Raw genomic sequence first — 71,817 nt, 5'->3', positions numbered from 1 at the left:
AAGCTGTTGGATCCTTGTCAAGAAAGAGCCAACTCAGCCAAAAGTTTAAACTGATGGTTAAGGCCTCAGGATATCTTATATACTCTATCAACATTATGTTCATCGCTCACTTCAATTCAATATCAGGGTGTCGTAGAAGCAGATCGTCCAGAGGAAGGGTTCTATATCCGATCAGGAATCACAGTCATAGTGGAGAAGGCAACAATCGAAGATGGAACTGTCATATAAAAAGCTTTCGAGTTCAACTGTCAAAAATTCGTAAAACATAAAGCTCAAAAAGGACATTGGTCTGAAAGGCTCGAGCAAACGTTACATCAAAGGCGAAAGAAAAGCAAAGGAATACAAGAATGAGCTGCAAGGGATCATCTAGTACTGTCATATGTAGGACTATGGACCAGCTTGGGTAAAGTAGGGAGGAAGATTAAGCTGGTTTTATGCTATCTATTATAATACTACAACTAAATAGCTCCATACTATCTATAGAGAGTTCTTTGGTTAGTAAGTTATAAATGTAAACCAAATATGGAAATCTTGTATCAAACTTTTGTTTATACATCAATAAAAGTCGTGTACTAAGGGTTATGGTTAACTATAGGATAATTGATTGGTAAATTGAATTAAAATGGATTGAATTGAAAGATTAGTAAAAATAACTTTTTTGTTATTATAGAGTAAGGTTGCGTCTTGCGTATAATGAATTCCTCAAACACCGTCTAGTTAAGTTTCACTTATTTATAAACTTTATATTATTTTGTGCAATTATGTTTAACAAATTAATATATGCTTGATAAGGATAAAAATAACAAAGCTAGAAATAAGGTCATTTTCCAACTTACAATTATTGGCTGATTTACTAGGCTTTTTTTTAACCCAACTGTTTAAGTTTAAAATAACTAATACGTAAATATTCGGTAAAAGTTGATTATAGAGAAAAAGTTGTATAATCAAAAAGTTTCTCATAGTAATTTTTTTATTTTAGCTCAAAAATTATTCAACAAACTTATTTTTTTTTTGCTATTTGACCAACAAAAATGCCAAGAGTCAAAACCAACAAAAAAGACTATTTGCCAAATACACCCCTATAATAGCAGATATGTTTCAGTCAGACAAGCAGCAAACAGAAAAGAAAATCAACATATCAACAAAGGATCTCAAAATTATAATCATGCTGTATAATACAATTCAAAATATCAAGTTATCAACGTATTTTATAATAATAAAACAGTGTCAACGTCTTAATCTCAAAAGATTAAAACTCATATAATAATCGAGAAATAAAAAGTAATCGACAAACGACAACTGACCATATCAAACTACAGCAGACGAGGTTCAACTGGGCACTCCTCGACCTGTAATTCTTAATACTCTTTGGTGTTCCAAACTACGACAGGCCCTCTTTTCGTGAATTCGCAGGACTTAAATCCATTCATGGCTTTCCCCATCAGCGCCATGGCATCAATACTCGGGAACTGCTTCTTTGCAACCTCATCCTGCCCGAGCTTCCAGCTATGGGGCTCACAAATAACGAGAGGCTTAGGTTTACTAGGCGTAGAAGCGGTGGAACACCATCTCTGAATCCATGAGCAACCATGATCCACGCTTCGATTTCTCTTCCTTGAACCCACGGATAAAAGGTCTCCGCTTCTAATTGACTCGACATTCTGATCTATTGCCATTTGTTCTTTACCGTGATAATTGCGTAGCTTAGCATCGAGACTTTCTCGATTGCATTTCATTATTTTCTTGAAGAACATATTGAATTTTTCATTTGACGAGCCTTCCCCCATGTCTGAACTCTTAGTACCGAGTCCAAATGAATCATCGGAATTTAGCTTGAGCCGCTTAATCCATCTATTACTTGCATCAGGGCCAGAACGTACTTGGTGGGTGTTAGTGCACTCGGGTTTTGAGGTCTGTTCGTGACATGAAAAGAGTTGTTTGGCACTCAAACTATGGACTCTTGAGGTACTTGGCCCGTTTCCATCTGTTGAGCTAACTGCTGGTTGGATGCCAGGGAGCTCTTCGTTGATATCGGGTATGTCTGTAATGGGCCTTTGGCTTCGGGCCCTGTTCGTGCTTGAATCACACGGGGCAGGTCGGTTACGCTCTTCCATTGTATCATCCTGCATGCAAAGCATCATGCAACTTCAAGAACTTCTATAACTTGGGACTTGGGACTTGGGAGTATCAAACTTTGTTCTTGAAAAACTACAAATATTCCAACTTAGAAGCTTAAAACATCAATACACCATCAAAAAAAAAGTCATCACTTTAGTACTATCCTATATTAGTTGGACTCGGGTATTGATGTCGGATACTGGTACACGTCCAAGTGTCGAATACGTCTAATTATTCAATTTTACACCAAAAATGAAGTGTCTAAATGTCATACCAATGTCCGAGCATCAAGGATTGGACAAGGGTACGTGAAGCAAAATGAAGAGTAAGAGTAACATAGGTATTGTCAAAATCAAGAAAGTATGAGTTTAAAGGTCCTGACTAAACCTTTCAAATTTTGAACCGACTTGGAATAAAACTGAACCCGACCCGACTGAGACCTGACCCTTTTTCTGAAGTTTGGTGAATTTTTGAGTTATGCAAAATATTTTCAAGTTACAACCTAATACATTATAATCAAGAAAAACAATATAATAACAAATTTTGGCTCACTATAATTAAGAAAAACAATTTTTTTTATATTTTAATGGAATATACAATATCTTTTGGCTATTTTATAGCGATGATGATGATGATGATGATAATAATAATAATAATAATAATAATAATAATAATAATAATAGATTTATGAATCGTTGGGTCAAACCTCACCGATTGGAAACCGACCCGACCGATCTATTCGACCGGTGTGCTTCTTATCTAATGGGAAGAGGATTGTAAATATATTCAGTAGCATGCATAATTGACCTTGCTAAAAAACACAGGCAACAAGAGATTACCTTAGTTAATGGAGACGATCCAGTACCTATAACAACAATCAAACACAATCAGTATAAGAGAATTACTCCAGAACATCTGTTTGGCCAGTTCGGTGTCACTGCCAGATTTGATTTTTCCCTTTGAAATTTCAAAATTGTATGATAAAAATTGTATGAAGAATCAAAAATTCGTCATACAAGACTAGTAATGTTAATTCTTAAAGTAACAAAAACCAAACTGAAATTTGAAGACTGACACTGTCCTTTCCAAGATTGAAAACTAATAGCTGATAGCTAGTATCTGATTATAGTTGTGATTTGACCAACTGATTTTATTGACTGGTTTGATCAACTGATTGTGAACTCGTTGCTATATGCAACTTGTTCAAAAACAGCTTATTCATAATAATAAGTTGTTTTAATCAGCTAATTTACCGAACCCTGGCATTCTTCAAAATAAGCTAAAATTGCCTAATAAGCTATTTTGTCAAGCACCCCCCAAGACCGAAACCGAAATCTGAAATCTCACAGTGACAATGAACAAGCCAACTTCCTTCTTGGATAATATAAAGTTCAGAAAGAAAAACATGCTTCAAAAAAAATCGAAACTACAAAGAAAGAGCTGAAAATACCCAATAAGATATGCAGCCTTTCAAGAGCTCCTACACGCAATCCATCAGTTTCTGCAGAAGCTTCATTCCTCGAGCTTGCTATACAAGTGGAAGGTTTACCTATATTTCCCTTTTCTTCGCTATCAGCAACGTTCCACAGAGGTTGAGTTTTCACTCCTCTTTCTTGAGATGCAACATTCGGAGACACACTAAAATACCCATCAAATGTCTTCTCTTCTCGATTAGTCATATTTGGTCGTAGTAGCATTCCATTGGTTTCAGCAGACGCTTCATTCCCTGAACTCGCTTTACAGCAGGAAGGATTCCCTGTATTTTCCATTTCTTCGCTATCAGTGGAGGTCGACAGAGGTCGGATTTTCACTCCTGTTGAGTGAAATTTTGGAGACGTGCTAAACGACCCATCAAATGTATTCTCTTCTCGATGATCAGAGGTCGGTTTTCCAATCATCTGATGTCCTTTAGACAAGTTAACACAGGTTTCTTTTGTGAATAGAATATGGTGGGCTCTCTGAGAAATTTTGGGAGGGTCTCCGGGTGAATTTTCCACAGAATCTACCATTGTACAAATCCTCATAGTCTCGACATTACGAAAAGAACAAGGAACCCGATTAAGGGGTTGGCCGGGAATGTTTTGTGACTGTTTTTTGAGGAAAAAGGACTGGAAATTCTTTTTACTAGGCGAACAATCATGTCGAAAATGTTCATCACTCGGTCCAGATTTATGACAAAGGTCATTTTCCAACTTCTTCTCGTGAAACAATATCGACGAGGACTTTTGAAACTTACAACCATCTTGATTAAAGCATGTGAAATTATCATTCGAAAAATGTCGTTCAAACACCACAACCGGCTTCGAAGCATCCGTTTTATCATATGTGTGGGACCGAGACATGGCTTTACCTTTCTGTTCTTCGTATAAACGCGGCATGGCTGGTTGCACATTACTCTTGACTTTGAAGTCTCTAGAAGTACCCTCATTGCCAATAGTTAACGCTAACGCCATGGAGTTGCGGCCCAACTCATGATCGCCTTCTGTCTCAAATGCGGCAGCTTTCTGTTTATTTTGGAAAAAGTTTCGAGTTGGAAAGAGTAAATTACTGATTTTATTTCCATAATTCCCTGGTTTCTCAGTCAAATCCGCATGAAAAATTCTTGTCTTTATTTCTTCAGCACCTTTACGTGTTCCTTCCCTTGATTGAAGACCATTTTCCATTGTAAGTATGTTTTGCATCAGGCAACCTCTGTTATCGATATTTTCTTCCTTGTAACAAATCAATGGAGTACTGTCCCCTGTGGATTCTGGCTTAGAAATTATATTATCCCAACGGGATATCCAGCTGGGACGATGGGCTTGCAAAGGTGTCATGTATGTTGCTTCAATATGATCAGGCATGTCACTCGCGGAAAGAGTAATCCTTTTTGCCGCGTTGGAGCAGTGTGCTAACTAAAATGTACTTGCTCCCTGAAAAGGCACACATAATCAGGTTTGAGGTTCCAAATTCTTATTAAATGATAGTCCACCCCGAAAGTTCACTAAACGGAGATCATCAATGCACGCATATAGGAGATCAATGAAAAAAATTAGGCTAATATATCCACACATTATGTGGTTACTTGAGTTGACGCGAAATTATCATACTCAGACATTTACAGGCTGATTTTATACTCGTTTGTCAAGCTAGTGTAGTTGTGTAATAGAGCAAACGAGAGAACTCAACCAAAAGAGGATCCTAGTAGAGACAGTCCATTTTCTCTATAAAACCCACATTAGTTGCCCATAAAACCAATGTGGGACAAAATCCCATAATCTTGTAATGGCCTCAAATCTATCATAAGGCCTAACTTCCGCATTGGTCATGACTGGTTTAACCTAGGCCACCACTCCGTCCGAGCCGACTCTAATACCATTATTATAAAACAAACTAAATAAGTCATCCAAAAGACTAGCTTAGTAGGAGAGGGAGTCCATTTACTCTATAAACCCCACATTAGTTGCCCACACAACCGATGTGGGGACAAAGTACTATAACCTGGTAATGGCATCCGATCCATTCCATTACACCTTGCGAGCTCATTGTACAAAATTTTGTAACCTACATAATGTCCAAAATTTTTTACAAACCCTCTTTGAAGTTAATATATATGCATAAGTTTTTATAAAATCCACATATTTGAACAGCAAATCAAGCCAAGGTCAAACTCAAACTCCATATCTAGTACAAGAGCTGAGACTCATGTAGTTCAAGTAGAGCAGCTCAATCGAAAATAACTAACTAAGTGAATATATGTAGATGTTGGCTATGGCCCATGTCTGAACCTATCACCCTAATCATTGGATCGTGAGTTCAGGTGAGTATATAACTCGTGCAATTATATTTCTCATCTAAAGTAAAAATAACATTGCTGATTGCACCAATGCCTTTAAAAGCTCCCGCCTAGGTGGGCTAAGGAGGGGTGGAAGTGAGGTGTACGCTCAAAACAAGAGAGCTTGTTTATAATGGGACTACTTTGTTTATGTGAATTTGCTACATCGTAACAAATGCATTTTACTAAGAAGAAGTGTTGGTGTGTAAGGAAAACAAGATAAAAAGTGTTCTACATATTTGAAGATTTAAATTGATTTTCATTTTTGAAAGAGAGTAATTATCTGTAAACCTAATACAAAGCCATAAATGGAAACCAAAATTTCTCATATTGAACAAATGACCTCAACAAAAGCAATACCGAAAACAGCATAGCATGACTAAAAGTAAAGTCGCATTCAGCAAGACATCAACTCTTTACATGTTACAAACTTACAACCAACTTCCTATAGAATATCTGTTAGAACAGATAAAATAAAAGGATAGAGTGTGCAATGTGCTAGTTGGAATATTTTCAGTATGTTTGGGGGTTGTTTCTCGATTCATTTTCGAGTTTATAATTCGTTTAGCTAGTTTAATTTATAAATTTATTGATCTAACTAGTGACTAGTGAGTAGGTGTTCATTCGGGTCATCGGATTAGATATTTCGGGTCGGTTAAAAATCGGATTTTGTGTCCATATTATATTTTACATAATTGTAAATCATTTTTGAAGTTGGGTCAAATAGGGTTCGGTTAAATTTTTGGTCATTGGATCTGGTTTGAACCCCTCTAATAGGGAATGAATAAAACAAACCAAACCCATTTGATTGTATGTGAGAAGTGTGTGTTACCACATGATACGAACAGGATAACAGTCCACAGATTGTGCTAACACATAATCATGGACCATGATAGTACCTTAACTTGTTATGGTGAAACATTTTCATGGGGCTACTTATGATGTTTGTATTACTCTAGAGCCTAGTGATGGGATCAGCAAGATTTTCGGTGATACTTGGAATGAAGTAGTGACGAGCAAACTAAAAAGACTACGCTCTTTGTCATGACATTTGATCAAGTCCATCAAATTATGTACTTGAGCAATGACTCCACCACTAACAAATTCAACTTTAAACTCTCTACTTGTCGCGACTGTTAGGATTCACTTTGAATACGTTTGAAATTCGCAAAGCCCCATTTCTAGCAAAATTTTTACATAAATGAGACAAAATACTACAATTAAAACTTAGCAAAGTAACAAACTTTAACTAAGATAAAGCTCTGCACCTTTTTGGGAAACTCTGTTGCTTTCATATCTTAAATACTCCAAAAAAGTTCATGTTAAACTATTCAATTTCAATACTAGTCAATACTAGTATGTAGTTCTAGTTCTAGGTGTATGTAGTATGAGCCAATAGTCAATACTAGATCTTAAATTCATCTCACCAAAATAACACTCCCTATGCACATTTGATTTTGCTACACTGTTTTATTCAAGCCACCCTTTTATTTTGCTAAATTTCTATTTTTAGTCGGTCTCTCATGTTGTCTCTTCTGATCTCTATTCATAGATCCATTCTCTATGTTCATCTTATCCGTATATTTCTTCCATCAACGTGCCTTTTTTTGATCTTATTCGCCAACTAAAACTTAAAAAGTAAACCCTATATGATAAATTTGGAGACCGCACCCTAACCCGATTAGGTTCCATCCTAAAACCAATTATACCTAAACCCTATATAAGATCACATGAGTTATTTTCGAACACTAAACCCTTTAGCAAAATCAAGACATACAGGGAGTAGTTAATACAACTCCACCCAACAAATTGCAAAAAATTTTGGCCATTTAAACTTAAATCAACTGCAACCCACTTGATAAACCTCACTCAGAACTCAGAATTATAAGTTCAAAATAACCAAGCAACATATTTCGGGAAATACCCAACAATTAACAATATATCCAGAATAATATACAAATCGCATTCTGAATCGCCATGAACAATCAGATAAAGAATTATATGTTAAAAAACAAAAAAGGGGTATAAATATTTTAGGAGATGAAGAGGAACTAACCAGAAAAAGTTGAGAAGGAATTTGGGTATTGATGGAGCCATCCAAGCAAAGTTTGGACATTTAAGAGGAAAAAATGGGTTTTCCAGTTAGAGTAAAAAGCATATAGACATAGTTATCATCCAAGTAAGTGCAGAATCTGGGACCTGTTTCATACATGGTCCAATTTGAAAGAATTGAATTTGTGGACGATATTGCTTTGCTAAAGAAGATCGACGACATCAACTTCTGTCGTTGTCGTGGAGAGCTGTCACTCCTCACCGCAAGTGTGCATTTAATGATTCAAGCTATCATTGGGTGGAATTCTGAATTATAACATATTAATTTTTACATAATTTTTAATATATTTTAAAATTAAAATTGATTATAAAGAAAAATAAATATCGAATAATTAAATCTAATTTTAACATGAGTACTGAGTACTCTCATCATTATTATTATCATATTCAATACTGTATTGAACTCCTAGAAACACAATAATATGAAAAATTAAAATGCAATAAAAAAAAATACTTCCTCACAAAAACCATTACTACTCACTTGCCATATTTATACTTCTACCTCTACCTTCTCTAATCCAACCCATTAAGTTGCAACTTACAAGTGTAACCACTTTAAAATGTCATGTTCTTGCCATTACTCTAAACTACTCTTATTATTTGTGATTTTCTCCGAAGATGTTGGAATAAGAAAAGTATAAACTTGTATCTATCGATGGCTTTTGCTAAGTATAAAAATTGTGCAAATTAAAAAGATAAAAAAGGCTAAATATGTATGTGTTATTGAAAAATAAAAGAAAGTGTGGATAAGATAAGAATATAAGTTAAATATATGAATGAAAATTAAAAAAATAGTGCGAGTAATAATTAAAAGTGAAAATATAACATAACCTATGAAACAACAAAAAAAATATAGCAAAACTCGTAGAGCGGAGGGAGTAGAGAATTTGTCAATTTCCTTTATTATAATGACATTGCTACATTCTCCTTAAAAAAAACCAATATAGGAATTTTATATGTCCGTAAAAAATTGAGATAATCCCGATAAAGTAGTATTTGATACTCGAAATGTCATATTGTGCATACAAAATGAGCATGTATGCTTTGGGACGAGTCAACCAAATATGTAAATTATGAACCACCTACTGTAACACCCTAAAAATAGGTTGAACTTTTGAAAACACCTTTAATGAAAAACCTGAGCCAAAACCTACTCATGGTAGTGTTACCGCCACATCTATTTCTAACAAAATAAATGTAAGGGTTAACGACTAAAAAATAACTTAATAACTTTAAATCCAACAAAGGGTCTTACAACATAAGAAAAGACTAAAACGCAATCTATGTCCATATAAAATTTAAACAACTTAAGGTAAAATTTAAACTGAAATACGACTCTAATAAAAACTATGTTTCTAGGTGATCCTCATTCCACGATTCCCACGCAATCAATATCCTACAACATAAGAATGCAAGAAAAACAAGGGAAAAACTCTAAAAATCAGGAAATTGAGTAGTTCCAACTCCATCCCATAAAACGATTAAGTTTGAAAATGATTTAAGAACATAAAATATAATCAAATTGAAAATAATTTTAGAAAATAATATATAGCTGAGTTTAAAAAAAATGTGAAAACAATATATATAATATCACATAAACCAATTTATTAATTTGATATTTAATAATGACAAACACATAATCGATTTTTAATTTGAGGGAACGAGAACGCCAGTAGGCCGAGGCTTTACCCCTATACCTACTTCATCAAGAGGTCGTCACCCCAAATAATTCAAGTCCAGCAGAGTAGTCTCAGGGAACCCTAGTGTGCACACCCCTTCTACTTGGATCACAACAAATAGAAGGAAGACCAAACATCGTATCAAGTATCAGAAATAATAATACATGTCGGCAGCTATACTAACCAAACAGGACAACTTGTTCATCACCCTTATACTTGGATCACAACAAATATAAGAGCTTCATTTTCCTTGTGTTACACTCTACGTGATTTAATATATTTTAATAATTAGTCGCGTGCACACAAACATATAATCAAACATACATTATACTTTTTATTTTATGATCATAGGTTTTCCCAAGAAAAATATATCTCAAGAATATTCAATTGCAATATTAATATCATAATATTTTTCTCCCAAATTCAATCGCATTTAAAATCATTATTAAAATAATAATATAACTTTCATCAAAATAATAATATTATAAGTATTTCTCTTTCAAATTAAACCGTATCTAATTTCGTTATCAAAACAATAAAATAAATTTTATCAAAATAGTAATTATAAATTCAAGTTTGACAAAAATAATAGTAGATATAATTTGAGAATATATAAAACATAATATCATACAAAATAATGTCATATAAAATCATGCATTCTATTTAAAGACATTAATTATCACTTAACACATAATATTAATGGGATAGTCCTAATTAGATGGACATTGAGAATTACCTTGTCACGCCTAGACAAACGTACGCTCCTAATAATCTTTGTCTACGAATTCGCTGTCTACACGATAAAATAATTTATCTCAAATTAATACCCCGATCAACCCAATCGAAATAAATAAATTAAAAGACTCTCGATTTATATTTTATAATTTATTTAAAATGACAAATTTTAAAATGTAGTTAAAATTTTAAAGATTAGTAGTAATAATTTTAAAAGAAAAGGACAAAGTTTAAATAATAAAAGGATAATAAAAATATATATAATTATATATAGATAGATAAAGGTGCTTTAGAAAACTTAGGAAATTTGGTATTGGTTACCAGTACCTAGGAAAAGAAACAAGGGAAAGAAGAGAGAGGAGGAGAAAGGGAGAGAGAGAGAGAGAAAGAGGGAGAAGGAAGATGGTGTCGGCCGGCGGTAGCTCCGGTGGCCGCCGTCGCACGCCGGTGGTATTTCGCTGACTGCCATATCGGCGGAAAACTAAGGTTAGAAATACTTTTTTTTTCCATTTTTCAAATAAAAGATGAGTGTTTTTCAATTAATAGCATAAATTTTGTTGGGTTTTGAATAAAAAAAATTTCTAACAAAAGATGAAATTCATACCTTTAATATCAAAATCTTGTATTTTCTTGATTAAATTTTAAGCAATTGGAAGATGGAGGAAGTAGTTTGTAGGAGAAAAAGGAACTGTGAGTAATAATGTGAATGAATTAAGGGTAATTAGTTTAATTTATAGTGGGTAAATGAGGTTAGTTATAAGATTTAGAGGGAGAAGTGAGAAGTTGTTTGTTAATGGGGAATTATTTTTTTAAAAAAAATTCTGAAATTTGTTTTTATAGATTTATTATTACTACTTTATTTATTCATTACCTATAAAAAGCGGATGTTACACCTACTCAATAGAACTCTACCTACTCATTTTCACTTCTTTTCAATCAAATTTACTTACTTTTGTTCTTATGAATTTGCATTATGTTTTATTTTAGGTCAACTTAGTCATGTTATCTCATTTTCTTAGTTGAAAGTTGATGTTATTACCTTCATTTCATCTCATCTATGCCATTTAAACTATCTTTTGATATAATGCATGTAAGTAGAGATGAAAGTGGGCTGGGCTAGCAAACAACCCCCAGGCACAATATGAGCACAAAGATACGACACATGAGAAGGATTTAATTACGACACATGACGCAAAAGCAAAAGTACAATGGGTACTATTTTTTAAATCTACATTAATTAAACTAAACAAAAAAATAACAACCTTGCATAATTTCCTTAAAAACAACCCTGATCCTAAATAAGTCTAGTGATGGATGTAGGAATAATGATATTTTTTATAAATAGTATTTCAGCCTCATTAAATTTAAAATACTAAAACCTTATTTATTTTACATTAAAAAATAATCAATAAACTTAAGTTTAACCCCCAGCTTTGACCGTATTCTTTTTTATGGATATAAATTATTGCTTTCTTTCCTCTTCAGATTCTGATCATAATTTTCAAATAAACGAAATATACCGGCTATAATGATAATGGTGGTAAGTTTACCCCCAACATGCTAAAGTAGGATACAAGTGCTACGAAATTTTACCGACAACGTTGACTCCTATAAGCACGACCTAAAAAAGGATTTCCTTGCCCTTGTAAGTTTTAAATGAACACAAGCAACAATTCGATAGAAGTATTTACCAACCTACATAAAAGAAACGCTCTTGGACAGGAAAAGGGATCAAAAAAGCCCTTAGAAATTTCTTAATTTCGATTCTATTCTAAATTTCTTGGACCTTTCAACATCCTAAGAGCATCGCATATTCCTATTTCACCATTACTACTGTCGGCCTTCCTTGGATTTTACACGCCATTACCAAACCTTCTTCATTCATCTCTGCACAAGTCTTCTCTTACAAGGTAAATCTAACTTTTCTTTTACCTCTTCAATCAAAAATGTAAATGATTTAACAAATAATCATATTTTAAAATGAACAAGAATACCCAGATCACACTTTTGATGTTTCTTTCTTCAATTGAGAAAACCCACATCTCAAAATTGCATTTTCAACTATTTCACCCATTAATTTCCCTAATTTTGTATGATTTTATTTGGTGGGCAGATATTAAATCTAGGGTTTTAAATGGAAAGCTTAGGTGGGTCATCAACAGAAACCCCAATTAGCAAGAAACTTCATGAATTTGGAAGAATTTATCAGTATTACTTGGATAAAACAACCCCACATGCAGTTCCTAGATGGGTTGGAACAGCAGTTCTTGCTTTGATTTATGCTATAAGGGTTTACTTTATTCAAGGGTTTTACATCATTACTTATGCTCTTGGGATCTACCTCTTGAATCTGCTTATTGGGTTTTTATCACCTTTGGTTGATCCTGAGATTGAAGCTTCTGATGGAGCTGTTTTACCAACCAAAGGTTCTGATGAATTTAAGCCCTTTATTCGCAGGCTTCCTGAGTTTAAGTTCTGGTAATCTCTTCTTTTTTGTTTTTATTGATTAATTCAACCTGTTAATCTTTTTGATTGAGTTTTTCTACTTCAGTGCTGTTTTAATTGTATTTTTGTTGGTACTTCTGATTTGGTGATATTTTTTCCATATGGTTTGATTTGGGATTAAGGTTTGGGCATTGTTGTTTTTTTTTTTTTTTTTTTTGGTCCAATTTTGGGATTTTGAATCTTGAATATTAGGGTTTATGTATTAACTGGATACCTGTCATTAGTTTTTGGTGATGTAGGTAGTATTGGTTGTTGAATGATTCAGCAATGTGATTAGCAATGCCTCTTGAAGCTTGAGATTCTTACTTCTACCCTTCTATTCACATAACATGTAGCACAAGAGCCTCCTACACAACACTACATGATATCGGGACCTTCTAAAGAAGCTAGAGACGGATAATGTATTACTGTATTGGATCCTGCAATCCCTATATGTGTTCACAGTTCAGGCACTAATAGTGAGTACATTTTTTTTTTGAGCCTTTAGGTGGTGGGACTATGTTAGTGAACCACCATTTGATAATGAATGTTAGTGGAGCAAGTAGTTTGATGATCAATTCAGTGCAGATTGTTTCTTGATGAATAAGGTGTGGAGTTTTGGTTGTTGATAGTTTTACTTTCTTATAGTTGAATGGTGTTGCAAAGTGCTATTACTAGTAGGTTTTACCTTTGAGAATTTAAGAATAGTTTATGTGGCATCGGGATATGGGACATTACAGGGATTCGTTGTATCTCTGTCAATACTGGTCATTGCTGATAAGAGAAGGGTTGGAAGAGAAAGTTACTTGAGAATTGGTTCCCAATGTTATGGAATGTTTATACGAGTGTTTATATTTCATTGCAATCATACAAAAGCTGTTTGAAGGGTGTATATTTACTTCCATTATCTTAGATCAGGAGAACGGAAATTATATTGCTATGCATGATTGCTTGAAGATTATTAATGATTTTTGAAAGTATGCTACACTCATTTGCCTTGATGGATGATTTAGATGATTAATGTGGAGTATTAACTAGGAACATTTGAAGATTTTAGGTGAAGTGCTGCATTTTTATTATGCTATCTTATACAATGTTTCTATACCAGCTTGAATTGGCATTAGTAGTTCAGTACCTTTTTTCTGCTTTGGTTTGTATATTTTCGTTGTTTGATGACATTAGAGGACCTTGCTTGATAAATATGTATGTTTTAGGCCCATATTTTACTAGTCTTGGACTGGAGCTGGTCATCCGACTCCTGTTGGCTGCTACCTAGAGCAAATGTAATCTATAATATTCATGCAAAATTAATGATATTTGATTGGGAAAAGGATGTATGAAATATTTTTATTGACATCTTTACTAATAAAGGCATGCATGTATTAGGGTAAACATTTAAGGGGGAAATAAAAATCATATTGAGGAAGTGACGGTAAATAGAGGTAGTTTTGAAAGTGAGATGAAGAAAAAGAGAAAAAAATGATATGAGAAAAATGAAGGAAAGGGGAGATTATTACCCTTACTTGAGAGAAGTGAAATATTCCCCTTCATCCCACTAGGTTAAATATTTACGTCAACATGAGAGAATTAATTCCTCCTTCTTGATCGCTTTACAACCATTGCTTCCCCCTTCTATATATTATTTTAATTCTTTGCCTAATATTATTTGTTTTCTTAATTTGATTTTTATCTCTTGCATAAAGTTTTACACTCAATACAAACATAGCCTAAAAGGAGCAATTTTGAATGTTTTGGTTTGCAAGAGAAAGGCTGCTGCTTTCTTCCTGTGAAATAATTCTATTAAGACTTATGATATGGTAAAAAAAAAATACAAAGCACTTTTTCACAATTTTTCATGAAGTGTATGGCTGTGTGCTAGATTTGAATCTGGACCATTAACGTTTGGAATTATCAGAGTTGTTTATTATATGATGGATGGATGTGTTGACATATTGATGATTTAATGGTTGAATAAATAGGTATACTAGGCCTTCTTGGCATAAGGAAATATTCTTAAAGTTGAGAAACAGGGATTTTTGTACTCTGGAAATGCCGGTTGCTATTTTGTTCACTATGGACTTCTTACATGAAGCGTTTTGTTCATAATTATTTTGGTGATGTTCATATTGTGCATGATAGGATTTTTCATGGATTAGTGCACTGCCTATTTATGGTACTTATATGCTTATTTGTGCACTGCCTAAATAAGGAATACATAAAGTTTATATGAGGAGGCTGTATATTTGATCTTTGTTCTAGAGTTGATTATTTTATCTTCTACTTTATTTTTAAACGATATTTTATCTTCTATTTTTTAAAAAAAACTCATCTTCTATTTGAATCATAAGCTTGAATTATTTTGTATACAACCAATATAATGGCATAATTTTTACTCTTGACAAAAAGAGGTGTTTCTTGTGTGTAACTAGTTTTTGCTCGTCTGATGGAGTGACTTCGAAGACAGAGCCTACTATATTGACTGTGTCAGAAAAAACAATTGCTTTATGGTTGTGTTTAAAATATTGAAAAATTACCTTGCACAATCTCAACCATCAGTAAATATTTTAGATTGATTCCTACTTTTAATCAACTACTACGAAGTTTCAATCCTGTGTTTGAGTGTTGTATTTTCATAATAATCAATAGTGATAAGTTAGAGTGATATTAGAGAGATATTAAAAGGAGATGACCTTGTATTTTGTAACGTCTGATATTTCTGATTTTTAGTAAATAGGTATTAATCTTGGAAGTTCACTTGAATTTTGGCTTATTCTTGTTGATATTTGGTATTGGAGGGTGGGGAGTTATTCTATACATTTGGAATTTGTGCGAAATATCTGTAACTTGAATACAACAACGCCATTCCATTACCACAATGCCGCAAAGTGACTTCCACCTAAGGTGGGGTTTGGGAGTTAGATGTACGCTCCTTGTTAGTGATCAATGAGGTTTTTCTGATTGACCATTGCTAGCAAACATCACTGACATATAAATAAGAAATGCATATGATTTAACGAACCATTTTACTATAGTCTATTATAATCCAAAACCAAAGAATTATAAATCTTTGGTCCCATAGAAATACTAGACAAAATCAGTAGCTTGAAAATACTTGGGATAAATTTCTCTAGTGAAGGAGCTTTAATAGTATTTACATTCTGTTATTTTGGTGAATTGTGTCTTGTTTCTGTAAGTTGCACTCTGCAGTTCTACCTTTACAGTTAATTTTCATATATGTGGTGTTTATACTGTGAATTGTGAGCTTCTCTAATTATTGACAATGTCATTTGATGTACATCCATTTGATTTTACCTCGAGGTTTTTGGCTTAAGTAGATATGTGAAGTTAATTTGGGATTTTATATCGTATCGGTGAATTCTCAGAACTGAATTTCAGATTGAAGTAGTTGACTTGTTGGGTTTTCCCTTTTTATCAGATTATTTTTCTACAGTTGATTATTCTATATGCCTTGGACATCATATGTTAAAACTCTTGTCATATGGTTGTTATTATGGTGCAGTCTTGATTCCCAATGAGAAAATGACCGATGAATAGACAATTAAACATGGTGATATGGAACAATGTAACATGATTCGCCAGTTAATACGTTTTTTTGATTCGCGATTCGCAAGGAGATTAGTGAATCATGTAACAGTGATATGGAAGCTTGTGTTCAACCCTTAACATTGTCCTCTCTTACTTTTCAGGCATTCCATTACTAAGGCGTTTTGTATAGCTTTCGTAATGACTTTCTTCTCCGCATTCGATGTACCTGTATTCTGGCCAATATTACTCTGTTACTGGGTTGTCTTGTTTGTTCTCACCATGAAGCGCCAAATAGCACATATGATCAAGCACAGATATATTCCTTTCAATGTGGGAAAACAGGTAGGTTTTTCCCGTAGCAGCATTTTCTGTATATACCTTTTTGTGCTTACCGGTCTTGTTCCTTGATAATTTTTCTGATTAACCGCTTCGTATAAATTTTCTGACGCAGAAATACGGAGGGAAGAAATCTGGTGCTCCTACCAGTGGTTCTCGTGCTGACTGAAACATCAAGTCAAGTGAAAGATCAAATCCGTGCCTCTAAATGTAGTTTAGGAGAAGAAGGAAGAGGCAAAGTTCGGATTTGAACTGAATACTATCGTTTTTTCATCTGAATTTTTAGAAGTATATACGGTATCTGGTTGCATTTTCTTACGTGCTCTTCCAGTTGCCAAAAGATTTGTTATTGCGTAATGTGGACCAGGGTCTTGTTTCTATGGATCATATTGATTTCATCGTGTAGTAAAAGCTCCGAGTATTTTAGCAAGGCAGATCCCTATTCGTTTTGTTAGTCTCTGTTCGGTTTACGCCGCGAAGGCTTGAATACATGTTTTTATCGTAGAAGTTAAGAACACTTACTTGACTGCAATTATTTGGAGTACAATCTATTGTATTTTGTTTGATGCCTTTTTGATCTGCTTGATAGCTTTATGCTGTTTAAAACCTTGAACAAACTGTCTATTTGCTTCTGCAATCTGCATCTTTTATATAGTTTCATGCAAGTAACAACACATAGAGGACAGAATGAGGGTCATCTTCGGGAGATTTGTTTTGGCGTTACTTTGGTGGACTTGTTCTTTAATACCGTATGTCCTTATGAGTATGCTACAATACACTCAAACTGTATGTATGTATGAGATTAAAAGAGAGTGTTCATGTAGGAATAAGATGACATTGTATTTGATGCAATTCTTGCATCTATTTTGTATTGGCAATTTTTTCGGAGGATTTGAAAAAAATAAGACATTTTAACAACTTATGTCCCAAAATAAGATCCGTGAAAACTTATTTCTCAAAATAAGCGTCCGTACATCCAAATCACTGGTTTGGATAAGTCGATGTTAGTAATAGCGAAAGAGGAAAAAAAAAATAAAAAATAAAAACCCCAAAGTCGCTGTTAGTAACAGCGACTTAATGTTTTTTAAGTTTTCAGTTCTCAGTTACTTCCTCATTCCAACCTACGAGATTAAGAAGTTATCAGTTAACCTTAAAGTCGCTGTTACTAACAGCGACTTTGGGGTTTTAATTTTTTTTTTTTCCTCATTCGCTGTTACTAACAGCGACTTTGGGGTTTTTATTTTTCTTTTTTTTTTTTTTCTCTTTCGCTGTTACTAACAGCGACTTATCCCGAGGCTAGGCTTGGATGTACGGACGCTTATTTTGGGAAATAAGTTTTCACGAACCTTATTTTTGAAATTAAGTTGTTTATTTATCTTACTTTTTTCAAATTTTCATTTTTTCGTTGGTCTAGTGGTGGCATATTCCATTTTTAGATAGCAAAAATTAAGCCAAATGTGAAAGGATTAAATTTAAGTACAAATACAATTAATAAAATTGACTCTTATTTCTGTTGAAGAGTAAGTACTAGTTTGCATCAGCTAGTCTCTTGGTAGATTGTTTTTTTGAGAGACGTATCTTAAGCTATCTCATTGAAGATTAATTCCTATTTATCGTATTCTTAATGCAACCTACTTGCATTATCCTTAATGCTTACTTACTGTATTTTAATTATCCCTCCAATAATACATACATGGTAAAAAGTTATTATTTAATTATCCAAGAATACATCACAAGACAATTGATGATTACATATATTGTATTATACTTGCTCATTTTGTTGTACTTAGCTTGTTTCATTGAAAAGAAGATATTGCATCTTGAATTAAAAGCTAAACAAATTGGTTGAGGTATTCATCCACAGAGGTGTATTTGACATCAGGATAAAGCTCTGAAGCTTCCACTCCAAAAGAAGCTTCGATTTTAATCCTAGTTGTATCACCATTCACAAATACAGCATGGGATATTGCCAGAAATATGTTGATTGGTACTGGTGATTCTGCAACATTGCCATCATTACACCAGAAATAAGATGTTAAATAAATTAATATTTGCGGTTTCTTTATTTATTTGAAGTTGTACATGATGTTAGTATTAAACATGTGATCCGATCTTACGTCTAGAATAAGAGAGAGGTTATGTAATGTATAAGTTTGACAGACTACTCCTTCATGAGTAACAAATTACCATTCAACAACCAACGTCTAAAAGAAAACTGACATCCTTTTTAATGCAAAAGTATAAAATAAACAAGGCTCGAAACTTATTATGAGTTTTACTCCACCCCTAGTCGTTAGGATAATGACATATTGTTGTTACGTAAAAGAGTTATAAAAGATGGTATTGTAACCTACATTGATTTGAATTCTTGCAGATTTTTTCCAAAGGCGAAAATGTGACTATATTAGCCGACACATTCTCATTGTGAGATTTTTAGGGACGTAGAGTTGTGTATATTCAACTTTTTAAATTTCACTTAATTAAAGTGAGGTTCATTTGTCTTAGGATACATTAATTTGGATTCTTGCGTATTTTCCAAAGACGAAAACATGACTAAATCAGGCAACACGTTCTGATTGCGAGATTTTTAGCGATGTAAAGTTGTATATTCGACCTTTCAAATTCCGCTTAAAGTGAGATTCATCTCTCGATAGAATTCATTAATTTCAATTCTTGTGTATTTTTCCAAAGCCGAAAACATGACTAAATCAAGGGACAAATCCTCATTGCAAGATTTAGTGACATTACCTTGTATATTCTTCAAGATTTGTTCTTCAGGAACATATTCCTTCTCAAGGGTTTTACCAATCTTTTTCTCCCACAAGGAAACAAGCTGATTAAAGGAGTAAATGTTACCAGGAGGCTTGATGTAAAGGATCTTGTTTAGGGTTCTTGGATCATCTGCTGCTAAAATGGTGTAGCTTCCAATATCCTCTTCCTTGTTATATACAGCTGTGGTGGAAATAAATTATCATTACACCATCTACTATTATCAAAAGTAGAAGGCCAAATAAATGGAATTTTTCAAGAGTAAAAAAATGAAAAAATTATTGTACATGTTTTTTCATGTTTGTATTCATGAACAAAGAGCCATGTGGCCCATCATCCCATGTATATTGTATAGTTGTTTTGTTCTTTTTATTCTTAATATTTAAAAAAAAAATTAAAATTCAATCTATTTGATTAATCGAGGAATTTAAAGTTCTATAGTTTATTGGTTTTGGATTATAATAGACTATAATTAATTAAATTACTCTTTATTTACGTGAAATTGTAAATAATTTTTTGATTAATTGAAAACAACTTTTTTATTATAACTAAAAAGTGTAGACCAATTGTAAAATTGCATAGCCTTGAAATTCACTGTAGATAGTCAAAAGCCATTTAATGAAAATGAAAATGGTGAAAGTTACCTGTGACATTTCCATCACCTAAAATGACAACTTTGTCTCTTGGAGGGGCAGTGGCACCAGGTTGAGAGAAAGTAGGGATAAAGTAGCCAGCAAATAAGTTAGCTGACACAAATGTGTAGGGAATTCCGGCAGCCTCAGTTGCTCGTCGTATTTGTACTTTGACATCGAACGTCGATTTTGCAGGCTCCACGGCACTTGTACGGTCCACGTCCACGCCAAATTCCGACGGAAAGAATCTCTATACATCTCCAAATTAATATTTTTATCATAACACATCAATCTTCGTAAAGTAACATTTTTCTTTATAATTTATATTCTCTTTTATTTTTTTACTATTCAATTATCAATATTAATATGTATTTTATTCTTAATCTATTTAGTTATTTGTAAGTTATAAAATGTAGTCAGTTGGAATTTTATTAATTTGTCTCAATGCAAGAATTATTAATATTAATTTATTTATAAATTTTCATTATGAATGATTGAAGATATTAGGAGTTAAAATATTATTTTGATAAGTATATAAAAGATAAATGAGACTAGTAGGCTTAACACATGGGAGTATTTGATTAATTTTAGCTCTTTTCATTAGTTAGAATTATGGTAACAAAAACGAAACACAGATTGAATTCAATGTAATTATTGAAATTTGTTTATGAAAAAATAAATGAAACAAAATGGTTGTTGTCTTCCTGAAAATTAATTAAAACTAAATGATCAATTAATTAGAGTGTAAAGCCATTCAAAATTGTATTATACCTTAACGTTACCAGCTTCCTTAATAGCATCAATGATCTTAACTTGATCCGCCAACTGAAAGGCACCAACGGTGGAGATCACCACATCTACTTCTTTAATCGCCTTCACTAAACTTTCATGATTGTAAAGATCTCCCTATTCACCATTATAAACAATTATCAACATTTAATATCTCATATAATTTTTCTAAAATGTTATGTTTTCAGAATTATCCATTATAATTTAAGGGAATATATAATGACAGATTACACGCATTTTCTTGAAATAACAATATTTAATTTAAACTCATAATTTATATTAAAAAAACATAATTCTAAAAAGTATTGTTCATTCCTGAGGAATGTATGACAATTGGCAAAAAAAATAGAAAAATGACATACTGTGACTAAATTTACACCCAACTTCTTAAAGTTATCAATAATAGGTGCCTTATCGGAATTAGAGATAGTCTCGTTGCGAACAAGCGCAAATGTGGGATTACCCAACTTTGCACTCGCTTCGACGATGAATTTACCAATGTATCCGGTGCCGCCGATTACCAAAATCTTGCTTTTTTCAGCCATATTTTATATGATGAATGTGAAGAAAGTTTTAGAAGAAAAAAGTGTGTATGTAGTTTTCCGTTAGAAGGTGTAGTAATGTAACGCTTCATGTTGCGCAAGCTTTAAATAGTGCGCTTTAGGAGCTGTAATTACTATTTTGGGCTTTATGACAAATATTTGTTGGTGTTAGGTATGACTTGAACGTGTTTTAAATAACGTCCATTTTCATTTTCTTGAGCCCATTATTCGTCCAAGTGCAAGAACTTTCTGGTTCATATTTTTTAGGGTAAAGTTGTCATGTAATTTATCAAAGGTTTCCATCAACTTCGAAAGTGAATGTATATTCCATTATTCCGTAATTAGGGACCCCTCTGTTCTTGTATGATTACTCATTTTATCGACTACTAGTCTAAAAAATTACATTTATGAAATTATAAAAAAGTCAGAGATATTATACATTACAGATAAATTAACTCTATAATTTTGAAAAGTGTCAATAATATATTATACAGTATATTATATTTTCTAATCTACTCAATTTAATTAAAAATAAATGTTAGTCAAAGATACTTTAATGGTAGCGATATTAGTCAAGATCAAATAACATGTCATTTGTTTTTAGCCAATATGTGAGTTCCATTTGGTAAACTCTCTTTAATTATAACACTTGAAAATTTCCAAACTTTTTAGCATAAGTTATGATTACATTGTGCTAACCATAATTAACCGCTAAACACTACTTGAAACACTAAGTTGAAAACATCCAACGTTTATCCACCATACTAGATGAGTCGCTTTAAGATGTTTATCTACTTTATAATACTTTCTCAATTTGTAAATATTTTTGTTATTTTAGTCCTCATAAAATTAGGTAAATAACTTGTGGATAGAAATGGCGATAGGTCTCGGACCCATCTTCGATCCGTACTCAAATCTTTCTTGGCGGATTTGGGTTTTATGATAGATGGATTCTCACAACATTTTCGAAGAATGAGTTTTGAGGGGAAAAACCATAATAAGGCGTCTCACATTATTGTTCAAAAGGTCTTTAAATCTTGTCTATTTTTTTACTACAATAGGATTGATATTTACATTAACATAAATTCTAATTTTTAGAGTCAAAATTAGAATGAGAGAAGAGGAACATTAAAATAGAAGTCATAACTTTATTTGAAAAAGGTGATGTTTAGTGGAACTATTAAAATTATATTTTAGACGATGGAAAAGATGGTCATTAGTTCGTCAGCAGGTTGTCATCATACAAATTGTTTTTGCTAGTCAGAGTATTGACCTTGTGAGTTGTAAATGCCTTAATTAGCTCCACTTCTACTGTATTCGGCTATTCTTTTGCCCAACTCTCTGTTTTCCGACTTCTTTACGGCCCGTTTGGTATATGGTATTAGAGGGCGGTGATGGTAATAAAATTAAGTAATAAAAAATTTAGTTATTTGGATGCCTTCAATGATAATAGATGGTAATGAAATTACCAAAAAGGGCAATTTTGATTACAATTAAACAACCTGGTATAAGGCTGTAATGGTAATGAAGTATTACTGTGGTAATAAAATTAGGTAATGTTGTTTCGAGCTGAAGAAAAAAAAATAATGAAGAAAAAAAAGGTAATATATGTAATTATCCAAAAAAATATTATTATTAAAATAAAAATCATTAGATAGAATAATTTAGATACAATAATGCTTTTAGATATAAATATACAATAATGAAACTAAAAGTCATTACCATTTTTTATTACTAACAACCAAATGCAATCAATGGAATATTATCTTCCACTACTATTCTTTAGTCATGCAAACCAAACAAAAGAATCTTCATTACCAATTCTCATATTCATTCCTTCATTATTATTATCATTACAACATTTCATTTTCATTACTTCATTATCATCAACCAAACGGGCCGTTTATTCTTTCTTCTCACCTAACATACATGTTTTAAGTGCCATTTAGGTTTAAACCAAATTGATTCCGACTTCGCTCATACGTGGCGGATTCATAATTTTCTAAATAGGGTGACAATAGCAAAACCAAGTGTGTCACATAATAAACTATTGCAAACATTTTTTTCAAAATTGTGGAAATTACAATTCATATTTTATTAAAATAAAAACTACGTAAATTACTATAATTATTGTCTCCGTATTCTCAAATTTTAATAACGTTCAACTACTGTATATAACAGTTTAAAATGAATTTAATAATAGTGTAATTACTTAACAATTAAAGATGTAAGTTGTAAATTATAATAACTATTAGTAAAAAATAAATAAATTAATAATACTTTTTAATTTTAGTTCGTTGTTTTAATTTTATAACAATACTTTCATGGTAGTGTCTTCATCATTATTATAATTAACATCTACACACTTTCTTTCTCCTTTTAATAGTAGTGTCATTTTATGGTGTTGGAAATTTATGAGCATTGAGAAGTATATTAGATTTAATATAATAATAATTGCTCATTAGTCATTGCATATCTTTTGAATTAAATGGGAAATATAAGATGTAAATTTCACTCATTTCATCCATAATTTATGACTCGCCAAGTGCAAAACTAAATCTATTTTATAAATAAAGGAAATAAGAGTAAAGCTTTCCCACCAAATAAAATTATTAGAGTAATAATTTTAATAAACAAAATTATACTCCATAAAATAGTAATATTTACGCAACTTTAAGTTTAAGTAAACTTTTTGATGATTGCTATCCTCCAACATTATTATGTACTTTTAGTGTTGCTTTTTGGCTAAGAAGCTTTTGGTCCGGTCCATTCACCATAAAGTTTGATTTTCCAAAAAAATTAATTACGAATTACAGTCTTAATGTTTGATGGTTTTGCGAATTACATTTTTAAAGTAGCATTTTGACCACTATTTAAGCCAGGTAACCGAATCCGTATAATTTTAACCGTTGACCACACTTTTTATCTTTGACTTCCTTTTTTTGGTTTTAATTTTTTTTTGTGTGTTTAATTTTTTTTTTTCTCATTCACTTCCTTCTCCTCCTAACATTAATGAAACTCCATCTTGCTTAAAGTCAAGACTAGAAATTTCTCAGCTTTTCAGAATGACACGGTTTAATTTCTTCCATTCTCAATGTCTGTTAAAATAATCTAGAAAAATCTAGGTTTTTAATTAAACATAAAAAATATCTAAACTAAAGAATTAAAAAAAATAAAAATATCTAAGATATTATAATTGAAATTCCTAGAAAAAGTAATTAAAAAATAAAAATATCTAAGATATTTTAGTAAACTTGTAACTAAACTCATCACTATAAATAACCATTGATGTAATCAATTTTTTTTGCAATGAATAAGAATAGCCATTTTACATATTCACTCATCTTGCAACTAACATGAAAATTGAAATAGCATTCGTTAAACTTTTGGTTTAATTTTGCTGATTTATTCTGGAGTATAGTTATTGGAAATATAATGCAAATAAAAATAAACAAATCGATTTGTATTTCCCTTGTGTGGATGGCAATAGAACTCCTTGCTTTGTAAATCACCAAATGGACACCATGAAGATAAGGTTGCGACAATCAGAGGAGTCGCTCGGAAACTTGATATGAGTAGAAGGCGTTCATGCACTTTCCTATTGTGATATTTCTCCCACAAAAGGTGCTTGGGATGATAAAATGAAATTCACAATGAGATACAATCTACACAACAAAATTCTAGCACAAGGAAATTGCAATAGTAAATACAAGTGTTCACTATTGAATTTGATATTAAGAGTTAATTACTCTCTCAATATTATCTCATGAAAGGAAGAAGAGAGTATTCTTAGGAGAGAAATCATAAATGATATCAAATTGGGATGGAATGTCCCTTGGCATGCGACCTCTATTTATAGAACCATCAAACAATACCTCATTTTAAAACAAAAGTGTTTCACTAAACAAAGCTTATGAATCAAAGTAATGTTTACCAAGCAAAGCTTATAAATCAAAGTAATGTTTCACAAAGCAAAGCTTACGAATCAAAATAATGTTTCACCAAACAAAGCTTATGAATCAAAGTAATGATTCATCAAACAAAACTTATGAATCAAAGTAATGATTCATCAAATTCTTTGAGGCATTTAATTTGGACTTATAATATATTTATTTAAGTCCCACTACTATACTAAGTATGTAGACATGTAGTATATACAAATCTAGATTTGTATACTCTAAATGTTCAACAATAGTTAAGCATCCTTATCTATATCTATATACATATTACTAAAGTAAAACACGCTTATATTAGCAAAACTATTAACTAATGAGGTGTTAGCTTCTAAATAATTTTTTTCCCTCCAATTGCTTATGATGGTGTTATAAATTTTTTAACTATAAATTCAAGTGTAAAGTTTCAAATACCAAACTTTTTGAAAAATATAGAAGATATTATCTATAATTTATATTTAATATTGTATCAAAGTTTTAATAATTTCTTATGATATATATCAAATGATGTAAATTCTCACAATTTTATTCAATATAAATACAATATTTTACAATGCATTTAAATTAAAAAAGTTATATACAATATATTGTATCAAAGTTGTAATAATTTCTTTGATTTTGGTTGTACTCCGATCTTTTGCTTTTTCTACCTATTTACATTGTATTTGTTCGTTTTTTCTGTAGTTTTGTAATTAATGAATATTAATAAGGCACCACTGATTTTGGAATCACTAAGGTACAAACTAGGTGTCCATTTACATCAAGAAATAAATAACTAAAATTATAACCCAGTTGATGAACAGATCTAATAAACCTGAAGGTTGCGAAGTTGTAGGATTGAACATTTTATGGATGAAAAAGGAGAGAGGAAGGTGGTTGGGATTGAGGAGCAGAAGGAGAAGGGGTTTTAGATTTAAGCTTGATGGAGTTTCATCAATGTTAGAGGCCAAAGGAAGTGAATGAGAAAAAACAAATAAATTAAAACTTACAAAAAAAAAAAAAAAAAAAAAAAGTCAAAGGTAAAAAGTGTGGCCAACGGTTAAATTGTGCAAAACGAGTCACTTGGCTTGAATAGTGGTTAAAAAGCTACTTTAGAGGCTGTAATTTGCAAAAAAAAAAAAAACATCAAGACTGTAATTCACAAAAACACCTTAAGGCTATAATTTGTAATTAATTCTTTTCCAAAAAATCAATAAAATAACTTTAAGAAAATTTAAAAAAAAAAAAAAAGAAAAGGAAAGTTTTGGGAAGTTCAAAATTTTTTTGGTGAAACATGACATGTTGTCTAATAAAAAATAAGTAAATATCACTCTAACTAACTACTTCCTCTGGCCACTAGAGATTGTTAGATTTTCTCTTACAATATATTCATTTTCAATAGCAAACTAAAAAAGATAGGAGAAGAGGTGTTCAAAACAGACTTAATGACCCGAAAATTGCCCAACATTGTCACCGAACACGAATGACCCTACTTCAAAAACGATTTACAATTAAGTAAAAAAAACAAAATGGACACAACCAATTTCAAACCAATCTGAAACACCAAGCCAAAATCAACCCAATGAGAACTAAGGATTACTTTGTTAATTGAGATAGCAAATAGAAAATACATTTCACCAACAAAAATGGAAGAGAATAATTTGTAAATCATAATTTAAATGGTAAATTGGTGTAGTACTGATACAGGCTACAAGTCAAAAAAATATTCTTTACTAACTTACAATGAATTTATGCTCTTCCACCCAAAGGGCCAAAATCCAAAAAAGCCAAAGTCCGAACCACAAAATTTCTTTACTACAACCAAAACTTTATCAATCCTAAAACCTGATGCTTCTACTAATATTAGGATTAATACCGGTAGTTTCCCCATCATAACTAAACTTCGGTTGCTTGTATTCACGCACCTGTCCTTTACGATGAGTGACGGCTTTTTTATACTTACCCTGCACAAGTTTTGAATAGAATGTATTAGCCAAAGGGCAACAAGTAGTTCAAAGAAGAGCTTGAAAAGATAATAATAGGTTTTGAGACGAGTTCTAATCAAGTACCCTGTACTTCTTCCTCGGATTTTTGATCTCCTTCTTCCGGTCACGCGTGAGTCCTCTGTTTTTCTCCATCTGATGTGTAGAAGAAAGATGACAGGATAGTCAGATAAAAATGCAAGAGTCTTAGGCGATGAACACCAAGCAACTTGAACATTATAAGGAAGAAAGCAAGGCCAACGAACATTGCACCCCCCCCCCCCCCCCGAACCAATTCGTAAACCTAGTTCTTGAGAGGACAAAGTGATCTCGTAGTTACCTGAGTGGTAATGTGACGTTTACAATCAACAGTAGACTCCAGTTCAAATTGGACTTGCGGGTTTCTGCACAAAACAATACAGATCAAAGCAAGAACTGTCGGATTTTAAAATGTCCAATGCACAGCAGAAAGCTACAAAATATTGTACTTCTATATGTTACCCCATGAATAAGTATCGTATAAACTATAAAGTCACCACATATTTAGTCCAAGACATAATAATCCATATGTTTACATGAGCATATGTAGTCCAACCAAAAGACCAAAACAATAATAGCTAAAAAGCTTCATGAATTAAGTGCGTCAATAAACAAGAGAAGTCTCTTGAAGGGAGATCAGTAACTCACCTTGAATACTTTTGTGCTTTCATTTTAAGCTTTGCTTCTCGTTGTTGTTTTATTAGATTGTAGTAATCTTCGGATTCTTCACCACCTGATTCGTCACCGCCTGATTCATCACCGCCTGAACTTGCTAGCTCACTCTCAAGTTGAGCATCATCGTCATCTTTTGACTTAATTCCAGCTCTAGCCAAGACTCGGAGCTCATGTTTCCATCTCCGTTCTCCTAAATCATCTCTTTCTGGCAAGTCATCATCACCAGAAATCCCCTTCAAGAGTAGCAAGAATATTAAATTGTCAATACCACATCAAGAAAACATGTTGTTCATAGACACAGTACATTTGCAGTTTACTGCAATTACTTCTGTTTTAAGTTTCAACAACTAAGCTTTGGCATTATGATTGACTGATTGTCTAGCATAAACCAGAGAACAAGATGAGTGTCTTTCCCCAAATCTGGGTCCTTATGAATTCCTTGCTCCTGATCCTTAAATCTAGGGCCTTAGTTACATTAGGCTAAGGTCAAGCTGCAAGAACAATAAATCAATAAAGAGCTGAAAATTTGAACTAAATAAGCAAAATAATATAAAAAAGTCAAACAATAAGTAATGTATAAAAATACTTTCCAAAGTAAGCACTTTTTTCCCAGAGCTGAGGCTTGGGTTGTTCGCTGTTACTAACAGCGAACAAAGAATGCGGGTCAAAAAAAGTCAAGTTCTTTGTTCGCTGTTACTAACAGCGAACAAAGGTTTAACCTGGTCAAACAGGGTCAAACCTTTGTTCGCTATTACTAACAGCGAACAAAGGCTTGACCTTATTTGACTAGGTCTCCTTTTATTCGCAGTTACTACAAATACCTGATAAAAAAACATCAAAGTCTTTGTTCGCTATTACCAGCCTTCTTTGTTCGCCGTTAGTAACAGCGAACAACTCAAACCTCAAAAAGTGCTTACTTTGGGAAATAGGTTTCCCCATTGCTTATTTTTTGATTTTTTTAATAATTTTTTGCTTAATTCATTCAAATTTTCTAAAGAGCTTGCACCTAAGCTTTTATGTATTAAGGCCCAATATATTAAAAAAAATATATTCTTTTACCCGCCAACTTCAAGCCTTAAAACACTCATTTCAAGATTCAAAATGACAGTTCCAACACGTTAAACGGAGTTAAACCGCTACTCCAAGTCTTAATCTTCTTTCACCAAAAGCTTAACTTTATATTTTAACTACCTACTCCAACCCTTAAAACCCCAATTTTAAGACTTAAAAAGACAACTCCAACTCATAAAACCCCTAAACCAAGTCTTAATCTTTCTTCCCCAAAGGCTTAACTTTATTTTTACCTACCTAAGTCCATTGCAAGGCTTTAAATCTTTACTTAAAGGTTTAGAGTCCCTACTTCAAAACTTAATTTCTTCACCAATGTATAAAATGACTACATCAAGACTTGAGATGTCTACTTCAAAGGTTGAAAGTCTTCAATTCCAAGACATAAAAATATTTTATTAAAAAAATTAATGGCTGGATTTTCGAAATTTGCTGGGCCTGTGAGTAGTCGGTAGGTCACACGTACACAGCCGTCTCACAGATTCACCGAGTCCTCATTGATGTTAAAATATCACATTCTTGTTCAAGGCCAATCACAAACTTGTTCTTTCATTTCTAAGGGATGGAACTCTTCAAAGGCTAGGTTCAACAACTGGTCAGACTATTTCATAACCTCGGAAAGGACCTTTTAATTATCATTGGCTATATGCAGGCGAGGATTGCAATGATCGGATAACACACAGTAACAGAATCCCCAACAAAGCAACCAGAACAAAGGTGTCAACAAAATACCAAGAGGGATAATCGAATGTTGCTTCAAATAGTTGGTTCTCCAAAAAAAAATTCTGCTAGCTACAACGTCAGACGCCATCGGGAATTAGTCATAATTAAAAATAGGGCGATTATCTCAACAAGAAAATTCCATATCAACAGAAAGAACTACCTCTCATCTCACGGTTTCTAAGGGACAAAAAAATGATGGATTTGCAATGGGTGGAATGTAACAATGGATTCAAGAATCTTAACAATCAATCAGGATATCCCTCTCACATTATCAAATTTTAAATTAGTATTCATTTCCTATCACTGCTGTCAAGCATATTTCTAACTGCATTTAACATTTGACATACAGAAAAGATATATATAATGTAATTATGTTAAAGCACTACTTTGAAGAAGCTGTGAAGCCTTATATTGGTGAATAGGGCAGGCCCTGAATCCTGTGGTAACTGCTAAAACGGCCTTAATGTGCCTCCTACAAGTTCTCACCAACAACAAAACTACTGCTACAAAACCCAACATTGTAGATGGCATAGTGTACTTGTGACGCCAAGAAAAATGATCTAGAAGAAAATGAGTATACCTTCAGCATTTTTTTCTTGGCAGGAACAATTTGAGAGAGTTTACTAGATAGACTAGAGGTTCGCCTATTGTCACGAGTGGTGTCCTCCAAATACATGGCATCATCATCAAAATCATCGGTAGTTTCAAGTTTTCTGTTTAGTATACCAGCCACACAATGACAAAACTGTAAGAAAAAGAAAGGTGCTTGTTATAAGACAAATCTGTGTTTGTAACTAGCAAACAGTATTTACCCAGCAAGCTTTTTAGATTTGTGTTTCTGGGTATTGTCGGACTTTGGTGCAACAGAACCAGCTTTTTGCTTCAACTTTTCCTCAAGTGCGGCTCTATATTGTAACATCTTCATGCTCTCTGAGCTCACTGGCTGATCCTACCATGTAATAGATTCAAGTCACGAAGCTAGTGGAGATTAAGATACAAACATGAAAATGCACTGAAGAAACAGAGACAATAATTTTCTACCTGGCCTTTGTTAAACCTCTGTTTCTTTTCATTAACTTCCACAGACTGCTTTTGAACTGGTTCGTCCACCTTCTGCAAGTGCAGTAAACATCTTGAAGTTCAAGCTCAGCTAAAAAGATACAAAGCAAGCTGAGGCATAAAATTTGAGATGATAATCACCTTGGACGGTTCTTTATCAACCACAAAACCAGTAAGCTCACCAAGTTTCGCAAAATGATCAGATGATTTATCACTAGTCTTAGCAGCTAGCTTCTTAGCAGGTGCAGCATTGGCCTTTTCAATCAATGCACCCTCAAATCCATCTGGAATATACCCATCAAGTTCTTTCATCTAAACATAAACAAGAGAATATGAAAATCAAAAATTCAAGGATCAGCATATTTGGAACTCAAGAAATCCAAAAATCATAACATGACTAGAAAAAGAGGTGGATAGCAAATTTTAAAATTGCTCCATAATGATCAGTCACAAGCAGAAAAGCTAAGGCAGTAACTGATTGAAAAATGAAACAAATATGACAATAATTGCTACTACTATATAACTTCTTTTAAATGTACAGGAAAAGTATGACCACCGACATAACCTACTGGTATATCATGTGATAATATTTTAGTAACAGAAACAGGCTACAGTCCTTCGCCAAAAAAAGAACATTGAAACACCAAATAACAGAAGCTAGCCTTAAAACTAAGCAAATAAACACAAGCCACCTGGACGCAGAAAGAAAACAAGTTGTTTGGGGGGAGCAAGTACAGTAACTTTAGAAAATGAGGTACTTGACAAGTTGTCCACACGTGGCAGTATATTGAAAGTATAGATATTGCAGCTTAAACATGTAGATACACATGGGTGAAGAAAAGCACAGGAACAACAGTAAGAGAATCAAACATAAATACCCACATATATCACACCATGATGACAAGGAAGGGAAATCAGGGTGTATGATGTTATTAGCCCATCCCACTAGTAAGCGTCTGGACTCTTCAAAAACACAGTTACACACAAAAAAGAATAAAGGGGGAGAACAAGCTAGATAACTCAACTCATTATACGGTTTTCAGAATACTTGAGACAATATGTCACATATATACTGTTAAAGAAAATAAAGGGGAGGAGGAAGACCTTGCCCAACAAGGTCTTGATTTCCACAAGGCGGGCTACGACTGGATGATCACGAACTTGCAATCCTTCTGATTTCAAAAGAAGATAAAAAGTAATAGCTTGGCAATACGCAATCAGCAGGATTTGTTTCACCTCCAAATAATGTAATCTTTCTTTTTTATCATTCACCCTTTTTCCAACCTTCAAATGAAACAAAAGAGGTTAGTGCATTCTCAGTGTAAAATTTGAATCTCATAAAAATAAATCAGTCCAGAGGCAAAGTCAAAACTTCAAGGGGAGACCGAAAATTTCCATATCAACATCACAAAATGATTTTTTGAAGAGGGGGTCAAAAATTGCCAGAATTTTAGGTACTTGAGGAATTTTTTTTATGTTCACAGCAAGGCCGACGAGTATCATGGTTTAAATCTAGATTTAAAATAATTCTTGGATCAATATGCAATGACCTGATATTTGGTTTTACGTAGGGGTAATTTTGGTAATTGTCATGTAGGAAAGACTTGGGGAATGAGTTAGGATTAAGAGGTAGCTTATTATAAATAAGGGGGAATTAGGGAGTTATGATCATGATGAGAATTGTTAAACACATAGTGGGTGAGTTTTATACTCAATGGGGAGATCTCAATTCTCAAGCGTCTCGAATGGCTTGATTTATCTTTTCTTATTATGCTTTAGAGTTGTAATCTTCCTTTTATCATCCAATTCATAGTATAATTTCTATTTATCTCTTTTATCACTTTTACAGTTTTAGTCCAATTAATCAGTTTCATACCACAATACCCTATATATACTACATTTTCACTGATCAATGAGGATGGGTTATGGCTGATCTTTGCCCAATAATAGCTCTGCCACTGATGACCAATCACATGAGACAGCTAAGCCCTCAGCCAAACACTACAGAAACAGCACACTGTGGTTGTTACATTTCATCAAATACAAGAGCAGAACCATAAGGGCACAAGGTCAATTTTATATTCTTAGCTATCAAGTGCAATACATACCCATCCCAATCCATAGAAGGACCTTAAATGTACTGAGGCAAACCAAGCCAAAATACAACATGAATAAGATAAGATCACTATATATCATAAAACATTGAAAGATAAATATACCTTAGAAAGAAGGGGATTAACTTGGGTCTCAAGCTGCATGGTAGCATCATTTAACTCTGCAAGAAGTCCAACTAATTCTGGGGCAGAACTGCATCAGAAAACATAACCACAAAAACCATCAGCAAACACACAATATATTACCATTTGCATACAAAGCTCAGGATTAGATAATTCCCACAAAGTTGAAAATCTAAAACTTGTATAAATGCCCGCCTTGCTAGTTCTCTTAAAAGTTTCAAATTTAAATCTATTAGGATAACCCAAATTTTCAGAATATCTCCTTTAATTGATTTGTAGAAATGTCTTGGACTCAAATATGGGTAACTTTTGGTCTTGAAAAAGTAAAAACAACCACATCTTTTTCCATCTCCTCTTAACTTTTAAGCCATGTCCACCTTCGACCCAAACCTCCACCAGGACCATCAGTAGAAACCCCTCCACAAATAAGGCACTTCATAACCCCTGCTGCGCCGTCAGCAACAAACCATACAGTCGTCTCAGTTTTATTAATAGGTGCTTAAGACTCAACTAGATAGGCCAGAAGCTATTTTACAAACAGTTAATTTTTCAAGTGAAGCAACCCAAAATTCTAGAGACTTGTTGCAGCGTCTTTTTTTAACTGAGGGATACAGGCCACAGCTGTCAAGTGACAATTGAGCTGATTAAGAGTAAGACTATTTTTCCAAATGATGATTGCAAAATTCTAATGGTGTTAACAGTAAGAAGTAGAACAGCTTGGTGACTGGCTGACTGCAATATCGATAGTGATGATGATGAACTATAGTAGAGAGAGAAAAGAGAAGAAGAAAATTAACTCAAAAAAATTACAAATCTGAAAAAACAAATATCATTCTCCCATGTTGCAGAATAACCTATATAACAAGTTAATCTAGGTAACAGGACCAATAAAAAAAAAACCACTAACATCCAGTTTATTCCCAATATAGAAAGGTAAAAGTGCTTAAAGAAGACCGGCAAAATGAGATTATTAATCAGTTTTTCTGCAACCAGAAAGTCAGACCACTGGTTTTTGACGTGCTCTATAGTCTATACGACACTCAAGAAAACATATGAGGCCTGAAAATCCACGGAGTTGATATTTTCAAATCCTTTGAACATATCAAATATGATTGTGTGAAATTTCTCAACAAAAATAAAAGTATTAAATGCATACTTAAAAATATACAATCTCAGCATTCATCCCATATTATTGGCAGGCCACACCTTTAGTCACCACGTTATCTAAGAAGCACTAAGCTCCATGTATCTACTCTCAATTGATTAGTATTTAAATGAGATATTTCCCTCATGAAGCCAAAGGTATATCAGTTCTGCCTCAAACAATGCAGATGTAAGCCTAAAGTAATACATTACAGTTCTCTATAAGAGCAGCAGTGCACTTAGAATACCAGCAGACAAAAGCATCAGATATAATTTTATTAAGGGAAATTCCATGTGGTAACCCTGAACTTTCGGCTTTTACACGTGGTAGACAAACTTTATTTTTAATCCACATGGTGACCTTAACCCTCCAATTTTTCCACGTGGTAGACAAAAGGGAAGTTTTTTTTAATTTTACGCCAATTTTCACCCAGCGTAATGACATTTTTTTCAAAAAACAAACGTCGTGATCACCCTAATTGACCACATATTTCAAAATTCAGTCGAAACAAATACTTAATTTAACCAAAAACTTAACATTTTATCTATCATGTAGAAAAGTTGAAAGTTCAAGATCACCACGTGGATTTTAAACAACATTTGTGGAAAAGCCAAAAACTCAGGGTCACCACGTGAAATATCCCTTTTATTAATAATACTAGATAGGCAGATACCATTACAGTAAAATAATGCCTAAATAATTTGGATAAACAGTACAAGTACTCATTCACATCGAAATTCCACAGGAAAAAAAACACCTATATACAGTAAGGAAGCATACCTATATACAACATCCATTAGCTCATCCCTTGATAATGCACTCAAATCTTTCTCAACCTCTTCATACATAGGAGCAGCATCATTTTCAGCCTCTTTATCACTTGAAGATTTTAATTTAGGCTTCCCTTTTACCATAATTTCCTAATAACCGTCAATGTACAAATCATTAGCAATAAATGTCAAAAAAAAAAATATAAACTTCGAAACCTACATCTTTCCTGAAAGTAAAAAAAATTATGACAGCCTTTAAGCGGTTGTTTAGGATAATAGAAAAGCAAGCAATTAAAGGATTGTGGAAAAATGATTGAAAGATTTACAAAATGTAAAATTTATAAGCCTTTAGTTGAAACTCACACCAAGAGTCGGCTCTTCATCACTGTCCTCTTCCTCATCATTCTGGAGGCCAAAATCCTCATCCCTCAGAGTTTCTGCTCGTTCCTTCTGCAATTTTATTACCTCTTCTTCTTCCTCTGCAGGAGTATCCTCACCACTTGATTGTAACTAAAAAATGCAGGTAAGCACATGATCAAGACATATTTTACAAAGTTACCTTTTGATTAACAGCATAGACATTGTGCTGCTATTGCAGTAGTTCACAGCTCCTACCATGTGATCAATACCCATGATATGAAATCACATCAGTTTATCAATAACTTACCTCAAAATCGTCATCTGAACCATAGTAGGCACTCTTTCCCCTAGACCACACCTTTTGTTTCTTCTCATCCTCCTCATCCTCCTCATGCTCATCATCATCAAGACCACCTAACTTTTCCCTTAAAAATTTCTGCTGCCTTGCAACTGAAAATAATCCATCCTATATCAATTAGACAATATAATACCAAACATTGCTTGCTGAGGTCACAAAAAGAGAATAATGATTGAAAAATGAAAGCACGCACAAATAACAAACAATAGTTAAAGATACTACAAGTTGAACCTAGTAAAGCCAATTAAATCCACGTTAGAAGGTGCAAATGTACAATAACGCACCATTAGCACATCAAAAAATACATAAGAAACTCAAACTTTTCATAAAGATAATATCCAGTATTATGGTAATTTAATCTAAACCTAGAAAATAAATAAAAAAGTAGCATAACCTTTAGACTCATCCCCCAAATCCTAAACACAGTAAAATGTTTGTGCTAACAGAAAAGTCCGGTGCTATGAATTCTACGCACAAGACATGTGTCTCTCTAGATAAAAAAAAAATTACGTTCGAAAACACAAGGAAGGCATCAGTTGTTTTGTTCTACAAGGCAAGGAATAACCCTTCTCCTTCGCAGTAAATAAATTTAAAGCACATAGCTGCTCTAAATAAAGCATATAATCATAGTTTAAAGAGAAACCGTAGAAGAATTACTGAAGAATTCCCTCATACAAATCACATGAACACAATATCGTGGTCAAAATAAGCTTGTAATTGCTTCAACTGTGACTCATCAAAGGAGCATTTAATCAATACACCAAATTCATTTCAAATTTTCTTTAATCAATGTCTGATTACAACTTACTTTTAGCAACAAGGCCTTTTAGATTGCTATCATCTCCATCATCATCATCATCTTCTTCTTCTTCATCCCCATCAACGCCCTAATTTAAAATATGATATATAAATCAGTAAAATACCTCTCACTCAACAGTCATGGATAACAAAAGGCATGGATAATATAGGCAGCACATATATATATATATATATATATATATATATATATATATATATATATATATATATGAAAACTGAAAACAGGTATACACACATTTTGTAAAAGGTATACACACATGCTTAAAAGGTGTATATATTCTGATGACATTTCTGTAAATAATATGAATTTTAACCCTCGCAAAAATATTTACACCTTATAAGATAATATGTACACATTTTGCAACAAAATGTATATCTCAAACTGGTTTTCAGTTTTCAACACTTTAGTTATTTTCACCTGATCCTACCCTAATACCCATTCTTTTGGGTAAAACCATAAATTCATAAACCAAAAAGATAAAACAAACAAACCTCATAATCAAAAATAGGCTGCTCATCATCTTCATCGTCAGAATCAACATTATCAGCATTAACATCCAATGGAATTATATCCCTTTTCTTATGAACTACAAAATTTCACAAATAGTCATTAATAACCCTTATTAATTAATGAAGCATCAAGCAAAATAATAAAAAAAGAATAGAAATTACAAGCATCAATTTCGTCATCCATATTATTGAAGTCTACATCTTCATTATGCAGCTTAATTTTCTTTGAATGTTGAGGACCTTTCTTCTGACTCTTCCCACGCTTCCCCATTTACTCAAAAGAGTTGAAATTTAATTGAAACCCCTAAAAATTAAATTGAAATTAGTGCCAAAGAATATGTAAGAATCATTAAATAGATTAAGAAAGTATAAACTTGTAAATTTTCGCACCTTACAGATACAGCTTATCAGTGGTGCATCCAGAAAATAATCAAGTGCTGTCAAATCATCAACATACTATTAAACTATCAAACAGTCAAACTTTATCGAAATTCACTATTATCCAATTTTCACAAATACCTAACCATTTTACAGTTAAATCAAATAAACAAATGAAAACAACTAATTAAAATTATAATAATGCAATTACACCAACACGATTATAAAATATCTATTAGGAGAAATTTTTATAAATTCAAACATTTAGAAGAAAACACATTCCGAAGAAAAATTCAAACATACAGAAGAAATTAAGAAAACACAATTGTCTATCAACATTCAACAACAACTATTAAACATTTAGAAATTGGAAGATAATTAGAGAAGTACTGAAGTAGAGAACAAACATAACAAAGTCATCACACGCACATATTCCAACAAGGATTCCCTAAGTTATCATAGTCAACACTTTACAACTCATCTAACTTTCTCTATTAACGGATATAATTATAAAGATGTATAAACATATATTAGTTACCTCCAATTAGCAATAATGAATTAAATTCTTCAACAATGATGAATTAGAAAAACTAATGGAGGAATTACAATGGCGAATAAGAGAAAAACAGAAGGAAAAATAGGTTTTTTAAAAAACAATTGAAACAAATTAAAACAATTTGACTATCAAATAAAGCAATTGACTCAAATTTAATCAAATAAATTAAGTAAACAAATTACCCAGCCAAGAACAAATTGAAAGCAAGCAGGCAACAGATAGAATACGGTGAGCGGTGGCGAGGACGATGGAGATGTCAGGTGAAATATGCGACTGTGCGGGTCTGCGTTTTAGCGGGAAAAACGGCGACTGATTTCCGGTGGAGGAAGGAAGTTTCAGAGTTAGGGTTGAGTGGAACGTCGCTGAATGAGTTCAAATTAAAAAGTAGGGTATTCACTGTAATTGAAAAACGCTCAAAATACGCCGCAAACCTGGACACTTTTGGCTATTTAATCTTAAGCTTGATTTTGATTTTAATTTTAATCTTAATCTTAATTACTAAAATTTTAATAACTCATCTAAATTCTTCTCTTATTCAATAATCTATTACTCCTATTTAACTTTTCTTTTCCCAAATTCGTATGAAATCTCAAAGAAATCATATCTAATTAGACTCGCTCAAAAAGAAAGATATAGAGTAAGGTTTTTAATAAGCATTAAGAAATTGTAAGTAATCATTTAAAATATTGTAAGTACTTAAGTACTTACTCGATAGACATTAAGTATATTATAAGTAGAGGTGTTCAACAGGGCGGGTCGACCCAACGAGTTAAAGGTCGGGTAACATTTTAACGGGTCATTAATAGGGCTGAACAAAGTTTGCTCTAAACCGGACCAAACAGTAATTTTAATATTTGGTCTGGTCTACGATCTAAACGGTTTGTTCTAGGTTTTTCCCAAACAAAATTACGGTTTACGGTCTGGTTCCGATTTTTTATTTTTCATACCAGACCATACTGCACAAATCGTACTATGACCAAAAATCATAATTTTTTTTAAAAAATAATATTGCTACCTAGATATTTCAAAATGTAGTTATTTTTATATAGTAATATATACTTAAGTAATATTAATGCAATCAACTAATTACAAATTATTATATTTGGTGATGCTAGGTGCGAAATACTTGTATAAACACATATTAATTTGGGGAAAATATAAAAACAAAAAACGTAGACCAAACCGTTGTATAAGGGTTTGATCCGATCCGGTCAGGAAAATTTTCAAACCAGAATTTTTGGTTTGGTCTGATTTTAGTGTCAGACCAGACCAAACCGGACCGTGTACACCCCTAGTCACTAGTAGGTCGAGTCAATAGCAGGGCGAGTCATTAACGAGCCTTAGTGTAAAGGGTCAGGCCGGACCGGGTCGAATAATTATAAGAATTAATTGCGAAAAAAACTTTACCATTTTTTTATATTTTAAATGATATTATTATATAAAAAAACTATTTTATGGACTTTTAAAAATCAGGTCAAAGTGGGTCGGAATTAAACGAGCTTTGACTAGCCCCGACCTATTTTAACATTTGACATAACCCGCCCCAGTCCGACTTGTTAACCACCTCTAATTATAACTATTCACTAAAAATATTGTAGTGGGCATCAAGAATATGGTAAGTAGACTAGTAGGCTATGTTTTTCGGTGGGCATTAAAAATATTATAGTATGCATTTTAAATACTTTTTCACATTAAAATATAATGGATTAGGTCTGAGACCGGTGACACCCGTATAAATCTTGGACCATGTCGATGGCTTTTTTACCAAACTTTTTAAGGATTGTTTGTGGCTTACCCTGATAAGGTGATACCCCCTATTAAAAATGGTTAAAATTTTTGTTCGCCGTTACTAACAACAAACAAAAACTTTGATTTTTTTACCAAAATTCTTTATTTGTTGTTAGTAACATCAAACAACCTCAAATTTATGCTCTGGGCAAAAAGAGTTTATTTTGAGAACGACCTCTCTCTTGAGAGACGGTCTTTTCTAAAGACGGTTCTCAAAAGCCCAACCCATTGTGTTAATTTAAAAAAAAACTGACACGCGCGTGTAAGTGTAATATGAAAGGACAAATAATATATTTGGAGTTATAACAACATTTATTTGGGGTATAACATAATATATTTAGTGTTATACCAGCATATATTTGATGATTATAACATAATTTATTTGGGGTTATAACATGATATATTTGAAGCTATAACAATATATATATATATATATATATATATATATATATATATATATATATATATATATATATATATATATATATATATATATATATATATATATATATATATATATTTGAGGTTATAACATAATGTATATGAGGTTATAACAACTTGTATTTGTGGTTATAACATATTATATTTGGGATTATAACATAATATATAGTTCATATAATAGTCTGTGTTGGGTATAGTATTTTTATAACACCAAATATATTATGTTATAACTCCAAATGTATGTTGTTATATATAGCTCTATATATATATATATATATATATATATATATATATATATATATATGTATATATATATATATATATATATATATATATATTATATCATTACTTCAAATATACATTGTTACAACTCTAAATATATTATGTTATAACCCCAAGTATATTATGTTATATCACAAATAACCCATATATATTATGTTATAACCTCAAATATATATATATATATATATATATATATATATATATATATATATATATATATATATATATATATATTGTTATAACTTCAAATATATCATGTTATAATCCAAAATAAATTATGTTATAACCTCAAATATATGCTGGTATAACACCAAATATATTATATTATAACCCAAAAAATATTATGTGACTTTTCACATTACACTTACACGCGCGCACAGTTTTTTTTTAAATTAACATAATGAGTTGGGCTTTTAAGAACCGTCTTTAGAAAAGACGGTCTCAAATAATTTCTTATTTTTTTGAGAATTAAGTTTAAAAGTTACTTATTTTTAAAATTTTTATATTAATTTACTTATTCTTTTTCAAATTTTTTTGTTGTGTTAGATAATAATATGTTCTTAAATTGCAAAATATTAGGTTTTGCTATGTAAAATTTTGGGATCCACTAATATTCCGTGGCAGCATGTGGCTATCTATATGGGAATACACATGATCATTTTTATTTTAAATTTCATAATTCGTTTTAAAATTTATCTTTTCACACTTAATGAGGTAACATTTAATCCTTGATATCTTTAATCTTGCATAATTAAAAATTATAAAAAATTAATATTAATAATATTTTGAAACAAATAAAACAAAATCACAATTTAATATATTTTAACTTATAAATTAAGAATAACATACAAATTAACTACTTAATAGATAAGCCCCTTATAATTAGTAACTAATATCCAACATTACGTGATAAATGGACTCAATTTATTTATTTTTTGATGCGATAAATGGACTCATTGGAATACCATAAATTGATTTTAACCAGTTTAAAATGTTATTTAATTGCAATCACATAATTTATTTCACAATAAATTGACTTTAATCTCAAAAATGATCTACATAATGCATACATGAAATATTAACAAACAGCTAACAATCAATACAATTTTTTTAGTTTATAACCAATGAGTATACACGTAAACACTTCAAAATCTACCACTTCGATCTTGCGTAATACAACTATAAAACTTGAACAAAATAAGCAACACATTATTCAGCACACTGATAGTTGGTTCCGCTGATTTCATATTCCAATTCTAAGTTTCTGTTCTGAATGAATTCCTCGCATAAGTTCTTATTAGTTCATGTTCTCAACGATCTATAAAAAATTTTGAAGGCAAGAAAATGCCAAAAACCAACCCTTGCTGCAAAAAGAAAAAAAAAAAAAATCAAGTGCAAAATTACTCGTTATCCTTTCATATCCATAAAGGATACTTTTTTAGCAATGTTTATGTCCTTATTGAAAATTCCTATAGAATTGTAATGAGTTTATGTCCTCGTTCTAATTATGCTCCTTTCTTGCAATGTTTTTCGAGCCATTCCATCGTCACACTCTTTGGCCTCTCGAGTGGCAAACCAAGAGCTCGGTCCCAAATAAGCTGCAACACAATACATGTAAATTGTATATAAGAACAATTTATGAAAACAATTTACAACATTTATTACCCTATTAAACCGTTAAAGTGGCTTCCACCTGTTGACCCTAGTTAAGTGGAGTTTATGAGGGTCATATGTACACAACCTACCTTTATGAAAACAAAAATGATGTTTTGATTGACCATTCATAACAAACATTATCCACAACTTTACATAAATAAGGAGAGCATATGATTTAAAGAGTCATATTACTATAATCCATCAAAAAATATACTCTTTCTGTTTTCAAATGTTTTTCCCATTTACTTTTTTTCACAGATTCCAATGCAAACCTTAAAATCAAATAATTTTAATTGTCGGTTTTTAAAAATTCTAAAAAGTTAATATTTAGAAAGTTTATATCTAACAAGATCCCAAATAAATGTTTTTTCTTATAGATCGATGAGAAATCGTAGTCAAAATTTGACACAAAAATTCGTAAATTCTATTTGAGAAGAACATATGAAAATGGAGGGAGTATATTTTTGGCTATATCGAGAATCAACACAATCTATGATATTCATTTACTAAGAAAACCGAAAGAAAGAAACCTGTGAGCAAATTCCAAGGCTCCTTGACACACCAAACAGAACTGTATAGTACCTGTTAAAGAGGATATTATTTAGTAGATCTTGAAGAAAGGAAATAAAGATGGAACACAAAGGATGTAACGACGAGTACCTAGCTTCCGTCAGTCCATAATAGTTCAACAAAACTCCACTATGAGCATCAACATTCGGCCATGGGTTCTTAACCTACAAGACCCAAAATATTTAATTATACATTTATAAAGCATAGCAAATGATAAGAATTGCTACTGATATACCTTTCCAAGCTCTGTCAAAATAGGAGGCACCACGTCATACAGCTTTGACACCTAGAAGATGAATTAAATGTTCAATTAAACTAATCTCACAGTTTAGAAGTCGAGAGCCAAAAATGAAAGTTATCTTTTAAAAACATACCAATTGAAAAAGGGGATCATCAGGCAAGTGCTTCAATGCAAATTCTCTTTGGCAAGTGTATCTAGGGTCTGTCTTCCGCAGAACTCCATGGCCAAATCCAGGTACAACCTATAAAAACCGAACTTAATGCTTTAAAATTGTAATCCAAACACAATAAGACGGTGCTTACAAAGAACAATAAGGACTGAGCCATCAAGATATCTTGAAAAACCTGACATGGGAACGTCACCTAATAATTTTCATTCATTGGTCAGTTTCAATGAGGTCTAAGCTTTTCATAACCCCACTGACATTAAGTAGCTCCCATTTAGGCAGAGTTTGGAGGGTTGGATGAATGCAACCTTACCCTTTGTAAAAACAAAGAGGCTCCATTTGACCCTAGATAGAAAACATCGATTGCAACTTCATATAAATAAAAATGCATAATTTAACGAGTCATTTTACTATGTCCATAACAATCAGAAACCAAAAAACTATAAATCTTTGACTCCATCAAGAATGGACGCTCAATGATACATCTGTGTGTGTATGTGCCTATATTTTTACACAGCCCTCCCACTAGAATCATACTTCTTACAAATCACAACAGGAATGGGCCATCCGAGGAATGCTTACACTAACAAAATAGCAAAGAGAACTCTAAAAAGTTTTAAGATAATTTATGAGAAATATAGCAAATTAACCCCAAAGGTTTTGTCCAACCGCAAATTAATCCCAAATGTTTACAATGTAGCAAATTAGCCCGATGGTTAAACAAATCGTGTAATTTAATCTAATCATTCAATTTAAACAAAAACTTGATTAAGGACAATAATACATTGAATATAAAAAGGCAAAAGCTAACAAACGCTCCCGGGGCGTTCATTAAGGAGAACAATAATAAATTTAAAAGTGTAAATTAGAAAAAAAAGTTAAAGATAAAAATAGCACAATATAAATTAACGCGTGATTTGGTGATAAATTTCAAATTTAATGTTATATAAGGTGACATAATTAATACTTATATAATTCAAACTTCAAAGTTTAAAATATATTCTAGTTTACTATACAAAATAGATTTATATCCTTATTAACAACACCCTGAGAGCATTTGTTAGCAAGATCCAATATAAAATACATAATACATACAAATCCTTTACCTTCCACCCTAAGATACAATGTTTTCTAATGATTTGTTTGTATATTGTATTTTAATAAGGGCAAAAAGGTAATTTGGTTGTATTAGAAAAATTAAATTGCATAATGTAATATACTTTCCGGCTAAACTGATACATATCAAACGTTCGGGACGATTGTTAAATCTTTTTGGACAAATTTGCTCAGTTTGAACGTTTGGAGGTTAAATTGCAAGTTGGTTCAAACATTTGGGATAATTTGCTACTTTCCCGGTTAGTTTATATGCTTGCAGCAAAAGAGGTCTGAAAAGATGGGACGTGCAAAGATGATTTGTGCAAAACTACAAGCACAGTTGTTTGACAGTTGTTATAAAGGTGTGGTAAAAATTCATTGTTTGCCTGTTTTTTCATTAAAGGAAAAGTGAGTAAAATTCCAAAAGTAAAAAGGTACTCCTTGTAGTTTTTTCTCTTGATTTAAAATAATTCAGCTAGCTTAAAAGTCATTCACCAAAAAAAATTAGTTGTTTGACCGATCAAAAAGCCAAAGTCCAACAAAAAAGTCAATGAGAATTCATTTCCCCACACACCCTTTATCACTAGTTTGTCAGCCTAGTTGCAAATTTTAAACAGCATCACATTGATCATACCACTAGCTTATCAACATAATTGAAAAACTAAAACAGCATCATATTGAATATACCACTAGTTTGCCAACATACCTTGCCACTGTTTAATGTCTTCCAAACATAGTCTTTCAACTGATCTGTTGAGATGTTCTCCCCACATTCATCGACAACTGATTTAATCCACAACAAGACTTCCTGACACAATAATAAGTAAAACATGAAATCATAGACCAGAAACAATTCAAACGAGTAAAGAGAAGGGATCAAATGAAAAATACAAAGAGAAGTGGATATAAAGATAAACAAATATCACTTAAAATTGGCAAGCCGTCACTCCCAACAGTGGGAAAAATAAGAAAGATATAGGGAATTAAACAACATATCATTTTACAGAAATACCAATACCATTGTGAACAGTTGTATCAAATTCTTTTTGCAAGAGAACATCAAGCCCTCGTGTCTTACGACACTTAAACATAAAAAGCATTTCATAAGAAGCATGAAGAAAACTTGATAATTTGCATGACATAATACAAATTTTGCGCTAAAATAATTCTACACATAGTTTGCACAACTCCACTAGGAAGTCCCTTAACCATTCCAGTCCACCCAGATGAATCAAGATAATAAGAAACAAAAAAGCAATCTATCCAGAAAATTCTCCACAAATATGCAACCAGTAAGTGCTCTTTATGCAATTTATGAAGTTACAATAACTAGAGAAAAAAAAAGGGGGAGAAAGGTCCACAAAAAATATACCTGGTTGGCTAATCCATGGAGTGGGCCAGCCAAACCATTCAATGCAGCTGCAAATGAAAGATATGGATCTGAAAGTGCACTACCCACCTACATTGGGGTAAGAACTAGTGAGTGTTCTAAATAAATATAATTGCTCCATAAAGCTAGTTCCTGTTTTTCTTAAGCATGAGCTCAAAAGAAGAACACATACTGAAGCAAACCAACTGAAACACAAAGATGAAACACTAAGTTATTACCAGATGGCCAGTGTGCGCACTAACATTTCCACCCTCGTGATCACTGCAAGATGGAATAAAAAATGTACACACAAATTGAACTAAACTCTAGTAATAAACTAATACATGTCATATATCAATTCAATCTGACCAATGTTTACCTGTGAATTGTGACATAAAGACGCATCAACTCAAGCATCTGGGGACTATCAAATCCCAACATGTGTGCAAAATTGCCACCGTAATCAAGGGAGTCATTCAATGGTATAGTTTGTCCATTCTTATACATCCTGTATCAAATAATAAAGATTAAATGTCATTGTGCAAACTGATAAAACAACCAACACATGCCCAACCACTTCCACAAAATGTCAAACTTTGATCATTTAGTAATGAGTAGGGGACCAAGGGTGCAGGAGGCAAGAAAAAAAAATCTTAATTCAATAAGAAACCATTACTCTCCTTCTCCCTCTGAATTTGCTTCAACATAAAAAATAAAGAGCAATTTGGTAGTGCGGAGGGAATATAATGTAAAGTTAATAACACTTGCCATCACTTTGAAAGTCTTACATCATTATAACCCCATTTTCTCTTTTGAGTTATTGTATTAGAGCTTCTATGTCTTTCCCTTTTGTATGCTTTTATACATATACAACATTTCATCGCCATTATGTTATGCATACATTTTAAAATGTGTGAAAATTATTAGTAAACACATCTATATTTTATAAGGGAATATAATGCAAAGTTAATTACACTTGGCCATCACTTTGAAAGTCTTATATCATTATAACCCCATTTTCTCTTTTGAGTTATTGTATTAGAGCTTCTATGTCTTTCCCTTTTGCATGTTTTTATACATATCCAACATTTCATTACCCCATGCCATTATGTTATGCATACATTTTTAAATGTGAGGAAATTATTAGTAAACACATCTATATTTTTCAACTACATAATATATATGGACATTAATTATTTTTCGACAATTGTAATCATCAATGTTTTAATTATTTGAAATAAAAATAAAATTGTTTATACTCGCCTTTAATTACTTTTAACATTTTACATAATAAAATTGTATGCAATGTTATTTTCTCCCAATTTTATTAGCAAGGAGTCCCTTACATTCACCCTTTAATTACCCCACCAACCCATTAACTTTCTCCTAGTATATTTAGTAGTGTTAATCATGATGGTTCCCCGAAAAAAAATTTTCATCTCAATGTGTGTAGAGTGTACATGAACCCGCCTCCAATTCTTGGGCAATATGCCACAAAATGTAGAAAGAAAAACTAAACCAGAGTATAGGTCAGTACATGTGGCCATAATATATCATCAAGTTGAGAAATATATAAGTCTTAAAAAAATTTGAACTTTTACACCAAATATCTGTTACTTTGTAGGTCGTGTAATTCAATTTAACCCTATGTAACCTCCTCAATCCAAAGAGTAAGATCCGAATCCTAATTTTACATGTTCACTACTTCCAACCCTTGATGGGGGGGGGGGGGGGGGGGGGCTTACAAATAGATAAAGAAGACCTAACAAGTTCATTATGTTTACCTACACAAGAAACCACGGAAATAAAAGAGTTTCTCCATCCATCAATCAGTCAATCATCACTTAAATATTGATTAGTAAAAGGTTTACTCACCGTCGATAAACATAAGCTGCAACAATAGGAACTTGAGCAATTAAACTAAGACAGTCCTCAAATGTTGGTTCCCAAAACCTGGAAACAAAATCACCTTAGCTCTCAACTAGATGAAGAAAGTGCAAGCCGAGCAAAATAAGCCCATCATATAATTGACTCACTTCGACTTATGGATTCCTTTCTCATATGCCTTTTGAAATTCACTTTTCACCTAAAAAATAAGACTTCAGTAAATGTTGAAATATAGCAACAATTTGTTAATAGTAAAGTAAAAAGAAAATGAAACATAGGTCTCAAATAAAAGGCTTTCATCAATGCAATGCATTATCATGTTCAGAAGGGCTGCAACAGTCACTAGACTCACTACCAAACAAAAAAGAGATAAAGAGCACACAGAAATAAAGAAAAGGAATACATAATAACTATCATTTGAAGTTATATACATGATAACAATAACACACAACAGCATGGAAGCCGATCAGCTTGTATGTACTAGAACAAGATGACAGTTTATAATAAGAAGTCAGTACCTGAAGGGCCATAACACCAGTAGCAAACTGAGTCATTGGATGAGCATTAATTGGAAGCGCATCAATTGTTTTGAACACATGGTCTGCATTACAATACAACATCTATTGTTAATACCCAAAGCTAACGTTTCATTTAAAATCAAAAGGACGTGAAGAACACTGATAAAGAAGGTTTTCCTTGATATTGATAACTCGTCCTTTGACTAGGAAAAACCAAAGAAACAGAACACAAAGAACTGACCACCAATAGTTCTGAAAATAGTCAATCCTTTCCGATTTAAGTAAAAAATACCAAAAATAGAAACACACATATAAACAAGGAACAATCTAGAAAGGGAAAAAGGATTAAGCACTAATATAGAAATAGCACAAGCTACTAAATTAAACAAACACAGTTACACTAGCAGCGAGAATTCAAGGATCAATGGGTAAATTTATTTCTCAGTGTGGAGAAAACTGAACCTGGGACTGAAGCACGTTCTCGCAATTCTGCTGATAGTGTATCTACTTGCTCTTTGCTTGGAACCTAAATAAAGGAAAAACAAAAAAAGAATATGAAATTCCATTTTAAGAAAATATAAAAAATAGAACAGAAATAAGCATATCACATAAACAAACACAAACTTGACAAATATCAAAACAAAACTACATCCAAACATAAGATGCATAGGTAGAGCCAAACAGAAGCAAATGGGTGCACTTGACCCTACTTCAATGATATAAAAACTACAAGTTGAGATAAATATCCATAAATTTTAGGTAATTTGGTAGTTGGAACATATAATTTTTAACTTGAGGTCACTGATCCACACCTCGTGTGCCTCAAGTATTTTGTTATTACAATTATCTATCAAATGTCTCAGTAAGAAAATATATTATTTTAATATATACAACAAAGATGAACAAAAAAAAAATCAACGTAAGAGATCATTTGTAGCAATTCCCAATTCCATTCACTCATATTCAATGATACACAAACTTGTAGACCTAATTTAACTAGTCTTACTCGCCCCTCCATCCAAGTCTTTGGTCTCATTTACCTCTTATGTAGGCACCTCGAATTATCCTACAAGGATATCTTGAGTATATAGTGAAGTTGTACACGATGCTATAAAGGTAAATCGGATGCAACCCCTTTTTATTATAATATCAAGGTTATATACATCTGACCTTCCAGAACCACTTAGGTGGGAGCCTAGATGCAAGCCACTTAATGTCAATAGGGTAATGCAATATGTAAATGTCTAATATAGACTTGGTCCATACTATTTTTAACGTGCACCCTTTCTTAATTTTTTATTCAAAAGCTCATACTCTTCATTCTCTACTCCACTTAGTCACCCTCCCTAACTCACACTTCTTAAATTTAATTTAGTGAACACTATTTTTTTTAGACTAAATTCATACAAGAACTTCTCATAAAATATTGTGTCCATGTCAACAAAGTGAAAAGCAATGTATCTTGCCTTGTAATCCCTAAAGCCTCAAGCAATCTCCTTAATCTACTATTGTAATAGACTCATAGCCAACATCAATTGCTCTAGTATGCAATATCCCACGTGATTAAAAGGGTGTAATTACATCTGATTTCTCACACCTGCATACAAAGAATGTTTTTCTGGTCTCACTCAACTTTATAGTGGTTTATTTCAACTCCAAATGCATAAAAGGCTGTAACTAGATCTCAGCTTACATTCACTGTGGCGTTAACCAATTGATGAAGCAGTAGTCCACAAAATACCAAAAGGATCAACTAAGAATTTGCCTCATTAGAGGCCATTCTAATGATGCAAGTGGTATTCCCTTATTTTCCTTAACTCAATGATCGAAGAGTTATCCAAAAAAAATTGCCCCCTTAGCTCAATGACGAACTAATAAAGCAGACATCACAACTAAGCCCCATACGAAAACACTATTTTTTCGACAAATGACTTACCGATTAATTAAATCAAAAGGATATCGCCTGCTTTGTAAAAATATAAAATATATTATTATTTACCTTCCCCGTCAAAAGAAGCCAAAGAAGACCTTCTGGCAATGGCTCCCCACCAGGACTCGCAGTTGGTAGAAGCTTCTGACACTCAGGAATAGATAAACCTCTAAACCGGATGCCCTACAAAAAAAATCATCAATTAAGAACTTAAATTGAAATCATTCTAAATCAACTGCAGGGAAATTGCATCTGGAAAGCCAATAAGACTTAATATACCTCTTCAGGGTCAAGTAAGGAAGTTTCCCAAAGTAAACCGGTCATTCCTCTCATTCCGCCCAAAACCTATTATATAAATTCAATATTAATCAAGTGTGTCCAACAGCATTTACAGCACCAATAACATGCACATATCACATATTGCTACTTCGACATGGGTGTGATACTTAAAAAAACATGAATAAGTCCAAAATATGAACAGAGATTTTAGATAGAATAATACCATATCAACAGTAATGTTTCCAAGCTGGACATTTCCATGTTCTTTCTTTATTTTCTTCAATCGTTCCTGAAAAAGAAAAAAAGAAATAAAGATCAAGAACATTTCCACAAGATTGGAAGCTAGGCATATATATATATTAAACATATATACTTATATAGTAATTTCATATCCTATTTACAAGATTTATTACTCTGCCAGCCTGACAAAAGGCATATACATGCAAACTATAGCTTTAACTTGTGATATAACTTCGGCCAAACAACATATAAGCTTTTTACTTGGTCAAACTCAAATACCATCTGTCTCAAAATTTATCCTGTCAAAAAAATCTATTATTGATTTGGGAACCCAATATTAGCGGAAAATCCATATATCATCCCAATCTTCAGAGATTACTGAGTAATTTTTGCAAAATCAGTACACAATTTAAAAAGTTACACAAAAAAATATTTCTACTAACCTGTAAAAAGACACAAACATTAAGCAAGGACAACAGCCATACAAAAAACTAAAAATGAGTTGCGCAAGCAAACCTGCTGTTGTGGAATCAGTTCTTGTAACTCTGATCGAAGGTCCTGTCAAAAACATTAAAATCTTAAGAAATACTTACCAACAAGCATAATACAACTCTCTTAGAAAAATTAAGATGATATTGATGTCAATGTTATTTGCCCTAGATATGCTCAAATACAAAACTAACCACAACATTGTTTTCTAACCTACACTACAATATGTCATTTTATCACCTTTGTTCAACTCCTCCAAATTAAGAACACATCCAAACTAATATTTTGACCTTTTCAGCTCAATAAAAAAGTAAACAAAACAAATGACACTCCTCTACTAATTCCTCCACTATGGGGGTGTTTGGTTTGGTGAAAATCATTTTGCTTGGATGATAATCTTCCATGAAAATTATTTTCCATTAAAAAATACAAATGATGATTAATTTTCTCTTGTTTGGTTTGTTGTAAATTGAAATACTCATAAGGTACTTGGAGGCGTTGGAGATATAAAAGTAGGTATAAATTGAATTTTTAATTTTCGGAAGAAAATATTTGCAAAGTGATGGCTGCTTTTCCATTTTTATTACATGGTCAAAACAAACAAGGGAAAATGTAAAAGGAAAAAATTCCACAAAATGTATTCCTCCAAACCAAACACCCCTATGTTTCTCCATCATCACAAAAAACCTTCAACGCTGATCCATTCCAAAGTCATATTATGCCAAACCTTAATTAAGAGGATATCATAATCACTCAACTACCCTTCCTAATAGATGTATTTCTTCCATCCTCTCACAACATTGAGTATAGACGAAGCCTAAGCTCAAGAAATTTCAAGAATCCAATATGTAAAATAAAAAAAATTTGACGCGATCATAATAATTTATGTGAAAGCCTAATTCCTGAAAAGACTATAATTCATGCAAATACCGATACTACATTTTTTCTAAATTTAATCTAGCTGTAAAAACCATTCAAATGGAGTAATGAACATAAACCAAGATAGAGAATTTACAAGATTGGAGGAGCTTTGCATCTGAATCCATCTTACAGAACTGCTAAGGCATGATTGTTGGTCCTGCAATTATAATTCAATTACATAAAATCATCAACTAAGAACCGAAAACATGCAATCATAAATGTTAATCCACATAAAAAAATATATACTGCTATAACACTAGCAATATATCGGTAATAAAAGCGAATTGTAACGGTTTTCCAACACTAAAACTAAAAGTAAATATATAGAAGCATTACGGTAAGAACAAAAAAAATCTAACAAGCAAAAGAACTTACAACTCGAGAGCGTAGTTTTGAGAGCTTTGAAATACCTCTGAAAAACGACATGATTAACCTGAAATAAAATAGGGCAAAGGATGTTAATATTGTTGGCTATCATTGTATTTCATATTCATAGCCCAATAATTGTAGGCTCTAGCTTGTATAAATACTCCAATATTATTTAGCAATACAACCAAGAAAACATAATACCCTAATTCCTAGCTTGTATCAGAGCTGTAGCAAACCCTACCATCCAAACTTTTTTTTTTTTCACTTTTCTTGCCTCTGTGTTTCAATGGAAGTTGAAGGTAAGATAGATCCTTCTTCTCCCTATTATCTAGCTTCTGGTGATCAACCAGGAAACTTAATTACCCATGTATTGCTACTAGGTGATAATCATTTCGCATGGTCTCGGGCTATTGACCTATGACTCTAGCTTTAAAAATCATTTCCCGTAAAATTAAGAAAAATCAAATCAAAATAAATTTGAAATTACTAGAAAATCAAATCTGTATGCTCTGCTAAAGAAATTGAAAATCTAGAAATCTAGAACATAAAGTATAAATCAATGGAGGAAAAAAGGGAGAGAGATAAATCACCTTTGTTAAAACAGGAGAAGAAAAAAGACGTTTTGCGAGCGATTCCTAGAAAGAAAAAAAGGAATGATCGAACTAGATGAAATGAAGGAATTTGTGATTGTTTAATTGAAAAGTAGAAGGCCAATATATATCAGATGTCTCAGAAGAGATGAAGGCCAATATATCGACTGTTGAAGGCTAAACAAAATTCTTTTCTAAATACAGCTAATGTCTTTTTCGAATATGTTGGGACTCTTTTAACCGGCTGACGCCTGATATCTCCTTCGAAAAGTCAAGTCAAACGTTTTACACAATATAAATCGGTGTGAGAGACTATTTTTAGACACATTAGATATATGATCTAAATAACCCAATTAATATAAATTAAAGAAAACAAACATAATAAAGTCATCACACGCACATATTCCAACAAGGATTCCCTAAGTTATCATAGTCAACACTTTACAACTCATCTAACTTTCTCTATTAACGGACATAATTATAAAGATGTATAAACATATATTAGTTACCACCAATTAGCAATAATGAATTAAATTCTTCAACAATGGTGAATTAGAAAAACTAATGGAGGAATTACAATGGCGAATAAGAGAAAAACAGAACGAAAAATAGTTTTTTTAAAAAGCAATTGAAACAAATTAAAACAAATTGACTATCAAATAAAGCAATTGACTCAAATTTAATCAAATGAATTAAGTAAGCAAATTGCCCAGCCAAGAACAAACTGAAAGCAAGCAGGCAGCAGATAGAATACGGTGAGCGGCGGCGAGGACGATGGAGATGTCGGTGAAATGTGCGACTGTGCGGGTCTGCGTTTTAGCGAGAAAAACGGGGACTGATTTCCGGTAGAGGAAGGAAGTTTCAGAGTTAGCGTTGAGTGGAAAGTCGCTGAATGAGTTCAAATTAAAAATTGCCGCAAACCTGGACACTTTTGGCTATTTAATCTTAAGCTCGATTTTGATTTTAATTTTAATCTTAATTTTAATTATTAATATTTGGAAAATTTGGAAAAAAACACCTTTTAAAACCTCTTTTTTGTAAAGAAACACCTTTTATAATTTTTTTTGTAAAAAAACGCCTTTTAAGAGACTTTTTTTAAAAAAAACACCTTAAATCAGTTTCCGGTGACTTTTGTCAACTTTCCGGCGTTGACTTTTGTTTTTATTTTTATTTTTATTATTAATATTATTTTTGGTCTGGTTTTTTCTAAACAAAATTACGGTTTACGGTCTGGTCCTGATTTTTTATTTTTCATACCAGACCATACCCCACAAACCTACTATGACCAAAAATCATAATATTTTTTAAAAAAGTATGTTGCTACCAAGATATTTCAAGATGTTGTTATTTTTATATAGTAATATATACTTAAGTAATGTTAATGCAATCAACTAATTACAATTATTATATTTGGTGATTCTAGGTGCGAAATACTTATATAAACACATATATTAATTTGGGAAAAATATAAAAATAAAAAATCGTAGACCAAACCGTTGTATAATGGTTTGGTCCGATCCGGTCAGGAAAATTTTCAAATCGGAATTTTCGGTTTGGTTTTATTTTAGTGTCAGACCAGACCAAACCGAACCGTGTACACCCCTAGTCATTAGTAGGTCGGGTCAATAGCAGGGCGAGTCATTAACGGGCCTTAGTGTAAAGGGTCAGGCCGGACCGGGTCGAATAACTATAAGAATTAATTGCGAAAAAAACTTTACCATTTTTTTTATATTTTTAAATGATATTATTATATAAATAAACTATTTTATGGACTTTTAAAAATCAGGTCAAAGTGGGTTGGAACTAAACGGGCTTTGACCCGCCCCGACTTGTTTTAACATTTGACATAACCCACCCTGGTCCGCCCCGTTGAGCACCTCTAATTATAACTATTCATTAAAAATATTGTAAGTAGGCATCAAGGATATGATAAGTAGGCTAGTAGGCTATGTTTTTCGGTGGGCATTAAAAATATTGTAGTATGCATTTTAAGTACTTTTTCGGTGGGCATTAAATATATATAAGTATACATTAAAAATAATATAAGTAATAAATATCATCATAGAATTTTTAAATTATTTTATTCGGACTTAAAAGAATTTTAAATCGATTTTATTTTATTTATCAATAAAATGCCTATACAAAGTAATAAATATCATACATAACTTTTACAAGTTTAAATGAGCTAATAAAAGTGTTATATGACTTCTAGAACTTTGGTGTAATTTTATTAAGCTAATTATTAATTATTTACTTATTTATCAAATTAATAGAAAATGTTTATTTATTAAAAGGTGTAATATTGTTAATTAAATTTGGGTAAAAATAGACCTATATCAAATATTTATAATTATATTAATAATCTACTGCCTCATAATATAAAATAAGTTTAATTTAGATGGTTTATAAATTTTACGCATTTAAGACACCATTTAAATAACGGTAAATAACTAAATTGTCAAAAATAATCGTAAGATCGTTATAAATTCGCATAACCAATTATAATCTGATGGGACAACCTTAAATTCATTTTAAATAAGGTATTATAATGACTTGATTAATTTGGGCCTTGTTGGAGAATAAATATGTATTTTGTAAATTAATTATCGATTTTATTACCGGCAAAACTATCTCGTATTCAAGAAAATAATGTTTTATGGAATCTTCTGTGATGATGATTTTATAGACTTATGAATTATATTCTAGTTGTTTTGAATAAATTTAAAACTCCTTTACGTTATATTTACTGTAAGGAGGAGAATTGAAACGAAATATTTTAGTGGTTTCCTTGAAAAATCATATTTAACTTTAATCACTTCTTGTTACGATGCATTTCCATAAATGCTAGTGATGCCCTAATATAATACAAAAGTTATGTTTGATGATATGATCATGCTAAGCATGTTTTACCCATGTGGGAAATTTTATGATTTGATTTTGCTAAGTCCCAAATAAAATATGTTTTGCTATGTTGCAAATAAAAGATGTTTATCATATCGAAAAGTTGATATTTTTGACTTTCAAATGTTATTGAAATTACAAGATATACATTATATACAAAAATATTTTAGCCTAAATGGCGGGTATATATGCCACAGCAAATGTTGTGTGCATGATTAAACGGCTCACCATTGTTGAGCGCGTATTGTTCACAATACCATTGTGTTACACTTGCCGGACAAATCACGGACGGTAAACTGACTACTAAACGAGTGACAGGATGACTCACAAAGTACCCTTGCAAACTTATGATATAAGTTTGAAATTGATATGGATCAATTGAGATCTTATGATTGATGATGAAAAATGAGAATTTGAAATGACTATAAAACCATTGAACTGGGTTTGAATGATAATATGATTTATCAAATGAAAAAGCATATTTCAAAATGAATTCACTCAAATAAAAAAGTTTTTAATAACTTGTTTAACGGATACTAGTGTGTTTATACTCAGTCTTTTTGCTGATACTATGCTTTGTATGTTTTTCCAATGGTTTTGTTTTTAGAGTAAACCCCTATGGCACCTCGACGGAGAATGGATATGCGAGCGGAAGATGAACCCGAGTTGGAGTATGACTCCCCTTTTGTTTAGATCTCTTTATTGTATTTGAGAGATTATTAGTTTAGTTGTTTAGGTTTGGACTATTTTAAGGATGTAATTTGAACTTTGAACTTATTTCAATTTGGTTGTAATTTTCCTTTATTTTGGACAGTTAAGACTTCTATTATATTGCATTGGTATAACCTTTAAGTAACCCCTTAATTGTGTTGGAAAAATTAAGCTTCCGCTTGATTAATACTGAATTCTAGTTAGTGTTTGCCTTCATAATTCGAGGCGGTTACAATCATACTCCGCTCTTTCCCCCAATGCAATGCAAAAGAAACTCCTGTACTTGTTATGTCAAATTATGATCCTCCTGCTGCTCAACATAATGATCATAGCCAAATGTATCATAGCAGGAACATCATAAAGAGTCATGAACAAACAAAAACAAACACATACACGTTAGTAATCAATGAACTTATAACAATTAGAATAATAGCACAAGGGGATAAGCGACAACATAGCACAACAATAACGAATCTACTCATCGGTCTAAACACTTCTATTTACTCATGATTTCTCTTTCAACTACTAATCCCTCGAAGTATATTCCAAAGTAGTGGATTTATTCTCTATTTATGGCAAAGTGACACGGCCAAGGGCTTTATCGACTACCCGGCGCCCATGGCAAAATATGAGCTCATACCCCCTCCAACTGATCCTCTCGGGTCCTACCTTCGGGAATAACTAACACACCGGGTATCATTCCAGTGAAGAGGCCACCATATTGAGGTTTGCAAGGCTCACATGGTAACACCTCGGTCAAGGGGTGGTATCATCCACCCGGTGCCCAATGACAAAAGTATGCTCATACTCCCTTTACGGTGATCCCGACGGATCTCACCTAGGAAACTACTAAATCAAACGGACATAATCTAGTTGAGTCACACCAACTAATCATAATCAAGGCTCAATAACTAGGGAATCACTTCGATACCACACACAACCATAGTGCGTTCTTTACTATTTCTAATGCTTTCATTCTACTTGCCTACACCACTATCATGACTATTCGATAGCAAAGTTTACTTTCCGGCGCTCGATAATTCTAATATGATGCATATAACCACGAAATATTGATAATACTTTGAAATAATGAATATGATAGTTAATTACTGCGTGTATGTACTTGTAAGTGTCACTGCACGACCAAAAGTTACAAAAGTCACCCACCTAAGGTTCTACTTTCCTCTTATAAACTAGGAACCTATACAAATTAGGAATAGAACTAATAAGTTCCCTCAACTACATTATCATACCAACTAAATACTAAAGTAACCATTATCACCCATTCAACATGAGTTTTCGATTACTCTAGCATGCAGACAACTCATTCAATACAAGTCAAAGTCATTAACTCAACACAACGTAAGTCTTTTATCAATTTAAAAGTAAAAGTATATGTGAATCGTTCCGTTACATCAATTAATTTTGAGTATATCGGTTCGCATTACCCAAAAAAACTAACTACTCACAACAAAGCCTTACAATTTTTAATATAACAATAATATAATGATAAGGCAAATCTTAGAGTTATCGAATCGCGATATCATTCATTACATTTTTCACAGCTAGAAAGAACTATCATCACACATCATGACAAGTAACTTTAGTAACTTCCAACAATAAGTTGACACTATGCTCATGACTCACTAATATTATGTACTTATAACTTTATTAACAACCTAATAAGGGTATTTGTAATTCACAACAATTAAATCACTAACCATTAACAACTATTACTCCCAAATAACAATTAAAACCACTTCTATAGTCTACTACGATCGCAACCATCACCCACTAAATTTATTATAATTATAATTAACACAACTAAGCCTTAAAACAACTTGTAAAATTATCCAATTAACCATCAAATCCCCAATATATAACATAAGAGCACACACCATTAAAATTTCATCCCTAAATTAAATCCTAATTAATTCATTTTTCATAGTCACCCCTTTTATTACTACCCATAATAAGATTTAATGAAAAAGAGATAATACACAATCAACACAACTCATAAACTTAATAAAATTTCAATTAGAAGCAAGGAAATCAATAAGGAAGATGAGGTGACTTACAAAGGTGAAACAAGAGAAAAAGGGGTGAAGAGACAAGTGATTTTTGGGATAATGGTGTGTTGGGATGAGTTATCCCACATTGATAAATTGAAAATGGTGTGCACGCTTTATAAGCTATTAGAGACCTTCTTCCCATTGCCATATGGTTTTGGGATGGTATATATCTCCTTGGCTTATGAAGTGTGTGCACTTGCGTCCCCCCGTTAATATGCTGGCATTTACAATAAGTCCAGCCTAATTTAACATGGTGACATACGATGGTGGGGGAGGACCGAGTCCACGGTGTAGGCGACACGTGGTAGCCGCTGCTGCTGGTTTTTGGGCAGGAAAAACAGCTGGTTGCTGCTGCTCATGGAGGGGGAAGTGCAGCCTGCTGCTGCCGATTGTGGGGAGGAGAAATACATCATATTGCTGCCGGTTGTGGGGAGGAGGAATGCAGCCGATTGCTGCTGGTAGTTCTAATACTGCAGTTGGACCATAATAGAGAGGGGAGTAAGAGAAAAAGATAAGAGAAGAGGGAGTGACGGCTGGTTTTTTGAGCAACAAAAGTTTCTTATTATTTATTTATTTTTTTTTTATTCATCTTCTTAAAAGGTCTAACTAAAAAAATTCACTTTCTAATGGTCACAAATTTTAATAAATTAATGATTTTAATTCGAACCTCTTTAGTTTAGTAATCGCAATTCTATTTTTAATCTAAATATGTCAATATATAAATTTGTATGTGAATGAAATATATTAAGACTAACTCAAAAAAATTTAATATATTTATAAAATATCCAAAAGTGATTATAATAATAATAATTAATGACGTCATAAAAATGACGGGGTGTTACACTTACTTACCGTATCCTTAATGCTTATTTTCAATATCTTAAATATTTACTTACATCATTCATAATGTTTACTAACAATATTTTAAAAAATATATATTATATTAATAGTTTAATTTAAGAATCACCTTGCAACATAGTAATCATTTTGAGGATTATAGTTGAAATGTATAAAACCTAACCTTGCCATATGCCCTTTTATTAGCATAATTTTTTAATTATGTTAAGAAAAAAAATAACAAAATAGTTAAATTGCTACATATATAAAAAGTTAAAAATCTCATGCATGGGACATTACACTAGTTAGGCTTTTAATTAATTAACCCACGTGTTCAATAAATTAACACGTTAGCAATTCGTATGATACGGGTCTCGCCCCGCGGACCTCGCCAATTGATCTGCATACCCTTTGGATCGCCCCCATTTACCATCATATTTCATCATTTGAATTCATTTCCATCTAGAGAACTCAGTGATCGTTTTTATATCCTTGACGAAATTTCAACGCGTTGAAACACCGATCTTCAAAAATGGCGGCTCCTTTAATCACGATTTCCACTCCTTTAAAATTCTCAGAATTTAATATTCAATAAAATCGATCTTTTAATCTTTGTAAAACATTCAAACTAAATTTGAATTCTAAATCAAAATCAAAATCAAAATCAAACAATTGATAAGGAATTGAGATAGAAAAACGGAGACAATGGCGGAAAGAGAAGAAGTTTACAATTTTAGAGAAGTGGTATTACCATCGTTGATACCGAAAGTACCAGAGCCAGAATTAGAGAGAGAAACTGGAGAGAGAAGGAGAGGAAGAATTGTGTTGATTGCTGTTGATCATGGACACAATAGCAAGCATGCCTTTGATTGGGCTTTAGCGCACTTTTGCCGTCTCGCTGATACGATTCACCTTGTTCATGCTGTTTCCAGTTAGGCTTTCGTCTATTTCTTTTTCGTTTTTGTTTGGATTTTAAATGAATAATTTACTGTGATGATAATAATAATTTATATTTTTTTGATTTTGATTAGATGTGAAAAATGATGAAGATTATGGAGCAACTCAGGTTTTGATGGAGAAATTAGCCGTCGAGGCTTTTCAGGTGGATATGGTGAGTTTCAGATTTTACACTTTATTTTGTCTGTTTAAATGTGGTTTTGTTTCTTGTATTTCACCCTTTTTTCTACATGGTAGAACCGTAAATTTCATAATATGTACTATTCATTTTCTTATCAAAACATGAAATCTTTTCAAATTGTAATGCATTGGATTGAACTTTTAGGAAGAGAATGAATTAGTTGAAGTAGAATTAACTTGAATTACGTTGAATTTTCTATTACCATTTGCACTAAACGTACTACAAAGCAATCCGATTTTGAGGGATGTGCAGGGGATAGGGACATAGTTTCCATTTGGATACCGATCTTGAGGGGCATAAATTTAAAAGGAAGGTATTGTAGTTTGTTATCTAAGTATCTTAGGGAACACAATTAGAAATATTTTGTGATTAAAGAGTGAATTATGTATGAAGTAGTTAATACAAATAAAAAGATGTATAAAAATAAACTACACAGGATTTAACGAGGTTCACCAAAATTGACTTTACTCTCCAGATGGCTATTCTTGCTATCGATTATACTTGGTGCTTGAAGCTCATAACGGCCCGTTTGACTAGTGGTATTAAATGGTGATAATGAGAATGATTTATAGTGTAAAATTTTATGAAAAATTACATGTCATTTCCATGGTAATGAAACTTTGATCACAAAAAAGTTTTTTTGTTTTTAAATTTTCATTACTGCCTATACCACCTCTTCCAATGGTAATGCATTGGAACGAAATTTATGAAGAAAATGAGATGACTGAAGTTGGACAAGCATGACCATCAAGCTAGCAAGAGATTTTTCAACCAAAATTATACTAATTTTCATTCCCATTAACGTAAAGGGTTTAGATTAAGAAATTACGTTATTTAGTTCATGTCTCAAACAAAGGCACAAAGGGTTTCTATGATAAGGAATGACACCAACATTTACAACTTACAACTCTTCATAACTAATGCAACCCTTCCCAATATGGACACCATTCAATCTTGCATACTCCAACACACAATGTTCCATGTATACACTTAGATCTAATTTACACACCTAACAAAGTGTGACAACACAAGGCTCGAGGCACCAACAACGTAAGGAATTTGAAAGGATGATCGTTAGTTTTTGATGGGGCTGTTACGGACCATCAACCACTAGTACCTTGCCCCAGTTTCTTGTTCATTTCAGACGAATACCAGAGCCAAACAAGCTTAGCTACATCTATCCACTGGGTCGTTTTTCCCCGTGAAGTGTCAATTGATGATTAGTTTATGCTTTTGATATGTAGTTAATAAATAATAAATACACGTAATTTTTATATCCGTAATATTATTCTACGTGGGTAGTTTACTCGGTGGGTAAACTGATAGAATATAATATTTATATATTTGATAGAATAAAATATTTTTCTATTCTATCATCAACAAAGTTGTTTCCAAGCCAAACTACTTTCTATTTTAGTATTTGGCTCTTGTATCAAACTATCAATTGAAGAGTGCATGAGGGATTTAATTTTTTTAGACAATATGAAATAATTGCTATGCACAAAACATATTCTATTATCTATATTTTAGAATAAGCTAAATACTGATTTTTATGCAAAGGAAATAAAACATGCACCATATTCTGATGATTGCTTGTTTTTCTACAAATTTTTATTGAAATAGAACTGAGTTTAGCTATGGAATTTCGTAGTCCAAAAGTTCAGTACACAATTAAAACAGCTTCCTTGCAATTTCAAGGTGTGTTCTTTGAAAAACTAGATGAACTTAGAGTAGTTCCCAAAGCATACATGTTCTATAACTTGACAAAGTCTAGGCAATCTGAAAATCAGTAGAACACAGTCTCTATACGATCACATATCATAAGTCAAAAATGCGTTGTAAGGCAGATCCTTAAATATATTGATTAATATTGGTTCTGTTTAGCACGAGTTTTGGCTGGTTTTACTGGTTATTAGTTGCTTGATTGCACTTGAAAGTGTTTGGTAAAATCAAGTATCAAACGTTACAATGCAAATGGCATTTAAGGGCTATTTAGTTATTTGATTGCCTCTATTACTTGTTTTACGAGAACCGTGTTAAGGAATCAACTCAACCAAAAGGTTAAGCTGATGGTTGAGGCCATAGGATATGTTATATACTCTAACATGCCTCCTTATACGCAAGCCATTTGTGCTAGAAGTGTGGATACATCACAGATTTTCCTCATACGTGGCACTAAATATTTTACCTTAAACTAGAGGTGGTTAATATTAGAACCCGTGACCTTTTGTCACGCTGGTTTCTGATATCATGTCAAGGCTCCAACTTAATCAAAAGGTTAAGCTGATTGTTGAGGTCCTAAGATATGTTATATACTTCAACAAACCAAACATTGGCTTATTTGTCTAATTCAGGTCAAGACTATCGCTAGGGTAGTTGAAGGCGATGCAGGGAAGGTTATCTGCAAGGAAGCGGAGAGATTGAAACCTGCAGCTGTAATCATTGGTTCTAGGGGCAGAGGACTGGTTCAAAGGTTCTTAATATTACATGTCTCTTATTGCGATATTATTTCTCGATAAATACTCAAAACTTCATCATTCGATAATTATTAACATGTTTTGATAAATTTCCTCGATCCTATTTTCGATAGTGTATTGCAAGGAAGCGTTGGTGAATATTGCTTGCATCATTGTAAGATTGCTCCCCTCATTGTTGTTCCTGGAAAAGGTATATATTATTTCGAGTTAATGAAGCTTTTCTCTTGCTATCACTGTAATCTTGGGAGACTGGAGATGTGATTGTGTGGTTTGCTCTTTGCAGAAGCTGGCGAACAATCGGCGGTTTAGGTATGCAGCGTCGTGGGCTTTATAGCAGGCAGATGATTGTGTTGCTTGTAAAATGTAATGGCCTGTAATTACTGTAATGCGTTATCATGTGAAGTGTGTAAAATACAGTATTCTGATTTTTCATTTGTATTATTCTAGTCTGGTTTTTATATATTTCAAAGTATTTTGCAGTTTGCATTACCATCTGGTATAATTGTTAAATTCAAGTTGATGGTTGGAACCACATGAACATGATATGTTACACTTCTATATTCTAATATCTGGTGAGAAATATTTCACTTGAATTATAGGATCGTGACTTTTTTGTCGCGTTATTTCTAATACCATGTCAAAAAACTATTTCAATCAGCAGGCAGCTAGATAACAACTTAAGCTTGTGTCTCTGTTGCAGCCGTATTTTGGTCATCAAAGATTCATATTGTCTTACTAATGATTTAACATGAAGAAATCAGAATGAATGGCCACCATATAATCTAGTGGACTACCTAGCGCCGAAAGTTTCGGATTTCGGTTTTGGTTTTTTCATAAAATCAAACCCAGTTAAATTTATTTCTTTTTAAATTTTCGATCCAATCTAAATCAAATCATCGAACCAAACTAAATGATTCGGTTTAGACTTTTTTAGTCTAATCTAAATCAAATTTACAACTAAAAATAAATCTAAACTGCAAATATGTCGAATCAGATTACCAAAATTATAAATCAAAAATATTTAAAATCATAAGAACGCTTACATCGTTTTTGTTAGTATCGTCAATTAAAATTTTCTAATTGTACATCAAATTGCACAAAATTCACTTAATAAGAAGTTTAGCTCAATGTAATATATGAGTTTCTATTTTAATTCGGTTCAGAATTTCGCTTTTCAGCTTTTTGGTATACTCAAACCTAATCCATATCAAAAAAATTCGGTATTGAAAATTCAAATCCAAAACCAAACCAATTTATACAAAAGTCCAGACCATATTTCCTATTCGGTTTGGATTGATTTGGTTTGCGAATTTTTACTTGAATAACTTTCACTCCTAGATTACTACTCTTGTGAGACGTTATTTTTCGCTGAGACGAACTAAAAACAAGAAGCTTATTTACTAATGATTTGTATTATTGAACTATTAAGCCCATTACGAAGCATATCTCACAGTGGAACCGTCTTATACAGAAATTTGTTTTGATTCAGCTTGTCTTATAAGACCGTCTTACCATAAGACGAGCCTACACAAACAATCCAAATCAATTATATTAAAAAAAATTAATACTATATCTAAACTGTGGGACACGACAAAAACCTTACTTCTTTCCATTTCCATTCAAAGCTAAAATTCCCGCGAAGTTTTCTATGCCCATTGCATGATTCTCTACAATTCACCCAAATTTCGATTGATCATGATATGGAAACTGATCATAAAATACTATCGATTTTGACGTCACGAACCGTACGTAAAATTTCTCAAACCCTAGATTTGATTTCCGTACTCGATTTCTCTTCTGGTTTGTTTTTGCTTCGGCATTTATTTGGAATTCATTTATTTTACAATTATAATTTACTTTCTGATGAAATATAGATTTGTTTCCAATTCGTAATAAGTTGATTTTTCTGTATAGTTTTATGATACTTTCATGAGATTGATCTTCAATGGAACATACGATAACACATAATCATAACTCTCTGATAACCTTTAATATTTCCTTTCTCATAATTTTACGGTTTTCGCTATTTGTAGCAGTGAAGATGTCTTGTAGTACGATAATGGCTGCGAATTCATGTACATTTTCAGGTAAATTGTCGAACAGTGGATTTATTTTTGCTAGATAGCTATATTAAGTTTTGCTACAGTGTTGTCCTTCTAATTAATGCTAATTTTATACCTATTAGGTAATCGTGTTAGGGTGTGTTTCCTATTCAAGCTTGTGATAGTAGTGTTTGACGGTGTTCTTCCCTTGACTGTTAATAATTTATATATTGCCTGCGTAAATTTCAGTAGATTGGACCTTTAAACATTAGGTGTTGAGATTGAATCAATTCTATAGCATAGTTTGTGCATTTGGGTAAGATTGTTGATGAACATAAGTTATGGACTTGGTATATTGCGCACACATACTTTTCTTATGCATTTAGAGTTTGTTGTGAAGTTGAACACACAAGCAAGATAAATTGAGAGAAAAAAAATTAAGAAACAACAACCAATGACTATGGTGTCTAGAGCCAACAAGGAAAATCAAAGAGAAGAAAAGGAAAAACAAGTCTTTTGAGTATGTTAGGATACCACTTTAATCATCAATGTTTTGCATTTTTTAATGAAATATTTACATTTACAAAGTTTTTGCAATGCATTAATGAAATATGTACAATTTTAACGTAAATATTATACCCAAAACCTTCTGTGTTTACCTTACCAAGCTCAACACCTTCAATGTGTTTTGCTGTTTGCTCACACAAATGGAGTACAAGCACTCAATTGCTTTCTCTCTAGATCTCTTGTGTTTACACTTGTTCACAAGTGTTTGTGCACTTCAGTAATAGCTTCGACAAGATCTGAACTTGAGCTACCCTAACTGAACAGCAATGGAGAATCTTCAACAAGATTTTTCTCCCTTAATCGTGGTGCTTACTCCTCACTCTATTCTCTTAGAGTTTCTCTTGGAGGTTGATGAGCATTAACAAGTCCATACTTTGCCACATATTGGTTTGGTCTCTAACATCTTTTCTTAATGTCTACAAAAGCTTATAGGAATCATTTCACGAGTTCTCCAAAATCTATACGCATGCATAACTGCATATGCAAAAGCCGATGTTCAAACCAAAAGATGCTCGTATAAGTTAACATTATGCTTGTTTGAGCACTCACGTCCTATGTTCAAGCAAGGCCAAGCAAGACTCTGCTGGAAGCCTCTCCTTGTTCTCATTTTAATAAGCTATGACTTGCTTAAATGGAGTTGCTCTTGGTTAGTTTGTCTTAAAAAAATTTCATAACTTCTTTTTATTCAAGAATGTTGACCAACTTTGCTACTTGTTTGAGGACTTCACTTTCTGTTGCTATGCTATCTTGCTCTTTCAAGGGAGTAAATTGCATGTTTGAGAAAGATTCTCTTGTATGCTTTTTGCAACATCATTGCACATAGGATGCTTTGGCTCTTGCACTAACATTGTTGCTCTTAAGGAGATATAACTCTAACTCTATGCTTTCAGAGTAATGAAGGATCTATACTTACAAATATAGATGGTAGAAAACCATAATGAATGAAGAAGAGTACATGTGGACGACCATTGAAACTGATACATTGGTACATGTAGTTGACCTTAACCTTTTGGGATTAAGTCTTTGGCATTAATGTTGTTGTTGTTCTTGAATAAAGAATCTTAGTCTTAAGAGGCGCGTGGTGCGTGGCGCAAAAGGTTTTTTTCCGAAGCGCAAGGCGAAGGCGCGTGCTTTTCGTATGTGAGGCGTACAATTTCTCTTAAAGGCTCCATTATCAATTTTAAAACATATATAATACTTAACACATAATGAAATACATATTATTACAACATACAAGTTAGATAAATGCTACTTTAGCACATAAAGTCATAAGATAATATAGTTTTGAGTTGACCGTATTCCCTTGTATGATCCAAAGAGTATGAAGATACAATAAGATTTGATGAAATCATTGTTTAAGCTATAAATCATTATATTTGATGTCAAGACAAGTACAAACAATTAAATGATAGCACAAATAAAAAAGCTATATGAAAAGACTCGATCACTATAACAAAATGAACAGAAAAATTAACTTAAATTAAATCACACATCAAATAAGAAGAAACGAGAGAAATCCAAGCATTATTAAATAAACTAAGTATAAAAAGACTAAATTTGTAAACAAACTAAAGACTAAATGAATCATTGTAATAAAGGATAGGAGTATAAGTATAAAAAGAAAAAAGGAAAAAGGAAAAAAGAAATCCAAGCATTATTACATAAAATAAGAAGAAACGAGAGAAAAGAAATAAAACAGAAAGAGAGTGAAGCGATGGAAAGCAAAATAAAAGAAGAATAGAGAGAAAATACAACTAAGAAGAAAAGGGAAGAATAAAAGGGAAGAAGAAGAACACCTAGTTAAGAATGACGACACACTTGTGAAAGAGAAGAACAATGCTCTGCTATCTTCATCTACTTTGGTTAAACAAAGGGGCTTTTTTCTTTTCAAAATTTAAATAAACATCTATTTTCAAAGGGTAATTTGGTAAGTATTTTAGTACTTGAAACTTGAAAAAAACAAAAACAGAAGCTAACATACCGGAGGCGCACAAGGCATGCACCTCTCCCTCTCCTCTTGTACAACATTGCGCCTTGAGTCTCTAAGGGGTGTTTCTGGTCGCCTAAGTCGCTTCACGCCTAGGCGCACCTTAGACACTTTTTTTAAAACCAAGCATAGAATATTCGTAGGCTTTTTTATGGAGAAAAGATAGCTTTGAATTAAGACATTAGTTGATTACTTGACATGTGCTTTATGGTCTAGCACATTGAATATGACGTAATTGGTGATTGAGCGTTGTGTTTTATGAGATAGAGAAGAGTGTCCAAGACTTTGTTGAAAAATTCTTGTAACATTTCGTAAGAATAAAGATGCTTGATTTTTTTCTTGAAGCAATTGGAACAACATGAGCATTAAGGTTTAGAATGTGTTAAGCATCACGTGAGCAAAAAAATTTATGTGCCATACTTACTCAAACGAGCGTTCTACCTTTCAGCTAGACCTAAGATCCCTTGGGAAGTTGCTCGAATGAGCAACCCCTTATAAATTACAACCTTTCACGTGCTCAGTTCTAGATTTTGTGCATTGCTTGTTTTGCCCCTTTGCCTACTGATACTAGCTTTAGTATATGTTGTAAATTAAGCCGAGCTTATAGCTTGAGTTTTATGGTATTCTTCTTATGTTTATATGTTCATTCTTGTTGTGATCCTTTCTCCCTCTACTTATCTTCCTTACTCACTAATATCCCCTTGATGTAGTACTTTGATTGTATTGTTTGAGCTAATAACTTCTTTATTCTTTAAACACAAAATAAAAAATGTTGGCCTAAGAAAAAGGATGAAGTTGGTAAACCTCATTATAATTTTGGTGTTCTTGTTTGACATTTATTCCTTTCAAATTTCTTTTTATTACATGTATTTATGCCATGTTCATTGATACCTCTTTAAGCCACTATTCAACACGATCTTGGCTTTAACTTATAGCCTTCACGCTTGTTAGCTTCATAACGATTTCTTTTTCTAAGGTAATGATTGTGGTGATTCGTTGAAGCTTGTAGTGGTACGTGGTCTTGGTCAAGGTCGTGATTTGAACAAATTCATATTTTCCATGATTGAAACCTGTGGTGCTATGCTATTGTGGTAGTACACTTTGTGTTTTGTGTTGTATTTGTGCTTTCAGTAGTTCTTATAATGGTTATTTTTTTACTTTAATGGTTATGGTTATTGGGAGTTGTGAAGTTTAGCACCTCCTTGGGAAAAAAGTTCAATCTTTTCATTTGTTCTTCTTGCATTATGTTCGTATACTAGGTAAAAAAGTTCAAGTTATACTACTATTTACGTTCTTGATATTTGCGACAAGGAGTATGAGTGCTTTATTAAATTGGGTCTAAAGAAGGTTGAGGAATAAACAAAAAAAAGTGGGTGAAAAAAGTTCATAGATGAGATGAGTAGAAAAACTATGCTTGTGGATAAAATAAGAAGGTAAAAGACAGTTGTCAGATTGCTAATTTCGATAACGAAGCAATGAGCTGAATTATCCAAAATGGAAAGTATAGTAAATTCACAAGTACAAAGGGAGTAAAATATCGAGCTTCGATCAAGGATACACTTTTCCCCCTCTTTTTGGTGCTAGTATGGTTAGATTAGAGGGAAATACAATATTTATTTATTTATTTATTTATTTTTTTTAATCTCTAAACTGGCAAAAGGATGGATGTTGGAACGAAACTTCAAATTTATGAAGGGCCCTTTGAAGGAGACACACCAAGGTCTTCCCTTGTTGTATTATCTATTGATGGGATTAATGGTGTTTGGAGACTAATGAAATGGAAATGTCATCCCGAAATATTTGCTAAAATCAGGTGAGTGAAGTATGATCATTTGATGAGGCTGGAGGACCACATATGTACTGTTCTATATGCTTTTTAGAGGAGGGAAAGCTGAGGCTATCATGCCTTTGTTTCAGGAAGAAGATTATTGTACCAAGGCAGAATTGAGGGTTGTTGGCCTTTTGCTCTTGCTATAAGCCTATAACTATCTAATTTGCTAGAGTTGCATTTTTCATGGCTTCTTTACATTTTTGTAACAAAAGAAGTCTAATCGATCAAGAATGTTATTTGTTGCTTGCATGATTCATAGAATAGGTTTGGAACTCCAGCTCTCATGTTTAATGTTTATAGATTAGTAACCTTGTCTACATTTGGTGAGGTTCATTGTTTCCCAAAATCATATGGTAGTAGGAGGATTAGCTCACCCAATATATATGTAAGTCTACAACCCACTATTTTATCGATGTAAGATCTTGTTTCACATGTGAAGTATTTCCATCATAGATAAGAAGATATAAGATATATTGGTTATTTAAGTCATCAAGTCGACTGAAACTCTTTTTTCTTCTATAATTCTGTTATTTAGGAGCACTGCATGATGAAAGTCTTATGCTTGATTTAATTTTGAATATATCCTTTCCCGAGTTACGATTTTCCTGCTAATATAGTTGTTAGTTTCTTGTTGCTACTTTGGAAGTAGCTGTTTCAGCTGCAGCCCCTCAAAAATATGATTTTCCTTTTTATTTCTGATTGAAGTCATGACATCTAGCTTTCCTTGGATTCTTATAGTTGGTCTGTTGCTTTTTCCAGAAATTATCCAAGATTTCTTATGGTTCAACTTCTCAAATGGCATAAAATACTTGTATTTGAAAGCAATGAACTAATGATTTATAATTATAAAAGCTTGTTGATAATTTTCTAAGGCTGCCCCACTATTGATATAATTTCCTTAGGTTGCCCTATTGGTCTGACCACGGGTTGTTTCTTGTCCTTCTGTCTTATGAGCGTATGACAGTTATCATGTTTTCTTCCCTTGTAATACTTAGTGTTTGATAAGAATAACTCAGGAGATTAAACTTGGGAGGTACAGTTACTAATAATTTTGGTTTTGGAGCTTCTTTTTTTTTTTTGAAAAAGAAAAATTATCTTATTAATGTACTTGCATTAAGAGTGTCTTTGCTTCAAAGTTTTCAAGTTGGACAGTACCAACGTGTCGAACGTGCAAGCCTCAAAAGCAGAAAATGGCTGACATGTCCTGGTTAACCCAGTTTTTGATTATCATTTCTTATCTATATTTTACGGTTTGTTTTAATTTATCAATTATTAGACAGGACCTTGGCATGATCCTAGTGCCAGTATTCTATGTGACTAACTGACTACGACATATCATTTGTCAGTACACCACTATAATTGTTTGTAGCAGTAATTTATACGGTTTTGCAATCTTTATGCTTTTGGCCTAGCTGTGATTACTGCTTCATACCAACATTTATCTCAATGCTTAATTGGTTGGATCGTGGTAGGGGTGACAGTCCAGTAATGTTGTATGGATTGGACTTTGGAGGGTGGAGACCCTTGCTGTACAATTACGATAATTGGAGGACCAGCTGATACATATTTGAAAGTAAAAGGGGAAGGGGAGCAGGGGTAGTAAGTAGTAACCAGAACGGGTAACAGTTAGTACCGGCCACTGGAAAATGTAATGGATATAAGTATAATATGCAGATTCATTGCAAATTGCAAAAGTATCTCAACATTTCTGCTAGTTAAATACTCCACTCTTTAGAGTCTGGAATTTCCCTTTTGGGTATACTCCCAAGCCTCAAAATAATCATCTAATTTGCAGATTTGTGTTAGCTTATTGCAACTTGCAAAACTGCCTTGATACTTCTCTAGCTAAATACTCCAGAATTTTCTTTTCGGTTTTTGAATACCAGATTAATCATCTACTTTACAGATATGTGTCAGCTTAATTGCAACTTCCAAAACTACCAATTTTCTTAGCTGAATACTGTTTAGAATAATTTTCGTTTCCTGAAAGCCTCAGATTGCTGCCCCTTTTCCAATTTCTAGATTTCATCTTCCAACTTCTAGCCATCTATATGAAATTGTTAAAGAACTTTGATTTGTTACTGTGATTGGTTCGACAATCTTTATCTCCTTGGCCTTGGGTAAAGTTAATGCAAAGTCGAGCCTTAAAACTTGACTATATCCTTATATAATAGTAAGCATTAAAGATTTTTTCGTTGATTTTCTTGGCTATAGGATGATGTTTTGTTGTCATGTCCATTCTTGAATTGCTTTCTAA

The 71,817-nt window shown here is 32.5% G+C and overlaps 7 protein-coding genes across 11 annotated transcripts in view; 3 read left to right on the top strand and 4 right to left on the bottom strand.

The window, feature by feature from the left end:
* The window catches only part of LOC130800760 (glucose-1-phosphate adenylyltransferase large subunit 1-like), a 7,586-nt gene extending 6,994 nt beyond the window's left edge, over positions 1–592 (top strand). For all 3 annotated transcript variants that reach the window (XM_057664400.1, XM_057664389.1, XM_057664378.1), the window contains exon 14: positions 127–592. In XM_057664400.1, the coding sequence (XP_057520383.1) occupies positions 127–228 (102 nt within the window). In that variant the 3' untranslated portion in view covers positions 229–592. The remainder of the gene's footprint in view (positions 1–126) is intronic.
* Positions 593–1,138: 546 nt separating this feature from the next.
* Positions 1,139–8,211, bottom strand: LOC130800753 (uncharacterized). Its single transcript, XM_057664364.1, has 4 exons — positions 7,989–8,211; positions 3,569–5,030; positions 2,958–2,983; positions 1,139–2,123 (listed from the first exon to the last, which is right to left on the bottom strand). The coding sequence occupies exons 2-4, from the start codon at positions 4,959–4,961 to the stop codon at positions 1,359–1,361; spliced, it is 2,184 nt and encodes a 727-aa protein (XP_057520347.1). The 5' UTR covers positions 4,962–5,030; positions 7,989–8,211; the 3' UTR covers positions 1,139–1,358.
* Positions 8,212–12,111: 3,900 nt separating this feature from the next.
* LOC130818953 (protein RER1B-like) lies at positions 12,112–17,731 on the top strand. Its single transcript, XM_057685241.1, has 4 exons — positions 12,112–12,368; positions 12,572–12,936; positions 16,650–16,830; positions 16,940–17,731. Exons 2-4 carry the CDS (start codon positions 12,593–12,595, stop codon positions 16,991–16,993), a joined length of 579 nt encoding a protein of 192 aa, XP_057541224.1. The 5' UTR covers positions 12,112–12,368; positions 12,572–12,592; the 3' UTR covers positions 16,994–17,731.
* Positions 17,732–18,274: 543 nt separating this feature from the next.
* On the bottom strand, positions 18,275–21,636 carry LOC130818944 (phenylcoumaran benzylic ether reductase Betv6-like). The gene is made up of 5 exons (XM_057685230.1): positions 21,377–21,636; positions 20,997–21,131; positions 20,238–20,475; positions 19,573–19,776; positions 18,275–18,823 (listed from the first exon to the last, which is right to left on the bottom strand). Exons 1-5 carry the CDS (start codon positions 21,557–21,559, stop codon positions 18,657–18,659), a joined length of 927 nt encoding a protein of 308 aa, XP_057541213.1. The 5' UTR covers positions 21,560–21,636; the 3' UTR covers positions 18,275–18,656.
* Positions 21,637–27,145: 5,509 nt separating this feature from the next.
* On the bottom strand, positions 27,146–38,588 carry LOC130820741 (protein THALLO). 2 transcript variants are annotated; one of them, XM_057686244.1, is made up of 18 exons: positions 38,349–38,588; positions 37,623–37,669; positions 37,395–37,536; positions 37,215–37,309; positions 36,712–36,790; positions 35,853–35,995; positions 35,549–35,695; positions 35,196–35,335; positions 33,254–33,341; positions 32,139–32,318; positions 31,176–31,346; positions 31,017–31,088; positions 30,788–30,924; positions 30,556–30,688; positions 28,158–28,417; positions 27,811–27,874; positions 27,558–27,626; positions 27,146–27,452 (listed from the first exon to the last, which is right to left on the bottom strand). In XM_057686244.1, exons 3-18 carry the CDS (start codon positions 37,501–37,503, stop codon positions 27,327–27,329), a joined length of 2,013 nt encoding a protein of 670 aa, XP_057542227.1. In that variant the 5' UTR covers positions 37,504–37,536; positions 37,623–37,669; positions 38,349–38,588; the 3' UTR covers positions 27,146–27,326. The 2 variants fall into 2 exon arrangements, with proteins under 2 accessions (XP_057542227.1, XP_057542235.1); XM_057686252.1 differs by having other exon boundaries at positions 30,788–30,918.
* A 3,167-nt stretch (positions 38,589–41,755) lies between these two features.
* LOC130828951 (citrate synthase, mitochondrial) lies at positions 41,756–53,203 on the bottom strand. Of its 2 annotated transcripts, none has more exons than XM_057659062.1 (20): positions 52,609–53,203; positions 52,414–52,471; positions 52,133–52,195; positions 51,145–51,186; positions 50,612–50,677; positions 50,389–50,454; positions 50,179–50,292; positions 48,642–48,705; positions 48,180–48,262; positions 47,811–47,860; positions 47,650–47,727; positions 46,154–46,282; positions 46,014–46,056; positions 45,778–45,864; positions 45,112–45,213; positions 43,278–43,385; positions 43,139–43,189; positions 42,994–43,067; positions 42,864–42,915; positions 41,756–42,275 (listed from the first exon to the last, which is right to left on the bottom strand). In XM_057659062.1, exons 2-20 carry the CDS (start codon positions 52,462–52,464, stop codon positions 42,183–42,185), a joined length of 1,416 nt encoding a protein of 471 aa, XP_057515045.1. In that variant the 5' UTR covers positions 52,465–52,471; positions 52,609–53,203; the 3' UTR covers positions 41,756–42,182. The 2 variants fall into 2 exon arrangements, with proteins under 2 accessions (XP_057515045.1, XP_057515037.1); XM_057659054.1 differs by having other exon boundaries at positions 52,998–53,202.
* Positions 53,204–59,899: 6,696 nt separating this feature from the next.
* Positions 59,900–64,004, top strand: LOC130828942 (universal stress protein PHOS34). The gene is made up of 5 exons (XM_057694993.1): positions 59,900–60,449; positions 60,550–60,629; positions 63,011–63,129; positions 63,247–63,323; positions 63,417–64,004. Exons 1-5 carry the CDS (start codon positions 60,224–60,226, stop codon positions 63,440–63,442), a joined length of 528 nt encoding a protein of 175 aa, XP_057550976.1. The 5' UTR covers positions 59,900–60,223; the 3' UTR covers positions 63,443–64,004.
* Positions 64,005–71,817: the final 7,813 nt, after the last annotated feature.

Source organism: Amaranthus tricolor, chromosome 1 (assembly GCF_026212465.1).
Source record: "Amaranthus tricolor cultivar Red isolate AtriRed21 chromosome 1, ASM2621246v1, whole genome shotgun sequence".
NCBI lineage: Eukaryota > Viridiplantae > Streptophyta > Magnoliopsida > Caryophyllales > Amaranthaceae > Amaranthus > Amaranthus tricolor.
This window is presented reverse-complemented; position numbering and strand designations above follow the sequence as displayed.

Coding starts and splice junctions, on each gene's coding strand:
- LOC130800753 (XM_057664364.1), bottom strand. CDS start 4,961: ATGCCTGATCATATTGAAGCAACATACATGACACCTTTGCAAGCCCAT. Junction 2,984..3,568: donor AAGGCTGCATATCTTATTGG/GTATTTTCAGCT, acceptor TTGTTGTTATAG/GTACTGGATCGTCTCCATTA. Junction 2,124..2,957: donor GATCGTCTCCATTAACTAAG/GTAATCTCTTGT, acceptor CTTTGCATGCAG/GATGATACAATGGAAGAGCG.
- LOC130818953 (XM_057685241.1), top strand. CDS start 12,593: ATGGAAAGCTTAGGTGGGTCATCAACAGAAACCCCAATTAGCAAGAAA. Junction 12,937..16,649: donor CTTCCTGAGTTTAAGTTCTG/GTAATCTCTTCT, acceptor CTTACTTTTCAG/GCATTCCATTACTAAGGCGT. Junction 16,831..16,939: donor CTTTCAATGTGGGAAAACAG/GTAGGTTTTTCC, acceptor TTTCTGACGCAG/AAATACGGAGGGAAGAAATC.
- LOC130818944 (XM_057685230.1), bottom strand. CDS start 21,559: ATGGCTGAAAAAAGCAAGATTTTGGTAATCGGCGGCACCGGATACATT. Junction 21,132..21,376: donor TGGGTGTAAATTTAGTCACA/GTATGTCATTTT, acceptor AATGGTGAATAG/GGAGATCTTTACAATCATGA. Junction 19,777..20,237: donor AGGTGATGGAAATGTCACAG/GTAACTTTCACC, acceptor TTTCCACCACAG/CTGTATATAACAAGGAAGAG.
- LOC130820741 (XM_057686244.1), bottom strand. CDS start 37,503: ATGGGGAAGCGTGGGAAGAGTCAGAAGAAAGGTCCTCAACATTCAAAG. Junction 31,089..31,175: donor TTGATAAAGAACCGTCCAAG/GTGATTATCATC, acceptor CTGCACTTGCAG/AAGGTGGACGAACCAGTTCA. Junction 30,925..31,016: donor AGAGGTTTAACAAAGGCCAG/GTAGAAAATTAT, acceptor ATTACATGGTAG/GATCAGCCAGTGAGCTCAGA.
- LOC130828951 (XM_057659062.1), bottom strand. CDS start 52,464: ATGTCGTTTTTCAGAGGTATTTCAAAGCTCTCAAAACTACGCTCTCGA. Junction 52,196..52,413: donor CAAAACTACGCTCTCGAGTT/GTAAGTTCTTTT, acceptor TTATAATTGCAG/GACCAACAATCATGCCTTAG. Junction 47,861..48,179: donor CTGGTGTTATGGCCCTTCAG/GTACTGACTTCT, acceptor CTTATTTTTTAG/GTGAAAAGTGAATTTCAAAA.
- LOC130828942 (XM_057694993.1), top strand. CDS start 60,224: ATGGCGGAAAGAGAAGAAGTTTACAATTTTAGAGAAGTGGTATTACCA. Junction 60,450..60,549: donor CCTTGTTCATGCTGTTTCCA/GTTAGGCTTTCG, acceptor GATTTTGATTAG/ATGTGAAAAATGATGAAGAT. Junction 63,324..63,416: donor CATTGTTGTTCCTGGAAAAG/GTATATATTATT, acceptor TGCTCTTTGCAG/AAGCTGGCGAACAATCGGCG.